Here is a 65,326-nt window from a genome sequence, read left to right as displayed (position 1 = left end):
TTCAATTTTTTACCCTGCAACTACTGGGACATAATAGGTGCTCCAGAGGACCGTAGCTGCGGACCTGGGATATATACCTAAGGCCTACATAGGTGTTGTGCTCTCAGCGCAACCCAACTCGGTGAGTGCAACTAATACGCCTGTTTTTTTTTCATCTCACCTAAACATCCTTCACTAGGGGCGCATATCCCTGTTTTTTTCTTTATTGCTTAGATTTGTGTTAATAAAGGCAGAGATAGGAGGAAAGTTGGGTCACTCTGGATGCTGGCAGATCCAGCCTGGGTAAAGAGAGTGCAGGACATCAGGAATGGCTTTAGAGTTCTTAAAACACTATTTGGCATTAGATTAATGCCTTCATACTTTATGGGAGGAACATTTTAGCAACTTAGACATTGTTGGGTAACACACAAGTTCCTATGCAAGTGGTTAATGCTTACATGCAAGTTAGGAGGTTGCAGACAAAAATCTATCATGAAATTTTAAGGCCAAAGTATAAGGCCTGTATTTGCTCACTTGTGACCTGATGGCGAAGAAGCAAATAATTAACTCAGTCCATTTTGGCCTTAAAGGGGTACTCCAGTGAATTTTTAATTTTTTATTCTTATCAACTGGTGCCAGAACATTAAATAGATTTGTAAATTACTTCTATTTAAAAATCCTAACCCATCCAGTACTTATCAGCTGCTGTATGATCCACAGAAAGTTATTTTCTTTTAAAATTAGTTTTCTGTCTGACCACAGTGCTCTCTGCTGACTGTCAAGAGCAGCAGCAAATCCCCATAGCAAACCTATCCTGCTTTTGACAGTTCCTGAGACAAAGGTGTCAGCAGTGAGCACTCTGGACAAAGAAGTGGGGACGGCACCACTTGTCTCTGGCTAGGTGGGGGTTAACTCCTGATCTGAAGTGGAATAACAGCGCAGCAGATGCAGACAATCCACAGTACAGTTCCTGGCGGTGCTAAGATGTAGGCAAAAGATAGCCTTAGAATTTATCACGTACTGAAGACAATAGAAAACACCTGCATTAACCGCAAGGTACGGGACTAGAATCTCCTATATGGAACACGCCGGTGGACCATGACTGCAGCAATGCGTGGACGCTCAGAGGCGATTGTAAGTGTGCTTCTTATGACCTGTGGTCAGACATTTTTTTGTAAATCTGCCCTGTGTCACTTTATGCATTAACCCCTTAAGGACGGCGGGCGTATCCATATGCCCCCGTTTTAAAGTCATTAAAGGGGTACTCTGCCCCTAGACATCTTATCCCCTATACAAAGGATAGGGGATAAGATGTCAGATCGCCGGGGTCCCGCTGCTGGGGACCCCCGGGATCGCCGCTGCGGCACTGCGCTATCATTACTGCACAGAGCGAGTTTGCTCTGCACGTAATTACGGCAATACAGGGGTCTGAGCAGCGTGACGTCACGGCTCCGCCCCTCGTGACATCACGGACCACCCCCTTAATACAAGTCTATGGGGGGGGGGGGGCGTGGTGGTCATCACGCCCCCGCCATAGACTTGCATTAAGGGGGTGGGCCGTGATGTCACGATGGGCGGAGCCATGACGTCACGCTGCTCCGTCCCCTGTATTGCCCGTCATCACGCACAGAGCGAACTTGCTCTGTGCAGTAATGATAGGCCTGTGCCACAGCGGCGATCCCAGGGGTCCCCAGCAGCAGGACCCCGGCGATCTGACATCTTATCCCTTATCCTTTGGATAGGGGATAAGATGTCTAGGGGTGGAGTACCCCTTTAAGGACTGAGGGCGTGTGTATACGCCCATGGGAACTTTGGTCCCCGCCGCTAGCCGGTCGGGGACTGGACCGGGATGCCTGCTGTAATCGTTCAGCAGGCATCCCGTGCAAATGCCCCCCCCCCCCCCCATGTCGGCAATTGCCGAAAATGGCCGATCAATTCAGATCAGCCATTTGCGGCAAGTTCGGGCTGATCTGGTCTCTGATGACCAGATCGCCCGGAGAATAAGGATGATCGGAGCTGTCAGTGACAGCCCCGATCATCCTAAGGGATAGGAGCGAGGTGGCAGTGGTGCCACCCCCTTCTATCCCCTGCCATTAGTCAGTAATGACTACTTACCAATAGCAGTTGAAGGTGGAGGGATACCATAAAAAAAAACGCTCTGCCCGCCCCTGGATGTCGGGCAGAGCGGGGGGAGAAGATGGCGGCCGGAACCTGGGGACTTGCGGCGGGGACCGGCGATCATCGATGGCATCAGTGGAGATCAGCGGCGGAGGTAGGGAGGCGACGGCGCGGAGCAGCAATGAAGGTAGCAGTAAAGCGATCTTTACTGCTGTCTTCTACTGGTTGCCAAACTGCAACTCCCAGCATGCCCAGACAGTAAGGCTGTCTGGGCATGCTGGGAGTTGTAGTTTTGCAACATCTGTAGGGCCACCGTTTGGAGACCACTATACAGTGGTGCCCAAACGGTAGCCCTCCAGATGTTGCAAAACTACAACTCTCAGACTGCCCAGTTATGCTGGGAGTTGTAGTTCTGTAACATCTGCCCCTTCAGATGTTGCAGATCTACAACTCCCAGCATGCCTGGACAGTTTCAGCATGCTGGGAGTTGTAGTTTTGCAACATCTGGAAGAGCACAGTTTGGAATATCGGTATAAGTTATAGGCTATCGGCCTGAAAGTTCACAGATTATCGGTATCGGCCCTAAAAAAGCGATATCGGTCGATCTCTACTAAAAACACTACACTACACAAAATAAAGGGTAAAACACTACATATACACATACCCCTACACAGTTACCCCCCCCCCCCCCCTTCCCCAATAGAAATGAGAAACCTCTGGTATGGCACGGTTTCTAAAACGCAGCCTCCAGCTGTTGCAAAACAACAACTTTCAGTATTGCCGGACAGTCATTGACTGTCCAGGCATGCTGGGAGTTTTGCAACAGCTGGAGGTGCCCTGTTTGGGAAACACTGCCGTAGGGTAATTTTGGTATCCGAGGCAAGTCTAACTCTTGCATCCAGGTCCGTCCCTATGCAAATATCTAATTTAGGCCTCAAATGCGCATGGCGCTCTCTCACTTCGGGGCCCTGTCGTATTTCAATGCAACAGTATGGGGCCACATATGGGGTATTTCCGTACTCAGGAAAAATTGCCCAACAAATTTTGGGGGGCTTTTTCTCCATTTACCCCTTATGAAAAGGTAAAGTTGGGGTCTACAGCAGCCTGTTAGTGTAAAAAAAAAAAAAAATTTTACACTTACATGCTGGTGTTGGCCCATCACAAGAAGGAAAAGGAAAAAAAATTAAAATTTGTAACGCAATTTTACAGCGGTTCTGACATAAACGCAAATAAAACGCAAAAAAATAAATACCCACATGTGACCCCATTTTGGAAACTACACCCCTCACGGAACGTAACAAGGGGTATAGTGAGCTTGAACACCCCACAGGTGTTTGACGAATTTTTATTAAAGTTGGACGTGAAAATGAAAATTTTTATTTTCTTCACTAAAATGCTGGTGTTATCCCAAATTTTTCATTTTCACAAGGGGTAATAGGAAAAAAAAGCCCCCCAAAATTTGTAACCCCATTTTTCTTAGTATATAAATACCCCATGTGTGGACGTAAAGTGCTCTGCGGGCAAACTACAATGCTCAGAAAAGAAGGAGCGCCATTGGGCTTTTGGAGAGACAATTTGGCTGGAATTGAAGGCCATGTGTGTTTACAAAGTCCCCCATAGTGCCAGAAAAAGTGGAACACCCCCCCCCCCCACATGTGACCCAATTTTGGAAACTACACCCCTCACAGAATTTAATAAGGGGTACAGTGAGAATTTACACCCCACAGGTGTCTGACAGATTTTTTGAACAGTGGTCCGTGAAAATGAAAAATTTAATTTTTAATTTGCACAGCCCACTGTTACAAAGATCTGTCAAACGCCAGTGTGGTATAACTGCTCACTGCACCCCTTATTATATTCTGTGAGGGGTGTAGTTTCCAAAGTGGGGTCACATGTGGGGGGTTTCTGCTGTTCTGGCATCATGGGAGGTTTGTAAATGTACATGGCCCCCGACTTCAATTCCAGCAAAATTCTATCTCCAAGAGTCCAATGGCGCTCCTTCTGTTCTGAGACCTGTACTGAGCCAGAAGAGCACTTAACATCCTCATATGGGGAGAAATTGGGCTTCAAATTGTGGGGTCCATTTTCTCCTATTACACCATGTGAAAATGAAAAATTTGGAGCAACACCATCATTTTAGTGTTAAAAATCTAGTTTTCCATTTTCACGTCCAACTTCAACGCAAAGTCGTCAAACACCCGTGAGGTGTTAAGGTTCACTATACCCCTTGTTACATTCCTTGAGGGGTGTAGTTTCCAAAATATTATGCTATGTGGGGGGATTTTTGCTGTTCTGGTACCCTGGGGACTTTCTAAATGCAAAATGCCCCCCCAAAAACATTTCAGCTAAATTCTTTTTCAAAAAGCAAAATTTTGCTCCTTCTCTTCTAAGCATTGTAGCGCGCCAGCAGAGCACTTAACGGCCACAGATGGGGCGTTTTTCTTAATCAGGAGAAATTGGGCTTCAGATTTTGGGTCCATTTTCTCCTATTATCCCTTGTAAAAAAGAAAAATATGAGGTAACACCATCATTTTAGTGTTCGAAATCAAATTTTCCATTTTCACGTCCAACTTCAATGCAAAGTCGTCAAACACCTGTGGGTGTTAAGGCTCACTATACCCCTTTTTATGTTCCTTGAAGGGTAGTTTCCAAAATAGTATGCCATGGTTTTTTTTTTTTTTGCTGTTCTGGCACCATGGGGGCTTCCTAAATGCAACATGGCCCCCAAAAACCATGACAGCAAAAAAAAAATCTAAAATCCTACAGTTGCTCTTTCTCTCTTGAGCCCACAGAGCACTTTATGTCAACATATGAAGTATTTATGTACTCGAGAGAAATTGGGCTACAAATTTTAGGGGGCTTTTTCTCCTTTTACCACTTTTAAAAATGGGGCTACAAGAACATGTTAGTGGAAAAAAACGCAGATTTAGATTTTTCTCCTCCACTTTTCTGCAATTCTTGTGAAACACCTAAAGGGTTAACACACTTTTTGAATGTCATTTTGAAAACTGTGATGGGTGTAGTTGCTATAATGGGGTCATTTATGGGGAATTTCTTACAGAAAGGCCCCTCAAATCCAGTTCAAACTTAACTGGTCCCTGAAAAATTAAGATTTTTAAATTTTCATGAAAATTATGAAAATTGCTGCTATACTTTGAAGTCCTCTAATGTCTTCAAAAAGTAAAAATAGTGGAATTTTATGATGCCAACATAAAGTAGACATATTGTATTTGTGAATCAATATATAATTTATTTGGAATATCCATTTTCCTTACAAGCAGAGAGTTTCAAAGTGAGAAAAATGAAAAATTTTCCACATTTTCATGAAATGTTGTGATTTTTCACCAAGAAAGGATGCAAGTAGCGACAAAAATTTAGCGCTGTGTTAAAGTGGAATATGTCACGAAAAAACTCTCGGAATCAGAATAATCGGTAAAAGCATCTTTGAGTTATTAATGCATAAAGTGACAGTGGTCAGAATTGCAAAAAGGGCTCAGTCCTTAACCCCTTAAGGACCAAGGGCGTACAGGTATGCCTTTGCTCCCTGGTACTTAAGGACCAAGGGCGTACCTGTACGCCCGTGAGAATTTCGGTCCCTGCCGCACGCCGGGTGGGGACCCGACCGGGGTGACTGCTGATATCGATCAGCATGCACCCCGTGACAATGCCCAGGGGGGTCATCAGACCCCCCCATGTAGGCGATCGCCGAAAATCGCAAGTGAATTCACACTTGCGATTTTCGGCTATTCCGGTGATGCGGGTCACGTGTGACCCTCTGACCCGGAGATACAAGGTGATCGGGGGTGTAGGATACACCAACTATTACCCTCTGTATCTATGGGGAGGTGGCGATTTCGTCCAATAGCAGCCGGCAGGGGAGGGGATAACGGCTCCTTCTCGCGGCTCTGCTTGCTTCCTGAGTTCATTCAGTGGCCAGAGCTGTGAGAAGGAGCCAGGGACCCCCCCTCTGTGAAGATCGGAGCCCCTCACAGAGGAAGACCCCCCCTTAGAGCAGGGAGAGAGTACAGACCCAGGGACAGGCAGGGTTAACCAGTAAAGTTAAAAAAAAGTTAACAAAAATTCCCCCCCCCCCCCCCGATCCCCTAATAGGACCTAAAGGGTCCGCCACAATTTTTTTAGTGTGACCCGGGCCCTATTAGGGATTCAGGGTGCTGCATTTGGCCCCCCATTTTTTTATTTTTGGCCACAGCGCTTTTTTTCCCCCTATACAGTTACAGTTACACCAATCACACACACTACATAATCACCCCCCCCCCACACACACACCCACCACCACCACCGTAGAGAAAAGGCGATGGCTCGCCAGGCATTTTCGGCAGCGGAGGCATATGCTTTTCTTGCCTCCGAATCTGTCAGTGAGGACGATGAAGATCCTACATTCCTGTGTTCTTCATCGTCCTCCTCATCATCTAGTACTGATGACGAGTCACCTATACGGCGGCGGAGACGCCGCCAGGCGAGGCCACACACCCCCCATGATAGTGGCCGGCACTAGTGCGAGTGGTGATGCTGCTCATACTAGGAGTCCGACCCCCCAGACTGAGCCCCCTTCCGGTGAACCTGTCTGGAGACCCCCAGAGGCTTATCAGTCACGGGTTTCGGAGTTTGTTGGCGACTCTGGAATCCGGATTGACAACTCTGGATTCACTGAAATTGACTATTTCAGTTATTTTTTCAGTGACCGTTTTGTCAATCACATGGTGAAGCAGACGAATCTGTACACCAGGCAGTTCATCGCCCACCACCCTGATTCTGTTTTGGCCAGGCCCAATGAATGGTACGCCATTGATGCAGCAGAGATGAGGACATTTTGGGGCCTCTTGCTGCATATGGGCCTGGTCAAAAAACCAAGTGTCAGACAGTACTGGAGCGGGGACATCTTCTACCAGACCCCGCTTTACAGTATGTTCATGGCACGGAGGCGGTTCGAGGCCATTCGGAAATGCCTCCATTATGCAGATAATGAGGCATGTCCACCCCGAGGGGATCACACCTATGACCGGCTTTACAAAGTGAGGCCGGTCATTGATCACTTTGGGGCCAAATTTTTGGAGGCCTACGTACCCCTCAGGGAGCTCTCGGTTGATGAGTCTCTTATCAGTTTTAAGGGGAGACTCATCTTCCGCCAGTATATTCCCTCGAAGAGGGCGCGGTATGGCGTGAAGCTCTATAAACTTTGTGAGAGTACCTCCGGGTACACTCTCAAGTTTAGAGTGTATGAGGGACGAGATTCCCTTATTGAACCCCCAGACTGTTCCCCCACTCTGGGTGTTAGCGGGAAAATCGTTTGGGAGCTTGTGCACCCTTTGCTGGATAAGGGTTACCACGTGCACGTGGACAACTTTTATACCAGCATCCCTCTGTTCACATCCCTTGCCGCCAGATCCACGTCCACTTGTGGGACCGTGCGGAAAAACCCGAGAGGCCTCCCTCTAAATTTTCTGCAGACACCTATGCCCAAGGGTAAGTCCCATGCCCTTACCCATGAAAACCTGTTGCTGGTCAGGTATAAGGATAAGAGGGATGTCCTTATGCTGACCACTATTCATGGTAACGGCAGCTCACCTGTCCCTGTACGAGGTACCGCAACACCGGTCCTCAAGCCCGATTGTATTCTGGACTACAATCGGTATATGGGGGGAGTTGATCTTTCTGATCAAGTCCTCAAGCCATACATGGCCATGCGGAAAATACGGGTATGGTACAAAAAGTTGCGGTCTACTTGGTACAGGTTGCCATGTACAACGCTTTTGTACTGTCCCAGTACGCTGGCAACACAGGGACATTCCTCCAGTTCCAAGAAGAAGTCCTAAAGGTCCTGATATTTAGCGACCGGGAAAGAGCAGGCCGGACTTCCCAAGGAACTGGAGTTATAGGTGCCAGGATTGTCCCAGGCCAACACTTTCCAGGTGAAGTCCCCCACACTGTAAAGAAGGGACGATCCCAGAAATGCTGAGTGTGTAACAGGAGGGGGATTCGGAAGGACACCACCACTCAATGTGACACTTGCCCCGATCATCCGGGCCTCTGCATTAAAAACTGCTTCAGGGAGTATCACACTTCCATGCAGTACTAAATTTTCCCTTTTCATTTTAATTTTCCATAATTTGACCCCAGTGTACCAAGTCCAGAGTACATTCCAAATTTTAACACCATAAAACCACTAAATTGCCCCAAAAAAAACTAATCTAAAAAAAAAAACTGATAAGACCTCTGGGGGTATTTTTTTCTCTGGGTCATGGGTCACTGAGTCACTATCATCGGGGACTTTTTTTGTTGCCTCAAATGCGCAGCGCTCTCTCTCCACCTGAGCGGGGTGCACATTTGAGGCAACAGGTTAGGGACGGCCACACACGTCACATTCCCAGAATGATGATTCAGAGCATAGGGTTTGGGGCAGGCATATTTTTTAGTTTTGGCTATGCTCTGGGTCATCATTCTGGGAACATAACCTGTTTTATAATTTTATGTCCCACTGTACCCCATTTTAGTTATTTAGTGTACCCCAGTTATTTACCCCATGCAATGCCTTGAGGGGGGGGGGTCCCACTGTTCTGGCTCCATAGGCCGCAACGCAGAAGCTCAAGGCCCCTGAATGCGACCTGCTCCTCTCAGACCAGTGTGCAAGCTGTTTACGCCCAGACTTGAGGTATGTCCTTACTCCAAAGAAATGTATTTACAAACTTGCGGTGACATTTTCTCCTTTTACCACTTGCGAAAATGAAAAATTTGGGGTAACCCCAGCATTATGGTGTAAAAAATTTTTTTTCATTTTCACATCCCACTTGATGAATATTTATCAAACACCTGTGGGGTGTTAAGACTCACTATACCCCTTGTTATGTTCCTTGAGGGATGTAGTTTCCGAAATATTATGCCATGTGGTTTTTTTTTTGCTCTCCTGGCACCATAGGGGCTTCCTAAATGCGACATGCTCCCCGAGCAAAATTTGCTCTCAAAAAGCCAAATATGACTCCTTCTCTTCTGAGCATTGTAGTTCGCCCGTAGTGCACTTCAGGTCAACTTATGGGGTACCTCCATACTCAGAAGAGATGGGGTTACAAATTTTGAGGGGTATTTTCTGCTATTAACCCTTGCAAAAATGTGAAATTTGGGGGGAAACACATTTTAGTGAAAAAATAATAATTTTTTTTTACATATGCAAAAGTCGTGAAACCCCTGTGGGGTATTAAGGCTCACTTTATTCCTTGTTACGTTCCTCAAGGGGTCTAGTTTCCAAAATGGTATGCCATGTGTTTGTTTTTTTTTTTGCTGTTCTGGCACCATAGGGGCTTCCTAAATGCAACATGCCCCCCAAAAACCATTTCAGAAAAACGTACTCTCGAAAATCCCCTTGTCACTCCTTCGCTTCTGAGCCCTCTACTGCGCCCACCGAACACTTTACATAGACATATGAGGTATCTGCTTACTCGAGAGAAATTGGGCTACAAATACAAGTATAAATTTTCTCCTTTTACCCCTTGTAAAAATTCAAAAATTGGGTCTAAAAGAACATGCAAGTGTAAAAAATGAAGATTGTGAATTTTCTCCTTCACTTTGCTGCTATTCCTGTGAAACACCTAAAGGGTTAAAACGCTGACTGAATGTCATTTTGAATACTTTGGGGGTGCAGTTTTTATAATGGGGTCTTTTATGGGGTATTTCTAATATGAAGACCCTTCAAATCCACTTCAAACCTGAACTGGTCCCTGAAAAATAGTGAGTTTGAAAATTTTGTGAAAAATTGGAAAATTGCTGCTGAACTTTGAAGCCCTCTGGTGTCTTCCAAAAGTAAAAACACATCAATTTTATGATGCAAACATAAAGTAGACATATTGGAAATGTGAATAAAAAATTTTTTTATTTGGAATATCCAGCTTCAAAGTTAGACAAATGCAAAATTTTCAATTTTTTCATCAAATTTTGGGATTTTTCACCAAGAAGGGATGCAAGTATCGACAAAAATTTACCACCATGTTAAAGTAGAATATGTCACGAAAAAACAATCTCTGAATCAGAATGATAACTAAAAGCATTCCAGAATTATTAATGTTTAAAGTGACAGTGGTCAGATGTTCAAAAAACGCTCTGGTCCTAAGGTGTAAAATGGCCTGGTCCTTAAGGAGTTAAAGGGGTACTCCGGTGGAATTATTATTTTTTTTTTTTAAATCAACTGGTGCCAGAAAGTGAAACAGATTTGTAAATTACTTCTATTAAAAAAAAAATGTCTTTTCTGTCTGTCCACAGTACTCTCTGCTGACACTTCTGTCCGTATCAGGAACTGTCCCGAGCAGGAGCAAACATGCTGCTCTGGACAGTTCCTAAAATGGACAGAGGTGTCAGCCGAGAGCCCTGTGGACAGACAGAAAAGAAATCCAAAAACAAAAGAATTTACAGAAGTACTGGATGGATTAAGATTTTGTTAATAGAAGTAATATTTACAAATCTGTTTTATCTTTTTGGCACCAGTTTATTTAAAAATAAAGTTTTCCACTGGAGTACCCCTTTAATATCTCTGGGATGCTTTTAATTATTCTAATTTTGAGATAGTTTTTTGTGACATTCTACTTTGTTAGTGGGAAATTTTAGTCTATACTTGCATCATTTCTTGGTTTCACTTTTTGAAGACATTAGAGGGCTTCAAAGTTTAGCAGAAATTTTCCAGATTTTCACAAAAATTTCAAAATCAGAATTTTTCAGGGACCAGTTCAGTTTGAAGTGAATTTGAGGGGCCTTCAGGTTAGAAATAGTCCATTATAAAAACTGCGCCCCTCAAAGTATTCAAAATGACATTCAGAAAGTCTGTTAACCCTTTAGGTGTTTCACAGGAAAAGCAGCAAAGTGGAGGAGAAAACTCAATCTACATTTTTCCAATCTACATGTTCTTGTACCCACCGGCATTTGACAGATTTTTGGGACAGTGGGATGTGAATAATTTTTACGGACCACTGTTCCAAAAATCTTTCATGCACCTGTGGGGTGTATGTCCACTGCACCCCTTGATACTTTCCTTGAGTAGTGTAGTTTCCAAAATGTTTTTTTTTTTTTTTTAGCGTTTATGTCAGCCATTCCAATGCAAATTATCAATTTAGGCATGGTGTCAAATATACATGGTGGACTCTCACTCCTAAGCCCTGTTGTGAACCAGAGTTGGCAGGCAAATCATGGCGATCGCTGAAAAGGGTGGGTCTTAGGCGATGTGCTGGCATACGTCATGGCATCTGAAGGGTTAATTCCGGGTATCAGCATGAACGCTGCTGTCCGCCATTACCAGCAGGCCCCTGGCTGGCTACAGCTCCTGTGTTCGCTTCATGTATAGGACGTTTTCACGATCATACACTATCAGTCCAGCCAAGATGCTAGAGAGAGTGTAATGGTGCAAGGGTTAAAGCCACCAGACCTCTGGGTATCCACTAGTAGTCCCAACAAGTCACCAAATTAACTCTTTGATAAACGTGTTTCACCAGAGCTTCCTTCAGAAAGGTGAGCTCCTATATTTAGAGATCAAAGACCAGAGTTGATTAATTAACTCCTTAACGATGAAGGATGTATATTTACATCCTCCACCGGCTCCCGCGATATGCCCCGGGGTCACGCGGTGACCCCGCGTCATATCGGGTCGGTCTCGGCGGCTATCAACGGCTGGGACCCGCGGCTAATACAGGACATCACCGATCGCAGTGATGCCCTGTATTAACCCTTCAGGCGCGGCGATCAAAGCTGACCGCCGCGTCTGAAGCGAAAGTGAAACTATCCCGGCTGCTCAGTCGGGCAGTTCGGGACCACCGCGGTGAAATCGGGGCGTCCCGAACAGCTTACAGGACACCAGGAGGGCCCTTACCTGCCTCCTCGGTGTCCGATTGGCGAATGACTGCTCCGTGCCTAAGATCCAGGCAGGAGCAGTCAAGCGCCGATAACACTGATCACAGGCGTGTTAATACACGCCAGTGATCTGTGTAAAAGATCAGTGTGTGCAGTGTTATAGTCCCCTATGGGAGCTATAACATTGCAAAACAAAGTTTAAAAAAAGTATTAATAAAGATCATTTAACCCCTTCCATAATAAAAGTTTGAATCACCCCCCTTTTCCCATTAAAAAAATAAAACAGTGTAAATAAAAATCAACATACATGGTATCGCCGCGTGCGTAAATGTCCGAACTATAAAAATATATTGTTAATTAAACCGCACGGTCAATGGCGTACACGTAAAAAAAATCCAAAGTCCAAAAAAGCTTATTTTTGGTCACTTTTTATACCATTAAAAAATGAATAAAAAGTAATCAAAAAGTCAGATCAAAACAAAAATGGTACCAATAAAAACTTCAGATCATGGCACAAGAAATGAGCCCTCTTACCGCCATGTACGTGGAAAAATAAAAAAGTTATAGGGGTCAGAAGAGGACATTTTTAAATGTATACTTTTTCCTGCATGTAGTTATGATTTTTTCCAGAAGTACGACAAAATTAAACTTATATAAGTAGGGTACCATTTTAACCATATGGACCTACAGAATAATGATAAGGCGTCATTTTTACCGAAATATTCACTGCCTAGAAACAAAAGCCCCCAAAATTTACAAAATGGCATTTTTTCTTCAATTTTGTCGCACAATTCTTTTTTTTTTTCCGTTTTGCTGTGGATTTTTGGGTAAAATGACTAATGTCACTGCAAAGTAGAATTGGTGACAGAAAAAATAAGCCATAATATAGATTTTTAGGTGGAAAATTGAAAGGGTTATGATTTTTAAAAGGAGCAAAAAACGAAAATGCAAAAACTGAAAAATCCTGGGTCCTTAAGGGGTTAAACATTTAATCTGATAAAAGGTATCACAGTGCTATGCATAAAATAAACAAATGACATACAGGTACAAAAAATATAAAAGAGTTCAGCAAGACAAGTTCAGAAAACAAAGAGAGTCCTTACAGCATAATGGTATAGCAGTCCTTGTGAGTGAGAATCCAGCTGTATCTTACGATGTCTTGTCAGCTTTTGCCACAGGCTAATAGATCTGTCTCCATTAACAGTCTATTTCTTTTCTTGACACCACAGGCCCTGCATTCCTAAGCAAAGATGGTACTGAAGGGACCTATTTCCTCATTTAGCTGCCTTTTCTTTGCAGCTAAGAGCTGTGGATTGATTTCCACATCCTGAAGGGATCCCTGGCTCTTAGTTTCCTCCACTATGTCCAGTACGGGGTTCACTACCCAGCCCTTCCTCTGGTGCACTGCATACACTGAGTACCACCTCCTCAGGGTCATAGGATGCCATAGTAATGTGGTACTGTCTCCACCTCTGACCTTTCTCATCAAGGGCAACTACATATATGGTGGGTTCTAGGCGCTGCAAAATGGGGAAGGGATCCTCCCAGGCAGCCTGCAACTTATTCTGCCTGATGGGGTTCAGAACCATTACCTTCTGTCCCACTTCATAGACCCAGTCCCTCGCATTGTGATCATACCAGTACTTCTGCCTGGACTGTGCTGCTGTCAGGTTGTCATGTACCAGCCCAGCCAATGCCTGCATCCTGTCCCTGAATCTCAGAACATACTCCTCCACAAAAGCTACCAAGTACCGTACATTTACCTTCTTACAGAGACTTTGCATTAGATTGGACATGAACTGTGTGCCCTGATCAGTGAGCATTTATCTGGGGAACCCCACCATGCAGAATATACTGATCAGTGCATCTGCCACCTTATCTGCCCGAACGGGTACCTAGTCACATAATCCACCACAGTAAGAATAAATTGTTTCCCTGTGTTGCTGGGTATAGCTGGAGGCCCCAAAATATCCACCACCACTTTTTCAAAAGGTACAGATATGACTGGTAGGGGAACACAAGTAACATCCCCAGACTTACCCACCCTCTGGCAGGCACAACAGGATCTACATTAATTTGCAACAGCAGTACCCATACCTGGCCAGTAGAAATTGTGTGCCAACCTGGACTTTGTCTTGGCCACTCCCAAATGTTCTTCCAGGGGGGTTTCATGGGCTAACCTCAGCAGCTCTTTCCTGTACTGCCTAGGAACTACTAACTGACAATCTCTCTTCTGGTGCCCTAGCATGCCTTTGGAAAGGGACTCCCAGTACAAGATATTGTTTTCCCAATATACCTGATGCCCATCTGTGTCAGCACCTGGCTGTTCAGCATGTTGTCTCAGCCCTTCAAGGGAAGGGTCACTGCGCAGAGCTTCCTGAAAATGCTCATTCCCCTCCCCCATTTCGTTGCATCAGGGAGCACATTTCCCTTTAGGAGAACTAGCATCTCCACCTTCCTCTGCTTTGGCTTGCAAGTCACACAGCTTGCCCCTTTCATCACCATCCTCCCTTCTTTTTACAGCTGCCGCCCTGGCACGCTGCTGACGTGTTACCACTGCCACCATTGGTATGCCTCCCTGGGGTTTACCTTCCTCCCCCTCAGTCCCAGACATAATGTTACAGGCATCATACACAGGGCTATCACTCCTTTCCTCCTCCTCCTTAGGCTCACAGGATTGGGACATATCACTCACTGCTTGGCCCTCATCCTTACATGTAACCAGGGGCACACCAAACCCTCCCCTTAGCCCATCTCTACTAGGTTTTGGCATTGGTAATTCATTGTCATCAGATTTTACAATACACCCCATTTCATTTTTGGGAAAAAATCACTGGTTCAGTCACAGGTAAACAATTATCAATCCCCTGCACTTCTTCACAGTTATCACATTTCACAGTGTCTCCCAAAGTGTCTCACACAGTACCTCAGAAGGAACCAGGCTCCTATCCAATCTGGTGTGCAGGTAGTGTCCTCCGGAGTATGACAGAGCATCCAACCCAAATCATTACCAAGCAGAACATTAAAAGGGATATCCTCAGACACCCCCACCTCCTGCAAATCTTTGCCTGTACCCCAATCAAGATACACACGGACCATGGGCACAGCAGGTCGCACACCTCCAATTCCTTTTAAAGCCATGGTTCTTCCAGGGATGATATCCTCGGTATCCACCACTTCAGGCTGCACCAAGGTAAATGAGGCTCCAGAATCTCATAAACCCACTGTCACCCACAGTTACACTCTGTAGGTTATCCCCTAGAAGAACGGCTGTGTGTCCTCCAGCTGCTGGTGGAGAATTCTTCTTGTTGGGGCAAGTGGCACTCAGGCCAATCTTATTGCATCTGTAACATCGGCAAGTGTCCCCCTGACCCAATGTGGCTCCTGTTGCTTTTGGTGATGATGGCAACAATTTCCCGGCTGGCCTGATGGTGCTCTGTGGTTGTGTGGCTCCCCTCCAGGTACATGCTCCAGCTTGTGCAGATTCACGCTTTGCTGCTGGCACCCGGTTAATGGCAAAGTCATCTCCTAGTTCTGCTCCTTCCGCTGCTGTCTTGGGCTTGAAGTCCAAAATCTTTTCCGATAAGCCTCTGGAGTTAGATTAAAACTTTTTAGCAGGGCAGATTTTATTGCGGTCGCCTTGATCCTGCACATTCATGCCTCTGCTTGGCCTCTCTCTGTGCAGTTTGGAACTGGAGAAGCAGTTGGAGTTTCATATTATATATTTATACTAATGCACCTTTTTATCATATTGGGTAGCATTAAGGTTTCACCTGTGAGGCCGGCAATATATTAGCCAAACAGAGTGGGGCTTGTAGCCGGTCTACCCCCTCCCATTGTATGTGTGCTCAGCCACACTGGAGGTAACCGGGGAGTAGTCTACAAGTCGGTCCTAATGCTGCTGTAATTTGGTTCCTGGTTTTGCTTATCTGGCACAGGTAGGTTAGTGTTAGTCCCGTACCACTTGAGAAACCTTGGCTTTGGTGTGCGGGCTCAGGTATGTCCTTCATATAAGGATATACTGGCTAATGTCTCAATTTTACATCAGTTTTGACGGTTAGCCATATGTCATTGTTTACATCTACCACAGTAGTGTGCCTATATTCCTGTTCTTTTGTAAAATTATGAGTGTTAAACATCCACACATTTATCTGGTGTAGGATGTCATTGTGGACCGTCTGCAGGCATCCTCCATTGTATGCACATTATGCTGGGGATCGCCCACAGCAATGGACGACAAGTGCAGGACCTCCACCCGAGCGTAGGTGCACAATTATGTTTTTTTGTGTTTTCTGCCTTTAAATAATAACTTCCAATTATCCATCTATAGGGTTTGTTGTTTGTGGGACTAATTGTACTTTGTAATGACAGCACTCACTTTACCACAAAATGTATGGTGAAGCCAAAAAAAAACCACACACAACAGCATTATGCAGGTAGGGACCCTCTGGCCGTCATGTAAGCTGATCAGGACTCCACGATTACCCCCATCGTGGTCCCAATCAGCTTACAAAACTAACCGTACATAGACAATAATGTACTTTAGGTCCCGTGATCGACTTTAATTGTGGGATCGAAAGGGTTTATAGCCTAGCAGCAGCCACTGCCAGCAACTAGCTGTGTCCCGTCTGACAAATCCAGCCAGGGACCGCACAGTATGAAGGGGGATGACGTCACAGTCCCACTTTGAAGCTGGTCTCCCCTTCCCAGGACGAACCCATACATCCTATAGCAGGAAGGGGTTAAAAAAAATAGCTGAATTTACACTTTCAATTTAAAATTTTATTTAAAGATTGTTATCTCTTAAAATACAAAAAATATTTGATAATTGTACACAAAACAAAATCTACAAATAGGCACTCCGTATCCATGTTTAATATCCAAACAAGAAAATGTGTTGCCCATAGAAGAAAGGGAGAATCATAAAGAGGGCAGGTGTGGCTTAAAGATAAAGAGGTCGAGGGGGGTTTAAACAGTAAAAGATGTGGTCTTGATAAGAAGGGGTGGGCACATTTAGAGTTTTGTTGGGGAAGCACAAAAGCTATATACAACACTGACAAGGAAGTGCACATTCAGAAAATGACTGACCCAAGCTGGTAAACCACCTGACACTTTCTTGTGTTGAAAGGAGATCAGATAGTGTTAAGCAGCATAAACGGAGCACTGTTTAAAGGGGTACTCCAGTGGAATTATTTTTTTCTTCAAATCAACTGGTTAAAAAAGTTAAACAGATTTGCAATTTACTTCTATTAAAAAATCTTAATCCTTCCAGTACTTATCAGCTGCTATATACTACAGCGGAAGTTGCATTGTTCTTTTCAGAGGAATGAAGGAAAGGAAATCCAGCTCCCAAAAAGCAAAAAAAAATAAAAAAAATATATATATATATAATATACAATAAAACTTTACGTTTATGAGAGCACATTTAAAAAAGGTATGTGACATGGCAAGTGACATGTCACTCGTAAAAACAGGAGTGAAACTCTGACTCGTTTCGAGCAGATGCTCTTAGTCATGGCACTGATACCATGTGACACGGGGGTTTAAATACCTACTGAGCAATGTCAGAGCCCACCGTGAACAAACGTCCCCGCCTCCGAAGACAGGAACTGACGTCTTGTACTAGGAGCTGACCAGGCAAAGGCCAAACAGGTGAGAGGTAATTAGAATATCCAAGAAGTTAGTTAACTCATTCCTAGCCAAGTATGACCCAAAAATAAATAAAAATAAGAATGAATTGGAATAAATATTAGTGCAATGTTTATAGACAACAAAACATATATATGGCAAATCGAAAACTTAGCCATCTTGCACAACTTTAGACAAAAGAATATATTCACCAAGATTACACATGAGAAGTGTACATATATGTAAGGTGTCTTGTGTAGTGATTCACTTCCATGTGCTATATGTATGATGTGAATAACGGCCTGTGAGAACCATAATTAAGGCCAAATCATAGATGGCTGCACAACTAACCAGCACGTGAAAAACGTACAGTGTGAATAAAGGCTTAAAAGGAGGAAAAGGGATATCAAATCAGATATTCATGATTATTGTTTGTGCAATGCGTTTTGTATGATTCAAAACTAGACGTAAACAAGAGATCCTCCGGCCCATTTTCGAGCCGGAATGAAAGCATTAAAGGGGTTCTCTGGTGCTTAGACATCTTATCCCCTATCCAAAGGATAGGGGATAAGATGCCTGATCGCGGGAGTCCCGCCGCTGGGGACCCCCGTGATCTTGCACGCGGCACCCCGTTTATAATCAGTCCCCGGAGCGTGTTCGCTAATCAGGTATGCATGATACGCGCAAAATTGTGGGTGATATACCGCATGAGTTTTAGCATTTGAAATATTGGTAGAAAATGCATGGTGTGAAAACGGTCCTATAACAAAGGAACACCGTCATCAATCACACCATACTAAATCACCACCCTCGGGTCTCAACTACAGAAATGACCTTATGTACCTCCATTGATCATTCAGTATGGTGATTTAGTATGGTGTGATTGATGACGGTGTTCCTTTGTTATAGGACCGTTTTCACACCATGCATTTTCTACCAATATTTCAAATGATAAAACTCATGCGGTATATCACCCACAATTTTGCGCGTATCATGCATACCTGATTAGCTTGTGTTTCCACTTCATTCATCTTTGTTTTCTATACTACTATTTTGTTGTTGATCGTATAAAAAATAGTTTGTTTCTCTTTGGACTTCTACGATATTGTACTCTTCACTCTCTGATTGTGCATGTTTGTATCTTTCAGACAGATTTTGCTCATCTGTCTATCTTAGCCGGAGTAACAGACATTACATTTAGACTTTAAGCTATTCACATCATGTGTTTGTGACATGAGGTTTTGTTGCATACATATTCTCCAGTCCACTCTTTTATGCCATGTACAAATTGTGTGTATATACATATATATTATTTGTTTGTTTGGCTGTGGTTTGGGTATACTGCTTTTTGCAATAGTGCACTGTCATTCACAATTAAATATATTGGGCCTCATTTACTAAGCTGAAACCGACCAGTTTTTGTCTGGTTATTTTGGCGCAGTGCCTGAGACATGTCTGTGCCAGTGTGCGCCTGGAAAAATCCGACAAACCGGACATTGCACTGTGAAAAGCCGAAAAAGGGTCGTGGTCTGCCGCAAAGGGGGCGTGGCTGGCCCAAAAAGGGGTGTGGTTTCACAACCCGACCGATTTACTATTGAATTCACAGAAAATCCTGTGGATAAATGACTGGAAATATCCACCTAGAAAAAGCTGGTCAGAAAATGTTCCTGACTTTTCCAAATAGTAAATACAGAGGAATCCCGCAAGTCTGAAACAACTTTTCCCACTAGTAAAAACCTGACACTCTTAGTAAATGAGGCTCGTTGTTTCATATTTGTATTTTGGCTTTATTACCCAATACCCTATGCTGTTATATAATATATATATATATATATACATACATATATATGGTTTTTATTACTTTTAATGCTTTCATTCCGACTCAAAAATGGGCAGGAGGATTACTTGTTTTTATCTAGTTTTCATTTTCCTCCTTTTAAGCCTTTATTCACACTGTACGTTTTTCACGTGCTGGTTAGTTGTGCAGCCATCTATGATTTGGCCTTAATTATGGTTCTCACAGGCCGTTATTCACATCATACATATAGCACATGGAAGTGAATCACTACACAAGACACCTTACATATATGTACACTTCTCATGTGTAATCTTGGTGAATATATTCTTTTGTCTAAAGTTGTGCAAGATGGCTAAGTTTTCGATTTGCCATATATATGTTTTGTTGTCTATAAACATTGCACTAATATTTATTCCAATTCAGTCATTTTTATTTATTTTTGGGTCATACTTGGCTAGGAATGAATTAACTAACTTCTTGGATATTCTAATTACCTCTCACCTGTTCGGCCTTTGCCTGGTTGGCTCCTAGTACAAGACGTCAGTTCCTGTCTTCGGAGGCGGGGACGTTTGTTCACGGTGGGCTTTGACATTGCTCAGAAGGTATTTAACCCCTTAAGGACACAGCGTTTTTTTTGCAAATCTGACCACTGTCACTTTAAGCATTAATAACTCTGGGATGCTATAACTTATTAATTTGATTCTGAGATTGTTTTTTCGTGACATATTCTACTTTATGTTAGGGGTACATTTTTGTTGATACTTGCATCATGAAAAACGTGAAAAGTTTGCATATTTTGAACTTTTAAGCTCTCTGCTTGTAAGGAAAGTGGACATTCCAAATAAATATGTTGATTCACATATACAATGGGGGACATGTATCATTGCCTTTAGACTACTTTTCATGTCTACAGATTTTGCGCAATTGCGCTTTTTTTGCATTTGAGCTGCGTTTTTTTTGTGCACCATAGACAACTTAATCCAGTGGACTGGAATGTATCATTTGCACCCAAAAAAAGTAGATTTTTTTTTGCAAAAATCAACTTCAAATCTACGAGTGGTAGCAAGGACACGTAGAAAAGTGTCTGAGGCTGGACGATGCAGGAGCCAGTGCTCAGCACTGCAATACTACAACTACTCCCATCATGGGACAGAATCTGTCCCATGATGGGAGTAGTTGTAGTACCGCAGCGCTGAGGGACAGCTCTTGCACATCCCCTGGCTGCAGGACTCTAGTGGGACTGTTAGGACTACTACTCCCATCATGAACAGACTCCGTCCATGATGGGAGTTGTAGTCCAGGGGCTGAGGTGCAGATCGCACCAGGTCATTCTGCAGAGACCCGCTGCGATCCGCATTTATTAACTTAATAAGCCGGCGATATATGCTGCCGCCGACTCCTGTATACACTGTCATAATTCATAATCCCCGCCGCCGGGAGTGGGGAGCTCTGATTGGTCAATAGCTATCCACCAATCAGAGCTCCCCTCTCCCGGCAGGGATTATAAATTATGACATCTGTATACAGGAGCCATCGGCAGCGCAGTGGAGGGACAGTAGAGATCCCTGAGTGGGGAGGCCTGGCCCTTAAAAAAAACTGGGCAGGCAGGGACAGATAGACCAGGGGCAGTTGGGAACAGACGAGCGCCGCGCAGGCATGCACGTCTGCCCCAAGCCCCTGCCTGCGTCCAGGCTATATTCAGTTCAGTGGCACCTGGGGTGCACTGAATAAGTTTCCTCTGCCCCCATCCTGGCTCAGGCATCTAGGATCGTGAGGTCCACTGCCTCTGACCCCGCTATATCCTGCATCCTGCTGCTGATCTTCTGGAGGGTGAGTAGATGGGGAAGGGGGGGGGGAGGGTTGGGTGATGGCGAGTGGGGGAGGGGTGTGGTATTTACCTAGACCAAAATTTATCAACTAAGATGCCTCAAGTTGTTGCAAAACTACAGCTCTCAGCATGACAGCCATGCTCTGTCCTGGCATGCTGGGAGTTGTAGTTTTGCAACAATTGGAGGCACCTTGGTTGAAAAACAGATGTGTATGTATCTATGTATGATGTGTATCTATGTGTATGTATCTATGTATGATGTATATCTATGTATGATGTGTATGTATCTATGTATGATGTATATCTATGTATGATGTGTATGTATCTATGTATGATGTTTATGTATATGTATGATGTGTAGGAAGGATGCCGCAGCACACGGAGGATTCAGGTGCAAAAACAGTGGTTTATTCCATGGTAATACAAGCTAGCAACGTTTCTGCTGCCAATGCAGCCTTTATCAAGCAACAAAATGGTGACCATACAAAATATTTATATGCAAATTAACAAACAAATCAATCAAGCCAGTGATAAATCAATTAGTGCAAATACAGTGTAAAAAAGTACATTTAAGATATAAGGTAATTCAAACCACTATAATATAGATATTGCACAAGTGCCCAGTAGTGAATTAAAATCAATGTACATATGAAAAGACTGCTACATAGGATATAAAAAATATAACAACATAGATTATTTTACAAGATTCCATGTGTACCTAATAATTGATGATGAGAGGCGGGGGCAGAATGGTCATGCGTTCCCGACTCGTCTCCATGTGAACCGCCGTTGCTGTGGGTAACAGCGAGGCTGCAGTGTGTATTCACTGCACTCCGATGCTCGCAGGACGCCGAGGGCGGTCACGTGACCCAGCCGCATCAGCTGACCCGGATGTCACGTGACCGCGTAGTGGGGAAAATGAACATTATACTGCCAGGGTGAATGAGGGAAGATCGGGCAACCCGATCTCCCTGTCCGAAGTGCACCTGAATAGAGCATGAAACAGAACAAGTGGCAAACATATAGTCTGAATGTGCATGTAAAAGTATGTGTGTATGTGGTGAACACAGTGAAAAGACCAAGAGGGGCATTTACTAATCTTTTACTATGTAGTCTGGTTTTTACCCTGTTTTTTTCTACTTAATTTTTGACTATGTGCGACAAATTTACTAAATTGTTGCACGGTGTTAATACATTTGGCACACGTAGGCAAAAGTGGGAAATTTACTTCATGTAGTAGAAAAAGTAGTCTGTTTTTTTCTTGCTGTCTGAATAGGTTTGGCTGCTAGGTTTCCTTCTGGATCTTTTGTTTTTGAGGTTTTTTTTTTAGCTTTTTCACCACAGCTGAATAATTCAATAACTAAATTGTAGTCATGGCTCAGAAAAGTGGTAAACGGCGTTTAGTGTGTGTGTTTATTAAATTTTTTTAACACTTTTTTCTCCCTAAATGTACTTACTCTTTTTTTTTTTTTTGTTACTTCTTCTACAGATCCGTGTACCTGTGGACTACTTCAACGACCAGCGTTTTTCTTTGCTTGATGTTAATAAAATGGTTAACAAGGGCTTGTGGGGGAATGTTTTTTTGTAATATTTTTTTTTTTTAAACCTGTTGTTTTTTTTTTTTTTTTACTTTACTGGACAGGCTTAGTAGTGGAAGCTGTCTTACAGACGGAGTCCATTACTAAGCCGGGCTTAGCATTAGCCACAAAAACAGCTAGCGCTAACCCCCAATTATTACCCCGGTAGCCAACGCCACAGGGATGCCGGGAAGAGCCGGTACCAACAGGCCCAGAGTGTCAAAAATGGCACTCCTGGGCCTAGGCGGTAACAGGCTGGCGTTATTTAGGCTGGGCAGGGCCAGTAACAATGGTCCTCGCCCACCCTGGTAACGTCAGGCTGTTACGGTTTGGTTGGTATTTGGCTGAGAATAAAAATAGGGGGGACCCTATGTGTTTTTTTTTTCCAATATTTATTTATTTAAAAAAACAAAACGAATAGGGTTCCCCCTATTTTTATTCTCAGCCAAATACCAACCAAACAGTAACAGCCTGACGTTACCAGGGTGGGCGAGGACCATTGTTACTGGCCCTCCCCAGCCTAAATAAAGCCAGCCTGTTACCACCTGGGCCCAGGAGCGCCATTTTTGGCACACCGGGCCTGTTGGTACCGGCTCTTCCCAGCACCCCTGTGGCGTTGGGTACCGGGGTAATAATTGGTGGTTAGCGCTAGCTGTTTTTGTGGCTAATGCTAAGCCCAGCTTAGTAATGGACTCTGTCTATAAGACAGCTTCCACTACTAAGCCTGTCAAGTAAAGAAAGGAAAAACACAACAGGTTTAAAAAAAAATTTATTACAAAAAAACACTCCCCCACAAGCCCTCGTTAACCATTTTATTAAAATCAAACAAAGAAAAACGCTGGTCATCGAAGTAGTCCACCGAAGGAGTTGTAGTTGTGTGGTGCAGGAGATGTGTGGGCAAGTGACAAGCTTGTCCCCTGCCCCCAGCTGCAGGACTACAACTCCCAGCATGCCCTTACAGTAAGGTGGGGCGGAGGCCGGGCACAGTGTTTCCCAACCTGGGAGTTGTAGTTTTGCAACATCTGGAGGCACCCTGGTTGGGAAACACTGTTTTAGGCCAGTGTTTCCCAAACAGGGTGCCTTCAGATGTTGCAAAACTACAACTCCCAGGATGCCTGGACAGCCAAAGGCTGTCCAGGCATGCTGGGAGTTGTTGTCTTGCAACATCTGGAGGCACCCTGGTTGGGAAACCCTGTTTTAGGGCTTGGGCAACTTACCGGCTTCCGTAGGATCCAGCGCCGCACGACATTGCCGCAACACACTGCCGCCCGACGATCGTCACTGGAGCCTCGGAAGGGTAAGTGAACGTCTTCGCCGGTCCCCTTCAGCTGTTTAGTTTTGCAACAGCTGGAGGACTACAGTTTACAGACCACAAACCAGTGGTCTGCAAACTGTGGCCCCCCAGCTGTTGCAAAACTACAACACCCAGCATGCCCTGACAGCCAAAGCCTTTGGCTGTCAGGGCAGGAGCCCTGGCTGACATTATAGTGCAGCCGCCCGGGCTCCTCATACTGCCTCCCAGCTAGCCTCACTTATGGGGACACTGATATACATCCCCCCCTTGTCTCCCGCCCGCTCCGCTCCTGCTGCTACAAGACTACAACTCCCAGCGTGTCCTCACTGGCATGCTGGGACTTGTAGTCTTGCAACAATTAGCAGACAGATGGGAGTTGTGTGGCGCTGGCAGGTGAGAGGAGGGGGATGTAAATCACTGCAGTGTCCCTGTAGCGAAGTGAGGGTAGCGGGGAGAAAGTATGTCGGAGCCCGGGCGGCAGTAGCTTTTCCTGCTCCATGTTGGAGCTGGAGTAAATGTAGTCAATTTTTACGGCCGTTGTGATTGTTTATTGCGCAGTTGCGACTGTCGCAGTTAATAAATACCTGACCACTGCAAGTCAAAAATGAAAACTAGTGTAAATCAAGCGGGAAAAAAAAATTTGACTTTCTAGCTCTTGCTAGAGAAAGTCGCACGAAAAATAGGGTAGGCGCAATTGCGACAATTTAGTGCCAAAAATAGTCAGAAAAAATGACTAAGCCCCTTAGTAAATGCCTCTCCAAGTGATCCAACATCACTAACCCGAGTATGTCTAGACAAAGGCATAAATCGGGAAAAAGATAAAAAATAAATAAATTTATTATCTTTTTCCCAATTTATGCCTTTGTCTAGACATACTCGGGTTAGTGATGTTGGATCACTGTGTTCACCACATCCACACATACTTTTACATGCACATTCAGACTATATGTTTGCTACTTGTTCTGTTTCATGCTCTATTCAGGTGCACTTCGGACAGGGAGATCGGGTTGCCCGATCTTCCCTCATTCACCATGGCAGTATAATGTTCATTTTCCCCACTACGCATGCGCGGGCGGGGGAGCGGTCACATGACATCCGGGTCAGCTGATGCAGCGGGGTCACGTGACCGCCCTCGGCATCCTGCGAGCATCGGAGTGCAGTGGATACACACTGCAGCCTCGAAGTTACCCACAGCAACGGCGGTTCACATGGAGACGAGTCGGGAACACATGACCATTCTGCCCCCGCCTCTCATCATCAATTATTAGGTACACATGGAATCTTGTAAAATAATCTATGTTGTTATATTTTTTATATCCTATGTAGCAGTCTTTTCATATGTACATTGATTTTAATTCACTACTGGGCACTTGTGCAATATCTATATTATAGTGGTTTGAATTACCCTATATCTTAAATGTACTTTTTTACACTGTATTTGCGCTAATTGATTTATCACTGGCTTGATTGATTTGTTTGTTCATTTGCATATAAATATTTTGTATGGTCACCATTTTGTTGCTTGATAAAGGCTGCATTGGCAGCAGAAACATTGCTAGCTTGTATTACCATGGAATAAACCACTGTTTTTGCACCTGAATCCTCCGTGTGCTGCGGCATCCTTCCTAGATGTCTAACTTGCCTTGACCGGGGCTCCATTCGCTGCTTGCACCGCCATCATACTACTGTGGGACGTGCTTCTCTATCCTTTCTTGTGCTGTATGTATGATGTGTATGTATCTATGTATGATGTGTATGTATGATGTGTACATTCTGCAGTAGGGAGTAGTAGTCCCAATAGAGTCCCGCAGCCAGGGGATGTGCAAGAGCCATCCCTAAGCCCTGTGGTACTACAACTACTCCCATCATGGGACACAGAATGTCCCATGATGGGAGTAGCAGTCCAAGGGACAGATCGCACTGGGTCTCATTCCTGAGACCCCCTGCGACCTTTACTACTCCGCCCCTAATTATGACATCATTAGGGGGCGGAGCAACACAGTCCAGGCCTAAAGCCAGGGTGGTAAGTATGGCTCCGTTCTCATTATTGGTGTTACATAATGGGAACAGAGGGGGAGATTTATCAAAATGGTGTGGTGCAGTTGCCCATAGCAACCAATCAGATCGCTTCTTTAATTTTTAAACTGGCCTCTGAAAAATGGAAGAAGCGATCTGATTGGTCACTATGGGTAACTGCACCACTCTTTCTCTACTCAGGTTTTGATAAATCTCCCCCAGAGCCTTTTTCCTATTTTTTTTTTCTCATTTCAGATACGTCAATACGGAGGACTATGTCAGATTCGGTGGACTGCGACGATGATCATCGTTTTTTTATGTCATTGAAATGGTTAACGAGGGCTGTGGGGGAGTGTTTTTTTAGTAAAATGTGTCGTGTTTTTTAGAATTGAATTTTCAGGCTTAGTAGTGGAAGCCATCTTGTAGACGGAATCCATTACTAAGCCGGGCTTAGCGTTAGCACCAAAAACAGCTAGTGCTAACCCCCCAATTATTACCCTGGTACCCACCGCCACAGGGGTGCCGGGAAGAGCCAGTACTAACAGGCCTGGAGCATCAAAAATGGCGCTCCTGGGCCTAGGCAGTAACAGGCTGGCATTATTTAGGCTGGGGAGGGCCAGTAACAATGGTCCTCGCCGACCCTGGTAACATCAGACTTTTGCTGCTTGGTTGGTATCTGGCTGAAAATGAAAATACTGGGAACCCTATGCATTTTTTTAAATAAAAAACGCATAGGGTTCCCCATATTTTCATTCTCAGCCAGATACCAACCAAGCAGCAACAGCCTGACATTACCAGGGTGGGCGAGGACCATTGTTACTGGCCCTCCCCATCCTAAATAACACCAGCCTGTTACTGCCTAGGCCCAGGAGCGCCATTTTTGAAGTTTTGGCCTGTTGGCTCTGGCTCTTCCCGGCACCCCTGTGGCGGTGGGTACCAGGGTAATAATTGGGGGTTAGCACTAGCTGGTTTGTGGCTAACACTAAGCCCCGGCTTAGTAATGGATTCTGTCTACAAGACGCCTTCCACTACTAAGCCTGAAAATGTCATTATAAAAAACACGACTAATTGAAAAAAAAAAATTTTTTTAAACCACTCCCCCACAGCCCTCATTAACCCTTTGACATTAAAAAAAACATTGGTCATTGTCGCAATCCACCGAATCTAACGTACCCCTCCGCATTCACGTATCTGAAATAAGAAGAAAAGAAAAAAAAAAGGTTAGTACATTTTTGTTGCACTCCCCTGGGGAGTGCGCCCATACTGCAGTGTAACAGGGAGCCCCCAATTGTTGATGTCTACCTACTGTATCCTGTAAATACAGTCATCTATAGATGGGTGTATATACAGGATAGCGCACAAATACTTAACCCAGAACTGTTCAGCAGCAGCGTGGGTTAACGCTTTCCTTGCTGGGCTCCTGTATAGTATACATGGGTACACTATGCACCCCTGTATACTATACAGCTGGCGGAGGTGAGTAGTGATGCTCTGCACCCTGTATATGTATATACTATACAGCTGGCAGAGGTAAGTAGTGATGCTCTGCACCCTGTATATGTATATACTATACAGCTGGCGGAGGTGAGCAGTGATGCTCTGCACCCTGTATATGTATATGCTATACATCACTCCTCACCTCCTTACAATCTGTCGACCAGGCGCTCTGCATCTGACCCACAGAGCGGTACCTGAAGGCAGTGAAAAAAATCACCACAGGGTAAAAAAAATGATTGTTTCCGCACACCAGCAAAAATGCAAGAAAAAACACAAGAAAAAGCTGGGACAGTTTTTCTGGCATTTTGCTGGTGGACAAAAACATCAATGGAATCCGAGCCTCAAAGCAATAGAGCAAAATCCCTGTGTCGACTTTTCCTGTGAGGTGCAGCTCAGGTGTACAAATAGAACTTTGTGTAAATTTAGAACTTTGCACGAAATTTATCATGGGCCTTGTACAAGTATGGTACATTTGGTGCAACTGCACCACATTTAGACCAACCAAAATGATCTAAAAAAGACGTCTACCTACACCAACATAGATACATTTCCCCCAATATGTCTAGTTTGTGTTTGCATCATAAAGTTGACATGTTTTTACTTTTTGAAGATATTAGAGGGCTTTTTAGTTTAGCAGCAATTTTTCATGAAAATTTCAAAATCAGAATTTTTCAGGGACCAGTTCTGTTTCGAAGTGAATTTGAGGGTATTTATGTGAGAAATACCCTATAATGGACCCCATTATGAAAACTGCACCCCTTAAAGTATTCAAAATGGCATTCAAAAAGTTTGTTAACCCTTTAGGTGTTTCACAGGAATAGCAGGAAAGTGGAGGAGAAAATCTTCATTTTTTACACTAACATTTTATTTAGAAGGGGTAATAGGTAAAAATGTCCCCCAAAATTTGTAAACCCATTTTTCTTGAGTAAGGAAATACCTCATATGTGGATATAAAGTGCTCTGTGGGTGCACTAGAGGGCTCAGAGGGGAAGGAGCGACAATGGGATTTTGGAGAGCGAATTTTGCTGAAATGGTTGTTGAGACATAATTTAGGAAGCCACCATGGTGCTTCCTAAATGGTGCCATAACAGCAAAAAAAAAAAAAAAACATGGCACACTATTTTGGAAACTACACCACCCTCAAGGAACGTAACAAGGGGTATAGTGAGCCTTAAAGGGGTACACCCGTGGAAAACTTTTTTTTAAATCAACTGGTGCCAGAAAGTTAAACAGATTTGTAAATCACTTCTAGTAAAAAAATCTTAATCCTTCCAGTACTTTTTAGGGGCTGTATACTAAAGAGAAATCCAAAAAAGAAATGCATTTCCTCTGATGTCACGACCACGGTGCTCTCTGCTGTCCATTTTAGGAACTGTCCAGAGCAGCATATGTTTGCTATGGAGATTTTCTCCTGCTCTGGACAGTTCTTAAAATGGACAGCAGAGGTCAGCTGAGAGCACTGTGGTTATGACATCAGAGGAAATGCATTTCTTTTTTGGATTTCTCTTTAGTATACAGCCCCTAAAAAGTACTGGAAGGATTAAGATTTTTTAATAGAAATGATTTACAAATCTGTTTAACTTTCTGGCACCAGTTCATTTAAAAAAGAAAAAAAAAAGGTTTCCACGGGAGTACCCCTTTAACACCCCACAGGTGATTGACGAATTTTCGCTTAAGTTGGATGTGAGAATGAAAAATTTAATTTTTTTCACAAAAATGCTGGCGTTATCCCAAATTTTTCATTTCTACCAGGGGTAATAGAAAAAAAAATCCAAAATTTGTAACACAATTTCTTCTGAGTATGGAAATACCCCATGTGGATGTAAAGTGCTCTGCTGGTGAACTACAATGCTCAGAAGAGAAGGAGCGCTTTTGGAAAGAATTTGGTTGGAATAAATTTGGGGGCCTTGTGCATTTACAAAGCCCCCTTTGCTACCAGAACAGTGAAACCCCCCCATGTGACCCCATTTTGGAAACTAAACCCCTCACAGAATTTAATAAGGGGTGCAGTTAGCATTTACACCCCACTGGCGTGTGACAGATTTTTTGAACAGTGGGCTGTGCAAATGAAAAATTACATTTTCGGGGACCACTGTTCCAAAAATCTGTAAGTCAGACACCTGTGGGGTGTAAATGCTCACTGTACCCCTTATTACATTACATGAGGGGTGTAGTTTCCAAAATGGGGTCGCATGGGGGGGGGGGGGGGTTCCGCTGTTCTGGCACCATGCCAGAAAAAAATGTTACAAATTTTGGGGGGCTTTTTCTCCTATTACCCCTTGTGAAAATAAAAACTTTGGGATAACACCAGCATTTTAGTGAAAAAAAAAAATATATTTCATTTTCACGTCCAACTTTAACAAAAATTTGTCAAACACCTGTGGGGTGTTAAGGCTCACTATATCCTTGTTAAGTTCCGTGAGGGAGTGAAGTTTTCAAAATGGGGTCACATATGGGCGATTTTTTTATTTTTTTTTGCTTTCATGTCAGAACTGCTGTAACTATCTGCCACCCCTGTGCAAATCATCAATTTAGACCTCAAATGTACATAGTGCGCTCTCACTTCTGAGCCATGTTGTGTGCCTGCAGAGCATTTTACACCCACATATGGGGTATTTCTGTACTCAGGAGAAATTACGTTACAAATTTTTTTTTTTTCCTTTTACCTCTTGTAAAAATGAAAAGTATGGGGCAACACCAGCATGTTAGTGTAACATTTTTTTTTTTTTTACACTAACATGCTGGTGTAGACCCCAACTTTACCTTTTCATATGGGGTAAAAGGAGAAAAGTCCACCCAAAATTTGTTAGCCAATTTCTCCCGAAATACAACAGGGCTCCGAAGTGAGAGAGCGCCATGTGCATTTGTGGCATAAATTAGGGATTTGCATAGGGACGGACACGGCAGTGTTCCCCAAACAGGGTGCCTCCAGCTGTTTCAAAACTCCCAGCATGCCTGAACACTCAATGGCTGTCCGGCAATACTGGGAGTTATTTTGCAACAGCTGGAGGCTCCGTTTTGGAAACACTGCCATATGAGACGTTTTAAATTTTTATTGGGGGGGTTGTGTAGGGGGGTGTATATGTAGTGTTTTACCCTTTATTTTGTGTAGGTGTAGTGTATTTTAGAGTAAATTCATACGGGCGGGGATTCACAGAATTTCTCACTAGGAGTTTAAGCTGCGGCGGAAAATTTGCTGCAGCTCAAACTTAAAGCGGGAAACTCGCCGTAAACCCGCACGTGTGAATGTACCCTGTACATTCACATTGGGGGGGGGGGGGCAAACCTCCAGCTGTTGCAAACTACAACTCCCAGCATGCACTGACAGACAGTACATGCTGGGAGTTGTAGTTATGCAACAGCTGGAGGCACACAGGTTGGGAAACACTGAGTTAGGAAACAGGCAGTGTTTCCCAACCAGTGTGCCCCCAGTTGTTGCAAAACTACAACTCCCAACATGCCCGGAGAGCCAAAGGGCTACTAGAGGTCATTTTGCAGGGCTCTGGCTCCTCCTTGCACAAAGGCAGAGGTGGCGGTTCTGCTGCTGGGTTGTTGCCCTCCTACACATCTCCTGATGTACTGGCCTGTCTCCTGGTAGCGCCTCCATGCTCTGGACACTACACTGACAGACACAGCAAACCTTCTTGCCACAGCTCGCATTGATGTGCCATCCTGGATGAGCTTCACAACCTGAGCCACTTGTGTGGGTTGTAGATTCCATCTCATGCTACCACTAGAGTGAAAGCACCGCCAGGATTCAAAAAGGGACCAAAACATCAGCCAGGAAGCATAGGAACTGAGAAGTGGTCTGTGTTCACCTGCAGAACCACTCCTTTATTGGGGGTGTCTTGCTAATTACCTATAATTTCCACCTGTTGTCTGTTCCATTTGCACAACATGTGAAATTGATTGTCAATCAGTGTTGCTTCCTGAGTGGACAGTGTGATTTCACAGAAGTGTGATTGACTTGGAGTTACATTGTGTTGTTTAAGTGTTTTTTTTAGCAGTGCAATTTAAAACACAATGAAACACCAAAATAAAAGCACAATTGACTTTGCAACCTATGCAGGATAAAAAAATAAAAATAAAATAAAAAAATTTAATATTTTGATGGGATTCCCCCTAAGGAATTATCCAGATTGCAAAAAAGTGGCATTGTAGTCATCCAAACATGAATGCTGTTTTACAGTTCAATTGAGAGAGGCAGCATATACATATATTTATTTTTCCATTTGATACTTTTGTTTTGTTTTTTAAATAATCAAAAATGCTTATTTTTAAACAACCTTTCTAACATAAAATCTGCAGCATATACAGTACATGTAATTGACTGATATTTTAAACAGATTTGACCACAGAATTGAGGAAAGTTCTGCATGTAGTACACAGATTTTTTTTGTGGATTTTATTTTTTACAAATTTGTGTGCTATATGGATGGCGTTTTACCTATGCACATGTACTTTAAATGTCATTGTAAATATACATTTACATAAATAACCCATGAGAATAACACCCTATCTGCCTAGCTTAACAGCTATGTCCTACTTCTGACATAATAAATCCTGTGTTTTTAAGTGTACCACCAGTCCTAAAAAAAAAATTAAAAAAAATAAATAAATCTGTTCCTTTTGCTCTCCGCAATCACACTGTGGAATCTCTGCTCGCTGTATTCAGCGAGCGGAGATCCCGTCTGGCGGCACTGCGCAGTCACCATGGACAGCTATGCAGTGCTCGCGGACTTGTCTGCCGCTGAAATTCCGCAGTGTGAACGGGTCTTGCAGAAGACCCATTCACACTGATGGTAACGTTCATTGCACAGAATTCCACTCGCAGAATTCCGCAGTGTGAACATTCACACTGAGGAATTCTATTGGAAATTACTAGAGTAATTGCGCTTGCTTTTTCAGCTCCAATTTATTCATCAAGTCATTTTTCATTGACTTTAATGGACTTTCCGCTGCTCTGTTCACACTGAGGAATTTCCGCTGGCAGAATTCTGACTCTGAATTCTGTTCCACCTGAAGATAGAACATGTTCATTCTTCAGGAGGAATCCTCTAGTAAAAGCCAATTGAAGTCAATGGGATTGTTTTTTCCTAACAAAATCCGTTTCGCATGGAATCAACAAAAGCAGAATTAAATAGCCCCTTCCTTCATTCACATGCGATTGATGAAATGATATAAAAGTCAATTTCCTGACCAAAATTATTCCTTTTGAACTCCTCAGTGTGAACACGTACAGGATCTGCTACATATTTTGATATTTTAACTTCAATGGAAAGCAAAAGCAACTGCTCAAAATATGCAGCAGATCCTGTACGTGTGACCCTTATAGTAATACATTTTTACAAACAGATGGAAGTGGAGACCTTCCAGGTTTACACAAGGCAGTCTGGTACAGTTTATTATTATTATTTTTTTTTAAGGCAGCAATAACAATAGTAGCTCGTGTAGAAAAGTATTGATTGGCTGTGGGTGGATAGCATTATATAGGTTGCATTCCTCTTGATGCTAAGTAAACCAATATTCAAATTATATTTTGGGTCAAATTAAAGTTAAACAGATTTGTAAATTACTTCGATTTAAAAGTCTTATTCCTTCCAGTACTTAGCTGCTGTATGCTCCAGAGGAAGTTCACATTTTTTTTAATTTCCTTTGTCTGACCACAGTGCTCTCTGCAGACACCTCTGTCCATTACAGGAACTGTCCAGAATAGGAGAAAATCCCCATAGCAAACCTCTCCTACTCTGGACAGTTCCTAAAATGGACAGAGGTGTCAGAGAGCACTGTGGTCAGACTGAAAGAAAATTCAAAAAGAAAATAGAAGTACATTTACAAATCTGTTTAACTTTCTGGCACCAACTGATTTAAAAAAAAAAAAAAAAAAAAAAAGTTTTCCAGTGGAGTACCCCTTTAAGCCTTATCCTGCTGCTGTCCACTGCTCCAAATCCACCATTGTTATTTAGATCCACTACCCTCCAGCCTCCTGGGGCCAGTGTAATGGGGCACTAAGGGCTTATTCTAACAGTAAATTAAAGTTGTAAATTGTACCTCAAGGATAGGGTCACAAAGTGTATCCACCCCATATATCACGCTGCAGGAAATCTGCTGCAGATTCTGCTATGAGCAGACACACAGGACTACCCTGTGCAGCCTTCTGTCTCTGGTATGGTGACACCAGCATATTTCCTAAAGCCGATGCCAGAAATGATCACATCATCCATAGTTGACATACATAAATCATGTACACTTTACAGCTTATATGGCTTCAGCATTAAGTCCTATTTGTGATTAGTTTAAACAGCTACCAACAGCTCACACAGTAAAATCATGCAGCAGCCGCAGTGAGAGAAGCTGGCCTAAAGGTGGTGCTATTTTCATTTTAAAAGCTTCAAGGGAAGCATATATTACATGACAGGTCTAGCCTAATGTTTAACGGTCACTCACTTTTAATACAACATAGACTCAGTAACATGAGCATATTAGGTGCAATTTACTTCCAAAAAATCTAGCTAAATATTTAATCAAAAATGGTCTCCCTCTCACTGAATTTGCTGTTCACTACCTGTTCGGCTCCGTTAGTCTCCAAGATGGACTGCTGGAAACGGAACTATCTTCACAATTTTACTGCAGTGTATACCATGAGAGCCTGCTTCTGCTTTTGACCATTTTATTGCCATTCTTCTGACTCCATAGGATTGCTGCACTAAAGTAAATGTACCTGATTCTACCTTTTCTGAACCTAAAGAGGACCTGTGGTCACTCTGAATAAAATGAGTTGCAGTAACCAATAGATAGCTTGGGGGGTGTTTACAGCATGATTATCTCCCTCCCTGTTGCTGACTTAGGCTGGTTCACATAACGTTTTCAGCAATACAGGACCGTAAACGGCTGGGGGGGGAGCAAAACCCAGGAGCTCCTGTATCCGGCCCGTATGTAATTAATTTCAAAGAGCCGACCGGAGTGAAAAGCTCACTTTGGTCAGCTAATTTTTGCCCCTTATGCGGTTTTCCCACCGGACCTAAAACCGTAGTGTACTACGGTTTTAGATGCGGTGGGAAAACCGCATACAGGGCAAAAATGAGACGACCAGTAGTGCTGGGCGGTATACCGGTTCATACCCAATACCGTTTTTTTTTTTTCTGTACTATATGAATTTTTCCGTTCATCAGATCATCATGCTGTAAACTTATGTGATCAGACCCCTCCCAACTAATTTTTTCAGAGTGATCACAGGTCCTCTTCAAGCATCCACAAGCTACCAGAGTTTGAACTAGCTGACGTTTGTCTTGGTAATAAGATGTATTACAATCTGTGTACGAAATTGATCTTGCTGGCTTCTCAACACTTAAAAGGCTTGTTCCTTTAGCATCACTGCAGAATTATTTTGGTAAAGTCATTACCACTATAATGTGGCTATAAAATGCAGAGCAGATACTGTACAGTAGGTGTTGCTAGAACATGTAGCAGAAGGATACTGGGGTAAAGCATACATTTTAGTGGATCTGTTTGCATTTGTGGCATTTGCTTCTAGGATGATGAATGCTAGTCTGCTCTGTTAACCCATTCAGCATATACAGGTTCGTCTAAAAAAAAATAGCATATTGTGCTAAAGTTCATTATTTTCCATAATGTAATGATAAAAATTAAACTTTCATATATTTTAGATTCATTGCACACCAACTGAAATATTTCAGGTCTTTTATTGTTTTAATACTGATGATTTTGGCATACAGCTCATGAAAACCCAAAATTCCTAGCTCAAAAAATTTGCATATTTCATTAGACCAAAAAAAGAAAAGGGTTTTTAAAACAAAAAAGTCAACCTTCAAATAATTATGTTCAGTTATGCACTCAATACTTGGTCGGGAATCCTTTTGCAGAAATGACTGCTTCAATGCGGCGTGGCATGGAGGCAATCAGCCTGTGGCACTGCTGAGGTGTTATGGAGGCCCAGGATGCTTCGATAGCGGCCTTAAGCTCATCCAGAGTGTTGGGTCTTGCGTCTCTCAACTTTCTCTTCACAATATCCCACAGATTCTCTATGGGGTTCAGGTCAGGAGAGTTGGCAGGCCAATTGAGCACAGTAATACCATGGTCAGTAAACCATTTACCAGTGGTTTTGGCACTGTGAGCAGGTGCCAGGTCGTGCTGAAAAATGAAATCTTCATCTCCATAAAGCTTTTCAGCAGATGGAAGCATGAAGTGCTCCATAATCTCCTGATAGCTAGCTGCATTGACCCTGCCCTTGATAAAACACAGTGGACCAACACCAGCAGCTGACATGGCATGTTCAAAAGTGGCAGCTGACATGTTTCTGGTTCAAAAGTGGCTTAACCTGGGGAATGCGGCACCTGTAGCCCATTTCCTGCACACGCCTGTGCACGGTGGCTCTGGATGTTTCCACTCCAGACTCAGTCATTGCTTCCACAGGTCCCCCAAGGTCTGGAATCGGTCCTTCTCCACAATCTTCCTCAGGGTCCGGTCACCTCTTCGCGTTTTCTGCCACATTTTTTCCTTCCCACAGACTTCCCATTGAGGTGCCTTGATAAAGCACTCTGGGAACAGCCTATTTGTTCAGAAATTTCTTTCTGTGTCTTACCCTCTTGCTTGAGGGTGTCAACGATGGCCTTCTGGACAGCAGTCAGGTCGGCAGTCTTACCCATGATTGTGGTTTTGAGTAATGAACCAGGCTGGGAGTTTTTAAAAGCCTCAGGAATCTTTTACAGGTGTTTAGAGTTAATTAGTTGATTCAGATGATTAGGTTAATAACTCGTTTAGAGAACCTTTTCATGATATGCTAATTTTTTGAGATAGGAATTTGGGGTTTTAATGAGCTGTATGCCAAAATCATCAGTATTAAAACAATAAAAGACCTGAAATACTTCAGTTGGTGTGCAATGAATCTAAAATATATGAAAGTTTAATTTTTATCATTACATTATGGAAAATAATGAACTTTAGCACAATATGCTAATTTTTTGAGAAGAACCTGTACAGAGGGACAGGCATTCAGATCATGGATGGCAGCCTACTGATCCATAGTACTTTGTGTATAGGCAGACTAGCAAATAAGGGACCCGTTCCCTGCAATGGAGGGGAAAAAAGCAAATTGCCGAGTTGCAGACAAAGGGGAAGAAGTACATGAAATACAAATGATGCATCTGCATACAACAGTTAACCAGCATCTAATCCTTAGACAATGAAGCTCAGCACTTAAAATCTTTCATTAAAACTCAGTTAACCTTTATGCATGTTAATTTTTTAACAATTAATTTGTGTAATAAGTTAAGTGTCTTAACTACAAAAAAAGCAAAAAAAAAAAAGCAAAGTTTAATTGATTGATATTTCCCAATACATATACCTCCACGAGACAGATCGATACAAGTGCTTTCATATCCTTTCATCCAAGGATGTGTAAGTCTAACATAAATTATAATTAGTAGATGTAATGTGCATCCACTATTCCAAAGTGCCTCATCTAAAAACAAATTATAATAATTCTAAATAAACCCATGCAATTATCTATTAACAGAAACCCCAAAAATGCCCAGTTACAAGTTCTTTGGAGAAATACGCAAATTTAAAATAATGAGAAAAAAAATGCCCATGCCAAGTCATCTATGCATTGACCATGTAAGAGGCTTAAAGTGGTTCTCTCTTGTGTTTGTTATTTTTGGATATTATGTTTGTGTGTAAGTATGTGTTGTTTTTATGTGTGTTGTGATTATGTATATATGTATTTTCTTACCTTTGTGAAGATCCTGAAGCTGGTACCTTTATCTTCTCGTTGCTTGCTGTGTACCTCGGGGCTTGGGAGTTTCGCCGCCATCTTGTGTTCGGTAGGTGGGCTGTCGGGGTGGGTTCTTGCGTCCGTCCTTCCTCTTTTTTCTTTGCTTTCCGCCTCCTTCTTCCGAAGCTTGCGACGTCCGACTTGCTGTTAGTCTTCCTGGTTCTTCTGCTTCTTGATTGGTAGGTCCTCGACGAATCTTCAGCCTCTTCCGGCGCCTGACCAGATAGTTTGTCTTTATTATGTTCAATAAAGTTTGTTGGTCTAATTGACAAACTATCTGCGCATGCGCGAAGTTACGCTCTTAGCATAGGCCTTACGTACGCTACGCTCTCAGCGTACCACTTTCGTAAGGTCTCCTTACGTGCGCTACGCTAAGAGCGTCGAACTTGCGTAAGTTCGCGCCTGCGTAGTATTACATAGTTTTTCACCATTGGGTGAAAAACTATCTGCGCGAGTCTACGCTATCAGCGTAGCACTTGCGTACTCTCGCGCATGCGCAGATAGTTTTGGCCGAAAGGTCACAATTTAAAACTACTGCGCATGCGCGACCATACAAAAGTGGTACGCTAAGAGCGTAGCGTACGTAAGGCCTATGCTAAGAGCGTAACTTCACGCATGCGCAGATAGTTTGTCAATTAGACCAACAAACTTTATTGAACAGAAAAAAAGACAAACTATCTGCGCAGGCGCCGGAAGAGGCCGAAGATTCGTCGAGGACCTACCAATCAAGAAGCAGAAGAACCAGGAAGACGAACAGCAAGTCGGACGTCACAAGCTTCGGAAGGAGGAGGCTGAAAGCAAAGAAAAAAGAGGAAGGACCCACCCTGACAGCCCACCTACCGAACACAAGATGGCGGCGAAACTCCCAAGACCCGAGGTACACAGCAAGCAACGAGAAGATAAAGGTACCAGCTTCCGGATCTTCACAAAGGTAAGAAAATACATATATACATAATCACAACACACACAAAAAAAAAAACACTTACACACACATAACACACAAACATAATATCCAAAAATAACAAACACAAGGGAGGACCCCTTTAACCCACATAAAATGTTATCGTCACTTTAAGACCATTTCTCACCAAGTGCTTAAACTGCTCGCTTCCCATGCAGAGGCAGAATTAAAACAACTTCAAAAAAACAATGCAAAACAACAATACAATAGGCCCTAAAAGAAATACAAAAAAATCAGCACTATATAAAAATGCATGTGCAAGAAAGTTATAGGGGTTCCACCTGCCAGAAGAGAAAGTTTTCATACTTTTTGAAGTCCATACTCAAAAATGGGTCATATTTTACCATTGGTTTACATTGGTCAAGTCAAAAACGTGGTTACTACAAAAGAGATAGAAAGCACTCCACTGTGTAGAGATTACAACACAACAAGGTAAACAGAGGGTAATTCGTCATAAGCTGTGCAAAGGGAAGGTTGACCAGTTGCCATAGCAACCAGATTACTTTTATTATAAAATAGGCCTCTGAAAAATAAAAGTAGCGATCTGACTGGTTGCTATGGGCTACTGGTCAACCTTTCCTCTACACAGGTTTTGAAAAAAATCCCTCCGCGTGTAGCTATGCGCTTACCAGACGTCGCTGCACAGTCCAGACACAACACTGGGAATAGCGTTCTTAATAAAATGGTGTCTAACTGCATCCATTCCTGCCCAGGATAAAACAAGTGAACAAATTAATTCCTCAGGAGTATGACAGGTTTGCACATGGCACTGTATGGACCTTCAAACAGTGAATAACGAAGCAGGCTTAGGTTTATTTCCCCATCGTGCAATGCGTTTCAAAGTATTAGATAACATAATAGATATTAGATAGTATAATATTGTGAAACACATTGCATCAGGGGTCAAATCCTGGAAAAAAAAAAAAGTGTAGGAACTAGGGGTCGACCAATTATCGGTTTGGCTGATATTATGGGCCGATATTCACGATTTTGGACATTATCGGTATCGGCAATTACCTTGCCGATAATGCCCTGCCCCTCGGCCAGAGACCACCGCCGCTGCCCCATTGCCTCCCCCATCCCCGGTTTTAATTACCTGTTCCCGGGCCCGCGCTACTTCTGGCTCCTGCGGCGTCCTGCGCTATTGCAGTGCGCTGCGCAGCCCAATGAGGAGTGACATCCTCAACACGACGTCACCGTCAGTGCGTACAGTGACAGCTCCGGACGCCGCCAGTGCCAGACCAGAAGTAGCGCGGACCCCGGGCCCAGGTAATTATAAAACCGGGATGGGGGAGGCAATGGGGCAGCGGCGCTGGTGGTTGGACTAGGGAGGACCCCAGGACAGGCAGGGGGAGAGAAGCAGGCACCGGTGGTGGTCTCTGGCCCCGCAAAAGCCACTTCAGTTCATTGATTTAAAGCCCTAAAAGGAAAAAAAAAAAAAAAAAAAAACACGATATCGGTCGGTTGATCCCTAGTAGGAACTCACCCAAGATTTTCACTCCAGTACTAGTCCTGCAGGACTCCTGCTAATGGGATCAGTGTTAATGCTGTGGAAAAAAAAAGGTGCAGGATCACCGTTCCCATGCGTTCCTGCAGGACTTGAGCCCTGCATTGCACGATGAAAAATAAACATCAGCTTGCTTGATTATGCACTGCGTGAAGGTCCATTCATTGCCATGTGCAAGCCTGTCATACTCCAAAAGGAACTTCTTTGTCCAAGCCACAGGTTGGACATCCTCCACTCATTACTAAACATATTCTTTGAACCACCTTGACTTAAAAAGGGGTTACCCGGAAAAGAAGAGAGTACATTTTTTTTCCAAAAAGAGACAGCACAATAGCTTTCCTCAGGTTGTATGTGGTGTTGTAGATCAGCTTAATTGAATTGAGCAAAGTTGTAATATCACATAAGGACGGGCGTAGTGCTGCCCATCTCCTTTTATTCACTAGAGAGGGTAAGCATAACCCTGGGAACTTGCTATACTGGGGAACACCCCAGTAGGTCCACGTTAAACAAGACCCTAGGTACTCAATTCCAACACTGTTTTTATTTTGTTGCTTTTTCCATTGCTTTCTGAGATATTAGGATTTTACAATTTGATCGACTATATGTTCCCTAAATTGTCAGATGGGCAGGAATTTTTTTTTCAAAAAGGCATGTGGGCGATTGAATCTGTGTCAGAACATGAGGCTGACTGAAAGTTATATAGTCTAAAGGGGGTGTGAATATGTGGCTTAAGAGGTAAATCCACCTTACACACCCAAGACTAGCATGTGCACTATATAAAAATAAGGTCCTGTCCTACAGACAGCCAACCCAAAAGTAAAATGTTTATATCTCGTAAATAGAGGGGCTTAGGAACCAAATAAACACAGAGCTGGAATAAAAGCATCAGAGGCTACAAAATGAAAAAATTAAATAAGTTCCTTTTTGAAGGAAATCTGTCAGCTCTAGACCCTGCTCAGGTGTCAGTGCTGTACTGAGCTGCAGGATACATGCCTCCTCCCTCCAGCCTTGGATTTCAGCACTGAGCCATGCACATCAATCAGCCAAAGTAAGGAGGAGGCACAGCAAAGCCTCTATTGATACATGACAGATTTCCTTTAAAACAGCATTGCAGTGAACAACAAGTCCAGCTCTTTATTCCATAAAACAAATCTTTACAGTGGTACCACTTCATTTAACACATATGTACCAGAATGACAACAAATATTGTCTAATATGCAACTGCAATTGTTTGTAGAATGATTTAGGGGGATTTGAGATGCAGTCACAATTCAATCAATTCAATCTTAAGACATTCAACCGTATTAACACAGACAAACAATTGCTTTTAACACTTTTGCTTAAATGGGCACTCATTAAAAAATTGTTTGCTATTGCACTCCTTATGGTAAATAAAAAATATTTCTAATTTACTTTGTTTAAAAAAATTGAAGTTTTCTATGTTCTATTTGTGCTTAAAAAAGCTCAAGAGCACATTATCCCCATCTCATACACAGACTTTGGACAAAAGCCCAAACACAGGAAGTGCAGCCTGGAGTGCTGGGGGGGGGGGGGGGGAGGTGTCCAACCAACAGCATATGGCAGTTAAGTGTGAGAAGCTATGATTGGATGAGGCTGGACACCCCGCACCCCCCCCCCCCCCCCCCTCCAGCACTCCAGGCTGCCCTTCCTGTGTTTGGGCTTCTGTCCAAAGTCTGTGTATGAAGTGGGGGAAAATGTGCTCTTGTGCTTTTTTTACGCACAAATAAAAACATAGAAAACTTCATTTTTTTAAACAAAGTATATTAGAAATATTTTAAGTAGTGCAATAGCAAAAATTAGAGTTACCCTTTAATGAGATGATAATTATAACAGGACAGCTCTTTCATTTTTAAGTACACATTAAAGCAACATATAAATCCTTCAAGCGAATAATCGTAGGCAAATTTAGCCTGAAGTGCCAGCATGTTTTGTCAAGACATTTCTAGTCTTTTTTTTCTCTGTCCGCATCCAGTTTTTTGGAGGGAGATCTACTAGCAATCACATCACTTACTGTCCCATTTTTTGATACCAGTAGGCTGTTGACATCTGAAGCTAAAGTAACTTCTGATGTGCTCTCTTGTATCACAGTGTTGTAGTTTTTACCTCGATCGTTCATTTCAATAGATTCAAAATCTGCTTCATTCCAGTGCTGGGCATCCTCTTCCTCTTCCTCCTCTTCTATTCCAGAACCCGAAAGTAAAGCCCGACGATCCTCACTTTCAATTCCATTCCAGCGTGTCTTGTCTCTTGGACAAGTAGCCAGTTTGTACATAACTGGAAACAGAATTGAAGTCAATACAGAAGAGGCCAAGATTGTGTACATAAGTACTGGATAGGTGGGAAACATTCCCTGAAGGTAACCTACAGAAGCAGGAATAGCCATTTCACCTAGTGCTGCCCCGACAACAAATAAGGAGGCAGACTTTCCTCCTATGGTTGTGTACTGCTGTGCCCAAGAAAAGCCACTAGGAAATGTGGTAGCCATTGAGCCACCATACAATGCGCTACCAACCCAAAGCACAATGGGATGGGTATGAAAAAGGAGTAAAAACAAAGATGCGACAGCACAGCCAATAACACTTAGTAGCAGCATTGTGCCAGGATATAAACATGTTGCAAAACAGATTGCCAGACCTCTTACTGCAGCAAACACTCCCCAAAATATTGAGTTCAGCCCTGCTGCCTCATCATGGTCCATTTCTACTGTAGTGATGGCATAGGTGAAGATATAAGAACCATAAGCAACTTCTGCACCAACATAGCAGAAAAAAAACAAGAAAAGGAGAAATATAAGAGCATTGTGGTACTTGGCTGTCCGTACTTTCTCTTCTGTACTCTTGGCGGCCGATTGGTTTGATTGGGTTTTGCTGTACAAGATAAATAAAAATAACGAAACTAGCAAAATATATGTTGCGATAACAATATAGGATAACATTGCTTTTCTTATTCCCAGAGGCATATCATGTGATTCTTGAGATGTTTGGTTGACACCCAGCAAATCTTGGAATTGAAAGTGAATTTTATCAAGTGGCAGAATTTTTGGGATTAGTTTTGCTAATATTGGAGCCAAGAGAGCCCCTAAAGCAAAACTGAAGTGGAGTGCTTGCACATGAGGTCCAGCTTCATCTCCCCAGGTGTTCAGAATGACCACATTTCCACCTGATGGACAGGAATGTACAACTAATTACTATGATCATGAGACATCAACAACGTGTTTAGAAAGAAAAAAAAATTGTTGGACAAACATTCAATGTAAAATAAATGCTTAACTTATTTTTATTTATAAAAAAAACAAACAAGAATTTTTTTTTATTTTTTTTCTGATTCTGATTTCATTGAACTTATGGGGGGGGGGGGGGGGGGGGGAGTTCTCAAACATTAAAAACCAGATGCAAGTGGATTGTATGATATTTATGGAAGTGTACAGTCCTACTTAGACCAATAGAAAAGGGAAATAGTTCAAATAGTAAACAAGACAGCACTGTAATACTTTGTGCAGTCACTAGAAATAGTACAGGGTTTAAGTACATACAAGCTTGCAGACCTGGTAAGCACTAAAGGGGCTACAGTACAGCACTTTCACAAGTGCCACAGGCTGTTCAGACATCTGATCCACGGTCAATAATCTAATATTGATGGCCTACACTGGGGATAGGTTGTCATTTTTTTAAAGACTGAATAACCCTTTTAATGCACACATTATTAAATTGTTCATAATAAAACAATCAACCAAATTGCCTTTCATGTTCATATACTCTCTAAGTCATTTGGTTAATTCGTTTCAGCAATTTGCTTTCTATTAGAGCAAGGATTTGTTCAGAATGCAGTAATTGAAGGAGACTTATCGACAGGCATTTATCAAGCGATTTAGTTAATTTTTCTTTAATAAAAATGGCGCAAAACTTTCGCACCTGCGACTACGCGATTTTTCGTGCAACATTTTGACTGGAAAGCGAGAAAAGCAAGTTTTCCAAAACATAACTACGTAGTAATAATTTTAAAATGGACTACGGGTAGTCTGGTATTTATTAACTGCGACAGTCGCAACTGCGCAAAAAAAAGTCGCAACAAGGTTAAAAATTTACTCCAGCTCAAACATGGAGCAGAAAAAGCTACTACCAAAGTAAAAAAGGAAAAATTGCTTACGTGAAAGAAAATTATCAACAGGCTGAAACCAGTTGATAAATAAGTCGCACATAAGCAAAAAAAAAGTAAGGAAAAAATTACTAAAAAAAAGAATACATAAGCAAACATTGATAAATGTCCCTCATCATTGGTATTACCCTTTGTTTGGTGGTGACAAGCCACACATTTTTGCACAATTAATCAAAAAGCAAACTTTTGGGAAAGTCATTTAGACTCATTCAAGAAAACAACTTGTGTAGTATGGCATTGTGTTTAGTTTTTTGCAGTGGGGAGGTGGTTTATCAACTGTTGCCAATATTTTGTCTACATCTAAGCTACTTTGACATTTCTGAAAGACAAAAACCTCCTTAAAGGGGTAGTCCAGTGGTGAAAAACGTATCCCCTATCCTAAGGATAGGGGATAAGTTTGAGATCGAGGGGGGGTCCGACCGCTGGGGCCCCCTGCGATCTCTCTGTACGGGGCCCCGGCTCTCGGCCCCAGATAGCGGGTGTCGACCCCCGCACGAAGAAGCGGCCGACACGCCCCCTCAATACATCTCTATGGCAAAGAGCCGGAGATTGCCGAAGGCAGCGCTTCGGCTCTGCCATAGAGTTGTATTGAGGGGGCGTGTCGGCCGCCGCTTCGTGCGGAGGTCGACACGCCCCCTTCCCCCGGGCTGTCGGGGCTCCGTACAGGAGATCGCAGGGGGCCCCAGCGATCGGACCCCCCGCGATCCTGCAACTTATCCCCTATCCTTAGGATAGGGGATAAGTTGCTCACCCACTGAGTCACCACTGGACTACTCCTTTAATAAATGTTTTGACAAAGAACCTTATTTACATAAACACACAGATTTTGCCCCCAGAAAAGTATTGTGCCACAGAGCCAGTCCTTATCTATTTATGCAACAGAACAAAAGTCCTTTTTTAGGTGTCGTATTTTGATGCATATTTGCTGCTGTGTATTTTCCTATCCATTTACCGTATTTTTCGCCGTTATAAGACGCACTTTTTCTTCCCAAAAACTGTGGGGGAAAAGTTGGTGCGTCTTATAAGGCGAATACACACCTATCTCGGCGATCCCTGCGGCCATCAATGGCCGGGACCCCGCCGGTTAATTACAGGACATCCCTGATCGCGGTGATGCCCTGTATTAACCCTTCAGACGTGGCGATCAAAACTGACCGCAGCGTATGAAGCGAAAATAACACTAACCCGGCTGCTCAGTCGGCTGTTCGGGACCGCCGCGGTGAAATCGCAGCATCTCGAACAGCTTACATGACACCGGGAGGGACCTTACCTGCCTCCTCGGTGTCTGCTCTGTGCCGAGATCCCCTGCATGGCCGGTGCTCTCCTTCGTCGTCATCATGTCATCGCTCACAGCCACCCCGTCATCCAATAGGAGCGGCGTGCGTAGCGGCATGCGTAGCGACGTCATGGCGACGACGGAGAGCGAGGATACCCGGCAGCAGAGATGTTCCGGAGCGACGGGGACAGCGATGGAGGGCGACATCCAGGGCAGCGGTGACGGGTCCGGAGCGCCGGGGACACGTGAGTATTACCTCCTATACCAGTGGTCTTCAACCTGCTGACCTCCAGATGTTGCAAACTACAACTCCCAGCATGCCCGGACAGCCCTATACTTTGCATTGTAGTTGGTTCAGAATCTTTATTTTCTAGATTTTTATCCTATAAAATTAGGTGCGTCTTATATGCCGAAAAATACGGTAAGTCAATGGATAGAAAAATCAGCTGGATATTTTGCTAACCAATACGCAGCAGGAAATACACAGCAAAATATGGCATGTGACCCTACCCTTTAATTTCATATAAATATGAGAGAGAGAGAGAAAAAATAAAAGAACTTTGTATGTAGCCTATGAAATATTACAGTAGGGGCCCATCTATGGATGAGATATCATGGCTCCAAACTGTAGTCTGACTGTGTACATTACATCTTCAAAACTTACATTAAACATTATGCTTACCAGTATCTAAGAATCCCATGGAAGTTCCCACAACAGTCATAACTCCAAAAGAAAAAAATGCCTTCTTACACCATGGCAAGACAGAAAGTCCAGCACAAGTTGCCAGCATTGACAATCCTTTATGAAATTAGAAAAATACATTAAGAAGATAAACAACAAAACATTTTTCCCTGTCCAGCTGTAGCATACCATACCAAAACCGCTGGGCTGATGTGTCCTCTTCCCAGGTGGCTTCATATTCTGAATAAGACACCATTCTGGTCCCACTGCTTGCCCACTTGGCCAGGTTTGTGGCTGCCTAATTTTCATGGCTACAGCTATTTGGATCAGACATTTCTTTCTCTAAGCAGCTCTATGACACTCGTCTGATCCACAAGGCAGCAGCTGTGAGAATCGGGCTGTCAAACATTGCCATGTGGCCAAGCAGCAGGACCGAAACGGCGTTGCAGCCAGGAAATGAAGCCACTGAGAAGTGGAGCATTGGCCTGGCTGTTTAATATGAACAATGTAGTTCACATGTTTTCTATATTAAACTTTAGTGAACTGAATACTAGTCTTAATCATCTAACATCAATATTTAGAGAGAAAGACATAAAGCTGATCTGAAAGATGAAGGGCCTTATCTAAGTAATAGGCTACATTAAAAATGATGTGGTTAAACTCCTCACAATGCGTAAAAGACACAATATACTATAAATATCACATACCTAGGAGAAGGTGCTGATTTATGCGGTCAAAAAGGATACCTCCCAAGACAGAGCCACAAAGATATCCTAAGGATCTTCCTACGAAAATATAGGAAATGTTTCCAACAGTGCTTTCCACATTAGCAGCAGGTCAGGGAACGTTGGACCTAACACTGAAATAGCCATTCCCTTTATTTATAAAAAAAAAAAAAAAAAATTACCGGTAAATAAAAAATTTTTCTAGCAGTTGTACAAAGATTTTTCTTCTTTGAACAAAATAAATATATAAATAAATTCTATAATTGTATTAGGCCCTGTATATTTACAGCCAAGGATAGGCTTCAGATCGGTCCTACATGGTCAAGAGAACCCAAACTTAAATGCTAGTTAGAACAGAATCAGATCCCATCAACACCTAAACTCAGTCAGTATTCATGGTGTCTTTTTGTGAAAACTGTTTGATTTTTGAATAGCAAAAAAAATAAATAAAAAAAACACTGTCAGTCCTCAATAATAAAGTATTAGGCCATGTTCACACAGCGAAAATTTCAAATAGCAGACGAGGGGAAAAAAATGCTGGCACTAGGACGGCTCGGAAATTAATTTGGGCATTTCCGAGCTGATTCCGCTGTAAGAATTGCCATGTCAATTCTTTTGGTGAGGGCCAGAATATGGATTTCCACAGCAAAAGTTCCACTGTGTGCCTGGTGCAGGCAAAATCCCATCGAAAGCAATTTGTCTGCTGGATTCCATTCTGAAATTGTAGCGTGCAAATAGGATTAAAAAACAAAAATTTAAAATTTAAAAAAAAAAAAGGAAAAATTCGATAGATAAATAATCTCACTAGGAAGAGAGATATTTTTCCATAAACTGGGTACTCCGGTGGAAAACTTATTTATTTATTTTTTAAATCAACTGGTGCCAGAAAGTTAAACAGATTTGTAAATTACTTCTATAATAAAAATTGTAACCCTTCCAGTACTTATTAGCTGCTGAATAATACAGAGGAAATTCTTTTCTTTTTGGAACACAGAGCTCTCTGCTGACATCACAAGCACAGTGCTCTCTGCTGACATCTCTATCCATTTTAAGAACTGTCCAGAGTAGGAGAGAATCTCCATAGCTAACATATGCTGCTCTGGACAATTCCCAAAACGGACAGAGATGTCAGCAGAGAGCACTGTGTTCCAAAAAGAAAAAAAAAAATGAATTTCCTCTGTAGTATTCAGCTGCTAATAAGTACTGGAAGGATTAAGATTTTTTAATAGAAGGAATATACAAATCTTTAACTTTCTGGGACCAGTTTTATTTAAAAAAAATAAAAAATAAATAAGTTTTCCACTGGAGTACCCCTTTAAGGACAGGCAATTTTGTTCTGTATCTACCTAATCGGTCCTTTTTTGGTAGGGCATGTCAGCAACCTCTGCTTTCAGTCTTTACTGGGTGATACTATACAGACTGTCATGCCCCCTCCCTCAGACTTGCATTGAGGGGGCATGGTCGTGATGTTACGAGGGGCCGTGGCTGCACCCCCGCAGCGCAAAACAGCATTCGGAACATTTACTTCTGAACACTCACCTGTGGAGTACCCCTTTAACCCCTTAAGGACCGGGGTTTTTTCCATTTTTGCATTTTCGTTTTTTGCTCCTTCCCTTTAAAAAATCATAACTCTCAATTTGCACCTAAAAATCCATATGATGGCTTATTTTTTTGCGCCACCAATTCTACTTTGTAATGTCATCAGTCATTGTGCCCAAAAATCTACGGTGAAACGGAAAAAAATTATAATTGTGAGACAAAATTGAAAAAAACGCAGTTTTGTAACTTTTGGGGGCTTCCGTTTCTACACAGTACATTTTTTGGTAAAAATTACACCTGATATTTATTCTGTAGGTCCATACGGTTAAAATGATATAGGTTTGATTTTGTCGGACTTCTGAAAAAATCATAACTTCATGCAGGAAAATGAATACGTTTAAAATTGTCATTTCTGACCCCTATAACTTTTATTTTTCCGTGTCATGGGGCGGTATGAGGGCTCATTTTTTGCGCCGTGATCTGAAGTTTTTAACGGTACCAATTTTGCATTGATTGGACTTATTGATCGCTTTTTATTCATTTTTTCATGATATAAAAAGTGACCAAAAATGCACTATTTTGGACTTTGGAATTTTTTTGCGCGCACGCCATTGACCATACGGTTTAATTAACGATATATTTTTATAATTCGGACATTTCCGCACGCGGCGATACCATATATGTTTATTTTTATTTACACTGTGCTTTTTTTAATGGGAAAAGGGGGGTGATTCAAACTTTTAATAGGGAAGGGGTTAAATGGTATTTATTCACTTTTTTTTTGCAGTGTTATACCTCCCATAGGGACCTATAACACTGCACACACTGATCTATTACATTGATCACTGGTTTCTCATAGGAAACCAGTGATCGTTGATTCTGCCGCTTGACTGCTCATGCCTGGATCTCAGGCACTGAGCAGTCATTCGGCGATCGGACAGCATGGAGGCAGGTAGGGACCCTCCTGCTGTCCTGTAAGCTGTTCGGGATGCCGCGATTTCGCTGCGGCTATCCCGAACAGCCCACTGAGCTAACCGGCATGGTTTCAGTTTCACTTTAGACGCGGCGTTCAACTTTGAACGCCACGTCTAAAGGGTTAATAGCGCGCGGCATAGCAATCAATGCCGCGCGCTATTAGCCACGGGTCCCGGCCGTTGTTAGATGCCGGGCCCGACCTGCTATGACGCGGCGCCACGCCGTGGCCCCGCGTTCTAGATCGGGAGCGGACACATGACGTTCCAGTACGTCATGTGTCCTTAAGGGGTTAAGGACACAGTCAATTTTATTTTTGCATTTTCGTTTTTTTCCTCCTCGACTTCTAAAAATCATAACTTTTATATTTTCATCCACTGACTTAGGCTTCAATGATAAAAATGATAGAGTCTTTATATAATATACACACATGCTGTATTAGTAATTGGTTTTAGCAGTTTTTACTTTTTTCACATCAATCACTACTTTATATGTTTTTATACTCACCTATGTTAATTACAAGTGACGTTTACCTATCGTGAATAAAAACGTGCTACTACGTACTGACGTCAGGTTGGAGCCAGAGGAAGCACTACACAGCGTGAAACATTTGTTGCTCCCCCACCTGTTCGTGCTCCCCAGCCTCTTGTCCGCACCCGTCTACCCTGCTCCCTATTGTGTCATGATCTCCTTGTGATGGAATAAACACTTTTCAAGACGACATTTGGGGTGAGTGCTCCAATTCTTTTCATATCTCTCAGAAGATTATTTAGTGAACTGTTGCACTTTTTTGTGAGCACCCCCTAGTCAAGGTGACACGAGCCATTCAGCCAGGACATATCCAGGTGTGTGATATACCTAAGAATTTATGTCTCAAGATCTGCTCAATTTCGAGGCTTTGGTGCCAGTGTATTTTCTCCCCTTGCATGATTAAAATGATACCCATGATAACCTACTTTTCTATTACTGTCCGGCTTTAAAAAAAATCTGAAACCTTTTAACCAAATTAGTGCATTTAAAATCCCTCTATTTTGAAGACCTATAACTTTTCCATTTTTCCGTATAAGCGGCGGTATGAGGGCTCATTTTTTGCACCGTGATCAGTTTTTTTCTTAAACGCCATTTGCATATATGAAACGTAATTATTATTATTATTTTTTTTTTTTTGGGGGGGGGGGGGATATTATGTGATAAAAAAAAGCAGCAATTTTACACTTTGTTTCTTTACGTTTACGCTGTTCATCCTATGGGATCATTAACATTATATTTTGATAGTTCGGACATTTACGCACGCGGCAATATCAAATAGGTTTATTAAATGTATTTATTTATAAATTTTTGGACACTTTCTGGGGGTAAAATGGGAAAAAGTGGCGATTTACATTTTTATTGGGGGAGGGGATTTTTCACTTTTTTTTTTTACATTTGTTTTACACTTTAATAGTCCCCATAGAGGACTCTTAATAACAATTACCGTATTTATCGGTGTATACCACACACTGGCCTATAACACGCACCCTCATTTTACCAAGGATATTTGGGTAAAAAAAGTTTTTTACCCAAATATCCTTGGTAAAATGAGGGTGCGTGTGTGTGCGTGCGTATACCCCGATACACCCCCAGGAAAGGCAGGGGGAGAGAGGCCGTTGCTGCCCACTTCTCTGCCCCTGTCTGTCCTGGGGTCTAGAGCCCTGCTGCCACAGCTTGTCTCCCGCTTGCTATCTGCACCGCTGCCCATTCTCTCCCCCTGACTATCGGTGCCGGCGTCCAATTGCCGATGCCGATAGCCAGGGGGAGAGAAGCGGCGCCGGCAATGGGGCAGCGGCGCCCATAGCCAGGGGGAAAGAAGGGGCAGCGGCACCCATTGCCAGCGCCGCTGCCCCGTTGCCTCCCCCATCCCCGGTTGTATAATTACCTGTTGCCAGGGTCGGGTCCGCGCTGCTTCAGGCCTCCGGTGTGCGTCCCATGCGTCATTGCTATGCACTGCACGGCGCAATGACGAGTGACGTCATTGCGTCTCGCAGCGCATATCAACGACGCAGGGGACGCACACCTGAGGCCTGAAGCAGCGCGGACCCCACCCCGGCAACAGGTAATTATACAACCGGGGATGGGGGAGGCAACGGCGCCAGCAATGGGTGCTGCTGCCCCTTCTCTCCCCCTGTCTGTCGGCGCCGCTGCCCCATTGCCAGCACCGCTTCTCTCCCTCTGGCTATCGGCGTCGGCAATGGGGCAGCGGCACCAATAGCCAGGGGGAGAGAACGGGCAGCGGCACCGATAGCCAGGGGGAGAGAACGGGCAGCGGCACCGATAGCCAGGGGGAGAGAAGGGCCGGCAGCAGGGCTCTAGACTCCAGGACAGGCAGGGGCAGAGAAGCCGGCAGCGACAGCAGGTCTCTGCACCTGCAAAGCCGCTGCAGTTCATCGATTTAAAGCGCCCGCTTTAAATCATTGAACTGCAGCGGCTTATAGGCGTATAACACGCAGGTAGACTTTAGGCTAAAATTTTTGCCTAAAAAGTGCGTGTTATACGCCGATAAATACGGTATTTGATTGGCATTACTGTCCAGTGCTATGCATTGTTATCGCCTATCTTCTGCTCAATCTCAGACCACATCAGAAGACCCCAGGAGACTGACGAAGGAAGGTGAGGGGACCTCCAGCGCCGTGGGTGATCCGATCATCCATTTTAGTGGCCACAGAGGCCGTGATCTGTATTGATAATGGCATCTGAGGGGTTAATGACACACATCATAGTGAGCGCCGATTTGCGCCATTACCGGTGGACCACTCCGGTGCTCGCGGTCATGTACAGGACGTAAATGTACGTTCTGGTGCATTAAGTACCAGGGCACAAGGACGTAATTTACGTCCTGTGTCGTTAAGCGGTTAAAGGAAGCAGCAATGTTAAAATGAAGCCCTCTAATAAAAGGCGTATAGCCATAATATGGATTAGTATTGCATAAATCCATAATACTGCAGTCATAAAAGTCTGTGGGCACATACTGAACCTCCAGCCATTGACACGCTTTGCAGATCTGGACTGTTCATAGCATGGTTTGTTGAGTATGGCCAGAAAGAAACGATGTCCAGCGCGGCAGCTCTAATGTAGATCCGATCTTTATTGATAACAGCATCTACAGCATCGCATCTACATTAGAGCTACCACGCTGGACATAGTTTCCCTCTAGGCTATTGCATGCGGTGAGGTCTGCACTGGTCCATGATGCAAAGGGCAAAAAGGGGTGAGCTGGACTTTTCTTGTCTTTATCTATGTTGAGACTTGTTTCAAGTTACTATGGTCCAGAAAAGACCATTGTATGTTGAGGCCACTGTAAGTTGAGGGACCACTGTGTTATAAACCTGGCTAGCGAAGAAGACAGTGGCATAAGAAGGCACATGGCAGTACAACTTGAAGTGGCTTTTGGAAAGGAAAAGGTGCTTTGTTGCTCTTAGAACTCCTTAAGAAGTGAAATGTAAGAATCCTGCACGTGCGGGCTCTTCTGTTTTCAGCGACGATCATATCACAGGGGGTCCGATGAGCCCCCTGAGCTAACAGTCAATATTCATTTATGCCTTTAAATGCCATGATCTGCACTGATCGCAGCATCTAAAGGGTTAATGATGGGGACCGGAGAGATTGTGGCTCTATCATTTGCGGTGAGTGTACTGCTACTGTAAGTGGTCAACACTCACCGCATATGATGCAAGCAAAGCTCCTGCGCTCGCCTAAGTCATTTAACGCTTCAGGGCATACATTTACACCCTGATGTGTTAAGTTCCAGATGACAACGGCTTACATTTACGCCCTGCATTGTCTCCAAACTCTCTCACATCTAAGATACATGCTCAATGTAAACCTACTATAATCTGCTAAACAGGGTGCCAATGGTGGACCTACCAATTCCTGTGTTCTCATATGCCAAATGAGCTGCTCAGTGCTGGGCTGAGTGCAAAATCAGCTAGAGGATACCACACTTATACCACCCTCAGAGTATTATTTCTGGAAGGGAGGAACATACCAGTCCTGCTGCAGGGTTAATGCCCTTCTACGACCCTGCCCAGCTTTCTTGTGTAACAGCCTGTGTCGTGGTATATGCTCCATGCACCTGATACTGTGTGACTGCCAGGTGACTGCCATTGTAGTTTATAGATGCTCCTGTTTACCTCGGTTGTTATCTACTCATTGCTGTTTGGGGGTTGTGCGTACCGCCGTTTGTTGAGGTTTCTATTTATGTCTGTTTCTATTTTTAAAAGTCTATGACTCTGTCCAGCTTTTCTTGTATAACAGCCTGTGTTATGGTACACGCTCAATGCTCCTGATACTGTGTAAAGAGACACGGCATACCTTCTCCCAACAGCAAGTACGTGCCACCTGGAGAGGCTGGACTACTTGTTCGGGGGTGGTCTTTCTGTTGCTTCTTCAGTACACATGTCATTAAGGGGTTTTCAAATCAACAGGTGCCAGAAAGTTATATAGATTTGTAATTTATTTCTATTTAAAAATCTCAATCCTTCAAGTACTTATCAGCTTCTGTATACTCCCGATGAAGTTGTGTAGTTCTTTCCAGTTGGACCACAGTGCTCTCTGCTGACACCTCAGTCCCTGTCAGGAACTGTCCAGAGAAGGAGGGGTTTGCTAGGAGGATTTTCATGATCTGGACAGTTCCTGACATAGCCAGAGATGTCAGCAGAGAGCACTGTAGTCAGACTGGAAAGAACTACATAACTTCCTCTGGAGCATACAGCAGCTAATAAATAGTGGAAGGCTTAAGTAATTTACAAATCTATATATAAAACTTTCTTGCACCTAATAATTTCCACTGGAGTACCCCTTTAAAGTGACACCATGTGTACTGGAGACGCAATAGAAAGACCACCCCAAACAAATAGTTCAGCACCTCCAGGTGGCACATACTTGCTGTTAGGAGAAGGCTTGCTGTATCTCTAACAGTATCAGGAGCAAATGTTGATCTGCAAACATTTTTTGTCCACACCCCTTAAGCTAAGTTTCCACTTGGTTTATTTTCTGGCAGTTTTTGGATATCTGCCACTGCAGTTTTTGAGCCAAAGTCAGAAGTGGATCCATAAGGGAGGAGAAGTGTAAGTCCTTCCTTTATATGTCCTATTCCTTCTGAATAAACTTCTGGTTTCGGCTCAAAAACTGCAGTGGCAGATCTCCAAAAACTGCCAGAAAAAAAACAAGTGGAAACTTAGCCTTAAACTTGCGCCAAAACAGTAGAAATTAACAGTCGCTTATGCAAGCTTGCAGCTGTGCCCGATGCAAGAACCAGAAAGTTCACGCACAAGAAGGGTGAGCGGTACTTCGTACCACAAGTTTAATTTGCAGGACTTGTTTCACCAATGTAATTAAGACTGATACATCGCAATCTTTATTTGCAGGACTATTGAGAAACAGTATCAGGCTGGGTTCAAGTTTTGTCCCATACGGGAGCGCATACGGCAGGGGGGAGCTAAAACATTGCGCTCCCGTATGTGACCGTATGCGCTCCGATATGTCATTCATTTCAATGAGCCGACCGGAGTGAAACGTTCGGTCCGGTCGGCTCATTTTTGCGTTGTATGCGCTTTTACAACCGGACCTAAAACCGTGGTTGACCACAGTTTTAGGTCCGGTTATAAAAGCGCATACGGCGCAAAAATGAGCCGACCGGACCGAACGTTTCACTCCGGTCGGCTCATTGAAATGAATGACATACGGGAGCGCATACGGTCACATACGGGAGCGCAAGGTTTTAGCTCCCCCCTGCCGTATGCGCTCCCGTATGGGACAAAACGTAGTGTGAACCCAGCCTCACACAGTGGATGGTGCATGTTTTCTCTTCCTTTAGAAACCTTACTTCCAACTATATTTGCAGGAAATTCCTACTTATAGGTTCCAATCTGCCATATAAGACTTTTTTCACAGGTCCTTTTCCACCTATACAGGATGTTTATTACATTTATGCCACAGTACCAAACCGCATCTATTAAGGACTGAGCAGTTTTGAGCAATATATATTTATTTTTTTAGATTATTTATCTATGCCCGCCGTGGTGTACACTTATATTTTTTAGCTTTGTCTTTATAGAATTGGTACTGGTCACCACAAGGGCCCTGTGGGTGTCCTACTTTTATCCTGTACGGTCTCATCAATAAAATCTAGTTGTATTTATTCTGTATCCATTTTGAACAGAGCGCCAGTAATCCGTTTTTTTAGCCATTGTTTTGGTATCTAGCTCTATTTTCCCTGGGAACAGGAACAGCAGCTTTTTGTTAACCAGAAAGAAAATCTGACAGCTAGTTCACCCGCACTAAACCCAGTATACCCTGTTATAGTGTGGTTGAAGAGCTGTAAAATGAGGGGTTACTTACTGAAATCTGTTGATTAGGTACTGCGTTATGCTTGTAAATAGTTTTATTCTTAATGAGGGGCATTTACTAATCTTTTACTATGTAGTCTGGTTTTTACCCTGTTTTTTTCTACTTCATTTTTGACTATGCGACAAATTTACTAAATTGCTGCACGGCATTAATAAATTTGGCACACATAGGCAAAAGTGGGAAATTTACTTCATGTAGTAGAAAAAATTGTCTGTTCCTTTTTCCTGCTGTCTGAATAGGTTTGGCTGCTGGTTTCCTTCTGGATCTTTTGTTTTTGAGTTTTTTTTTTTAGCTTTTTCACCACATCTAAATAATTCAATAACTACAGTGGTCCCTCAAGTTACAATATTAATTGGTTCCAGGAAAACCATTGTAAGTTGAAACCATTGTATGTTGAGACCATAACTCTATGGAAACGTGGTAATTGGTTCTAAAGGCACCAAAATGTCATCCAAAATAGGAAAAAGTGACAAAGAAAAATAAGTAGATAACTGATATAGATAAAGCAAATCCTTCCATATAAAAGTAATAAAGATCTGCTGGGAGCTGTAAATCACTGTCTATGTCAGTGTTTCCCAAGCAGGGAGCCTCCAGCTGTTGCAAAACTATAACTCCCAGCATGCATGGACAGCCAAAGGCTGTCCGGGCATGCTGGGAGTTGTAGTTTTGCAAAAGATGGGGCCACCCTGCTTGGCAAACACTGGTCTATGTAGAGGACAGGAGCTTCTTCAGGGGTCCTGTACAGTACAGGCAATGTCCCAAACAAGTAATGGAGTCGCCCTCACCTGGTGTCCAAAAGAGCAGCTAACCCTGATACAGGTAAAGTGTACAGAACATGTAATACCAGACACCAGTCAGTGCATACACTTCAGTAATACAGGGGTTTTACCAGTGAATGCCCATTTTGATTGGTCAGTTCTTCCAGCCATTGACACGTTTTACAGATCTGGACTGTCTGTAGCATTGTATGTTGAGTCTGGTTTCAACTTACGATGGTCCAGAAAAGACCATTGTATGTTGAAACTATTGTATGTTGAGGCCATTGTAAGTTGAGGGATCACTGTAAATTGTAGTCATGGCTCAGAAGTGGTAAACGGCGTTTAGTGTGTGTGTGTTTATTACATTTTTTTAACACAGTTTTTTTCTCCCTAAATGTACTTACACTTTTTTTTTTTTTGGTTACTTCTTCTACAGATCTGTGTATCCTGTGGACTCCTTCGGATTCGGTGGACTACTTCGATGACCAGCGTTTTTCTTTGCTTGATGTTAATAAAATGGTTAACGAGGGCTTGTGGGGGAGTGTTTTTTGTAATAAATTTTTTTTAAAACCTGTTGTGTTTTATTTTTATTTTACTTTACTAGACAGGCTTAGTAGTGGAAGCTGTCTTATAGACTGAGTCCATTACTAAGCCGGGCTTAGCGTTAGCCACAAAAACAGCTAGCGCTAACCCCCAATTATTACCCCGGCACCCAACACCACAGGGGTGCCGGGAAGAGCCGGTACCAACAGGCCCGGAGAGTCAAAAATGGCGCTCCTGGGCCTAGGCGGTAACAGGCTGGCGTTATTTAGGTTGGGGAGGGCCAGTAACAATGGTCCTCGCCCACCCTGGGAACGTCAGGCTGCTACTGTTTGGTTGGTATTTGGTTGAGAATAAAAATAGGGGGACCCTATGCGTTTTTTTAATATATTTAATTATTTATTTAAAAAAAAAAAAAAAACGCATAGGGTCCCCCCTATTTTCATTCTCAGCCAAATACCAACCAAACAGTAACAGCCTGACGTTCCCAGGGTGGGCGAGGACCATTGTTACTGGCCCTCCCCAGCCTAAATAACGCCAGCCTGTTACCGCCTAGGCCCAGGAGCGCCATTTTTGACGCTCCAGGCCTGTTGGTACCGGCTCTTCCCGGCATCCCTGTGGCGTTGGGTAAAGGGGTAATAATAGGGGGTTAGCGCTAGCTGTTTTTGTGGCTAGCGCTAAGCCCAGGTTAGTAATGGACTCTGTCTATAAGACAGCTTCCACTACTAAGCCTGTCTAGTAAAGTAAGAAAAAAACACAACAGGTTTTAAAAAATTTTTTATTACAAAAAACACTCCCCCACAAGCCCTCGTTAACCATTTTATTAAAATCAAACAAAGAAAAACGCTGGTCATCGAAGTAGTCCACCGAATCCGAAGGAGTCCACAGGATAAACGGATCTGAAATGAGAAGAAAACAAAAAAAATGGGTTAGTACATTTATTATCACCTGCTCACACATCTCCCGCCCCGCACGACTACAACTGCCAGCATGCCCTTACAGTAAGGACATGCTGGGAGTTGTAGTTGTGTGGTGCAGGAGATGTGTGGGCAAGTGACAAGCTTGTCCCCTGCCCCCAGCTGCAGGACTACAACTCCCAGCATGCCCTTACAGTAAGGTGGGGCGGAGGCCGGGCACAGTGTTTCCCAACCTGGGACTTGTAGTTTTGCAACATCTGGAGGCACCCTGGTTGGGAAACACTGTTTTAGGCCAGTGTTTCCCAACCAGGGTGCCTCCAGATGTTGCAAAACTACAAGCCCCAGCATGCCTGGACAGTCAAAGGCTGTCTAGGTATGCTGGGAGTTGTAGTTTTGCAACATCTGGAGGCAACCTGGCTGGGAAACACTGGCCTAAAACAGTGTTTCCCAACCAAGGTGCCTCCAGATGTTGCAAAACTACAAGTCCCAGCATGCCTGGACAGTCAAAGGCTGTCTAGGCATGCTGGGAGTTGTAGTTTTGCAACATCTGGAGGCAACCTGGCTGGGAAACACTGGCCTAAAACAGTGTTTCCCAACCAGGGTGCCTCCAGATGTTGCAAAACTACAAGTCCCAGCATGCCTGGACAGTCAAAGGCTGTCTAGGCATGCTGGGAGTTGTAGTTTTGCAACATCTGGAGGCAACCTGGCTGGGAAACACTGGCCTAAAACAGTGTTTCCCAACCAGGGTGACTGTTTTAGGCCAGTGTTTCCCAACTGTTTTAGGCCAGTGTTTCCCAACAAGGGTGCCTCCAGGCAAAACTACAACTCCCAGCATGCCCGGACAGCCAAAGGGTGTCCAGGCATGCTGGGAGTTGTAGTCTTGCAACATTTGGAGGCACCCTGGTTGGGAAGCTTGCGCAACTTACCGGCTTCCGTAGGATCCAGCGCTGCACGACACTGCCGCGCGACACTGCCGCGCGACGATCTCCGTCAGCGATCGTCGCTGGAGCCTCGGAAGGGTAAGTGAACGTTTTCGCCGGTCCCCTTCAGCTGTTTAGTTTTGCAACAGCTGGAGGACTACAGTTTACAGACCACACACCAGTGGTCTGCAAACTGTGGCCCTCCAGCTGTTGCAAAACTACAACTCCCAGCATGCCTGGACAGCCAATGGCTGTCCAGTCATGCTGGGAGTTGTAGTCTTGCAACATCTGGAGGCACCCTGGTTGGGAAACACTGTTTTAGGCCAGTGTTTCCCAACAAGGGTGCCTCCAGCTGTTGCAAAACTACAACTCCCAGCATGCCCGGACAGCCAATGGCTGTCCAGGCATGCTGGGAGTTGTAGTCTTGCAACATCTGGAGGCACCCTGGTTGGGAAACACTGTTTTAGGCCAGTGTTTCCCAACAAGGGTGCCTCCAGGCAAAACTACAACTCCCAGCATGCCCGGACAGCCAAAGGGTGTCCAGGCATGCTGGGAGTTGTAGTCTTGCAACATTTGGAGGCACCCTGGTTGGGAAGCTTGCGCAACTTACCGGCTTCCGTAGGATCCAGCGCTGCACGACACTGCCGCGCGACGATCTCCGTCAGCGATCGTCGCTGGAGCCTCGGAAGGGTAAGTGAACGTTTTCGCCGGTCCCCTTCAGCTGTTTAGTTTTGCAACAGCTGGAGGACTACAGTTTACAGACCACACACCAGTGGTCTGCAAACTGTGGCCCTCCAGCTGTTGCAAAACTATAACACCCAGCATGCCCTGACAGCCAAAGCCTATGGCTCTCAGGGCAGGAGCCCGGGCTGACATTACAGTGCAGCCGCCCGGGCTCCTCATACGGTCTCCCCGCTACCCCCCTTGTCTCCCGCCCGGGCTCCTCATACGGCCTCCCCGCTCCCCCCCCCCCTTGTCTCCCGCCCGCGCCGCTCAGCTCCCGCTGCTACAAGACTACAACTCCCAGCGTGTCCTCACTGTAAGGGCATGCTGGGACTTGTAGTCTTGCAACAGCAGACAGATGGTAGTTGTGTGGCGCTGGCAGGTGAGAGGGGGGGATGTAAATCACTGCAGTGTCCCGGTAGCGCAGTGAGGGTAGCAGGGAGAAAGTATGTCGGAGCCCGGGCGGCAGTAGCTTTTCCTGCTCCATGTTGGAGCTGGAGTAAATTTAGTCAATTTTTATGGCCGTTGCGACAGTTTATTGCGCAACTGCGACTGTCTCAGTTAATAAATTCCTGACCACTGCAAGTAAAAACTGAAAACTAGCGTAAATTAAGCGGGAAATTTTTTTTTGACTTTCTAGCTCTTGCTAGAGAAAGTCGCACAATTTATAGGGTAGGCGCAATTGCGACAATTTTGCGCCAAAAATAGTCAGAAAAAAATGACTAAACCCCTTAGTAAATGCCCCCCAATGTGCCCTAGCACACTGGAGGTGGGGAGCCAGCTGGCCAAGCTCCCGTCTCATCCATATTCCCGTCCCCTTCATTATTATGCAAATGAAGGCCGCATGTGAGCGCTCTGCTCTGTGTGCTCACCTTCGGCCTTCATTAGCATAATAATGATGGGGACGGGGCAATATAAAAGAGACAGGGGAGCTCTGCCAGCCAGCTTCCAGCCTCCAATGTGTGCTGGGGCACATTAGAAATAAAACTATTTACAAGCATAACAGCACCTACCCAATGGATTTCAGTGAGTAACCCCTCATTTTACAGCTCTTCACCCACACCACTGGAATTAGTACTGATGAACTAACTGTCAGATTCTCTTCAATGTGTTAATGGCATTAAATACTAGTTTGTTTACTTATTTTGCAATATTGTAGATATCATAATACATTTTTGGTGGTGTCAGCATAGGGCTACAGGTGATATAGGTAAACTAGTAACTAGGGCACTAGAGTTCCCATCCTGTATATTATTGAGTGTCTCTCTGCATCAGGGGATCCATTCCCTACACATCGGGGGAGATTCAGAAAGACCTGTGCTGAGGAAAAGTTGACAAGTTGCCCATAACCAATTCGATTGCTTTTATTTTTCACAGGCATTTTCAAAAACAAAAGCAGTCTTATTAGTTGCTATGGGCAACTGGTCAACATTTCATAGTTTTGATAAATCTCCCCTAGTAGCTTTGCCCAGAGTTGCACCTGCCCTGCACATTGATCCCTATACACCCTTTTTATAATAGTGTTGTCTTCCCCCAGGATCACCTGCCCTGAACTATTGATCTCTACACATCCCGTATATTATAGTGTAGTTTTGCATCATGTGATCCATTCCCTACTCTCTGTTATAATAGTGCAGCCTCTCCCCAGGGTCACTGCCCTGAACTATTGATCTCTACACATCCTGTATATTATAGTGTAGCATCATGTGATCCATTCCCTACTCTCTGTTATAATAGTGCAGCCTCTCCCCAGGTTCACTGCCCTGAACTATTGATCTCGACACACCTCGTATATTATAGTGTAGCATCATGTGATCCATTCCCTACTCTCTTATAATAGTGCAGCCTCTCCCCAGGTTCACTGCCCTGAACTATTGATCTCTACACACCCTGTATATTATAGTGTAGCATCATGTGATCCATTCCCTACTCTCTGTTATAATAGTGCAGCCTCTCCCCAGGTTCACCTGCCATGAACTATTGATCTCTACACATCCTGTATATTATAGTGTAGCATCATGTGATCCATTCCCTACTCTCTGTTATAATAGTGCAGCCTCTCCCCAGGTTCACCTGCCCTGAACTATTGATCTCGACACACCTCGTATATTATAGTGTAGCATCATGTGATCCATTCCCTACTCTCTTATAATAGTGCAGCCTCTCCCCAGGTTCACTGCCCTGAACTATTGATCTCTACACACCCTGTATATTATAGTGTAGCATCATGTGATCCATTCCCTACTCTCTGTTATAATAGTGCAGCCTCTCCCCAGGTTCACCTGCCCTGAACTATTGATCTCGACACACCTCGTATATTATAGTGTAGCATCATGTGATCCATTCCCTACTCTCTGTTATAATAGTGCAGCCTCTCCCCAGGTTCACTGCCCTGAACTATTGATCTCTACACACCCTGTATATTATAGTGTAGCATCATGTGATCCATTCCCTACTCTCTGTTATAATAATGCAGCCTCTCCCCAGGTTCACCTGCCATGAACTATTGATCTCTACACATCCTGTATATTATAGTGTAGCATCATGTGATCCATTCCCTACTCTCTGTTATAATAGTGCAGCCTCTCCCCAGGTTCACCTGCCCTGAACTATTGATCTCTACACACCCTGTATATTATAGTGTAGCATCATGTGATCCATTCCCTACTCTCTGTTATAATAGTGCAGCCTCTCCCCAGGTTCACCTGCCCTGAACTATTGATCTCGACACACCTCGTATATTATAGTGTAGCATCATGTGATCCATTCCCTACTCTCTTATAATAGTGCAGCCTCTCCCCAGGTTCACTGCCCTGAACTATTGATCTCTACACACCCTGTATATTATAGTGTAGCATCATGTGATCCATTCCCTACTCTCTGTTATAATAGTGCAGCCTCTCCCCAGGTTCACCTGCCATGAACTATTGATCTCTACACATCCTGTATATTATAGTGTAGCATCATGTGATCCATTCCCTACTCTCTGTTATAATAGTGCAGCCTCTCCCCAGGTTCACTGCCCTGAACTATTGATCTCTACCCACCCTGTATATTATAGTGTAGCATCATGTGATCCATTCCCTACTCTCTGTTATAATAGTGCAGCCTCTCCCCAGGGTCACTGCCCTGAACTATTGATCTCTACACATCCTGTATATTATAGTGTAGCATCATGTGATCCATTCCCTACTCTCTGTTATAATAGTGCAGCCTCTCCCCAGGTTCACCTGCCCTGAACTATTGATCTCTACACACCTCGTATATTATAGTGTAGTTTTGCATCATGTGATCCATTCCGTACTCTCTGTTACAGTAGTGCAGCCTCTCCCCAGGGTCACTGCCCTGAACTATTGATCTCTACACATCCTGTATATTATAGTGTAGCATCATGTGATCCATTCCCTACTCTCTGTTACAGTAGTGCAGCCTCTCCCCAGGGTCACTGCCCTGAACTATTGATCTCTACACATCCTGTATATTATAGTGTAGCATCATGTGATCCATTCCCTACTCTCTGTTATAATAGTGCAGCCTCTCCCCAGGGTCACTGCCCTGCACTAGACCCGGACCCTGAGAGGAGACAGGAGATTGCGCCGTGTAATGAGACCATTAGCAGGGTAGAGACACATGACAGGCTGCAGCTGATATAAGCCCTTACCAGCCCCAGGAAAGCGGCGCACATGACGGTGGTCACAGCGCACTTCAGGCCCCCGCACTGCTGCCCGCTCCTGTCCCTCAGGCCTCCGGGCACCAGCCGCACGTCATCCTCCGCTCTCCTCCGCCGACTCCCGCCTTCCTCATCCTCCCGGTTGCCTCTCACACTTGCCGACCGCTTCTCAAACAAAGTGTCTTCTTCCTCCTCCTCGTCACCGGCCTCTTCGTCCTCCGCCCGGGCGAAGCGCACTTGCTTCTTTTTTTTACCGTTCCCCGCCATGTGCCCTGTATTCTGCCGTCACTTAGAGCCCCGGCCTCATATTTCCCACAGGATCCGGCTCTGGCCCTTTCACGGGGACAACCCGGATGTAGCAGCCCCAGCCGAGCGGTGACAGGCCGGGTGTTACCTGGGTGGGAGGAGCGGAAAGAGCCGTCCCCTTCTTCCCGCAGCCTCACTTCCCCGGTCCCCGGGATTTCCTTCTTCCCGCAGCCCTCACTTCCCCGGTCCCCGGGATTGCCTTCTTCCCGCAGCCCTCACTTCCCCGGTCCCCGGGATTGCCTTCTTCCCGCAGCCCTCACTTCCCCGGTCCCCGGGATTGCCTTCTTCCCGCAGCCCTCACTTCCCCGGGATTGCCTTCTTCCCGCAGCCCTCACTTCCCCGGCCCGGTCCCCGGGATTGCCTTCTTCCCGCAGCCCTCACTTCCCCGGCCCGGTCCCCGGGATTTCCTTCTTCCCACAGCCCTCACTTCCCCGGGATTTCCTTCTTCCCGCAGCCCTCACTTCCCCGGGATTTCCTTCTTCCCGCAGCCCTCACTTCCCCGGGATTTCCTTCTTCCCGCAGCCCTCACTTCCCCGGGATTTCCTTCTTCCCGCAGCCCTCACTTCCCCGGGATTTCCTTCTTCCCGCAGCCCTCACTTCCCCGGGATTGCCTTCTTCCCGCAGCCCTCACTTCCCCGGCCCGGTCCCCGGGATTGCCTTCTTCCCGCAGCCCTCACTTCCCCGGGATTGCCTTCTTCCCGCAGCCCTCACTTCCCCGGGATTGCCTTCTTCCCGCAGCCCTCACTTCCCCGGCCCGGTCCCCGGGATTGCCTTCTTCCCGCAGCCCTCACTTCCCCGGCCCGGTCCCCGGGATTTCCTTCTTCCCACAGCCCTCACTTCCCCGGGATTTCCTTCTTCCCGCAGCCCTCACTTCCCCGGGATTTCCTTCTTCCCGCAGCCCTCACTTCCCCGGGATTTCCTTCTTCCCGCAGCCCTCACTTCCCCGGGATTTCCTTCTTCCCGCAGCCCTCACTTCCCCGGGATTTCCTTCTTCCCGCAGCCCTCACTTCCCCGGGATTTCCTTCTTCCCGCAGCCCTCACTTCCCCGGGATTTCCTTCTTCCCGCAGCCCTCACTTCCCCGGGATTTCCTTCTTCCCACAGCCCTCACTTCCCCGGTCCCCGGGATTGCCTTCTTCCCGCAGCCCTCACTTCCCCGGGATTGCCTTCTTCCCGCAGCCCTCACTTCCCCGGCCCGGTCCCCGGGATTGCCTTCTTCCCGCAGCCCTCACTTCCCCGGGATTGCCTTCTTCCCGCAGCCCTCACTTCCCCGGGATTGCCTTCTTCCCGCAGCCCTCACTTCCCCGGGATTGCCTTCTTCCCGCAGCCCTCACTTCCCCGGCCCGGTCCCCGGGATTGCCTTCTTCCCGCAGCCCTCACTTCCCCGGCCCGGTCCCCGGGATTTCCTTCTTCCCACAGCCCTCACTTCCCCGGGATTTCCTTCTTCCCGCAGCCCTCACTTCCCCGGGATTTCCTTCTTCCCGCAGCCCTCACTTCCCCGGGATTTCCTTCTTCCCGCAGCCCTCACTTCCCCGGGATTTCCTTCTTCCCGCAGCCCTCACTTCCCCGGGATTTCCTTCTTCCCGCAGCCCTCGCTTCCCCGGGATTTCCTTCTTCCCGCAGCCCTCGCTTCCCCGGGATTTCCTTCTTCCCGCAGCCCTCGCTTCCCCGGGATTTCCTTCTTCCCGCAGCCCTCACTTCCCCGGGATTTCCTTCTTCCCGCAGCCCTCACTTCCCCGGGATTTCCTTCTTCCCGTAGGGTACATGGCGGGACATTAGAAGTGGACCCAGTGCGCTATGTTCTCAGTCTCGCCTTGTTCCTCGTTTTCAGTCCCAAAATTTTACTTAGGCTGGGTTCTCACCACATTTTTGCAATACAGTTCCCCTATCAGGTTTTTGAT

At 44.3% G+C, this 65,326-nt stretch overlaps 1 protein-coding gene across 1 annotated transcript; it reads right to left on the bottom strand.

The window, feature by feature from the left end:
• Positions 1 to 41,569: 41,569 nt before the first annotated feature.
• MFSD4B (major facilitator superfamily domain containing 4B) lies at positions 41,570 to 63,694 on the bottom strand. The gene is given in 5 exon segments (XM_056566336.1): positions 41,570 to 43,019; positions 45,974 to 46,090; positions 46,681 to 46,809; positions 46,812 to 46,848; positions 63,113 to 63,694. Coding segments are annotated over 5 exon segments (1,776 nt in total). The 5' UTR covers positions 63,389 to 63,694; the 3' UTR covers positions 41,570 to 41,802.
• Positions 63,695 to 65,326: the final 1,632 nt, after the last annotated feature.

Source organism: Hyla sarda, chromosome 3 (genome assembly GCF_029499605.1).
Source record: "Hyla sarda isolate aHylSar1 chromosome 3, aHylSar1.hap1, whole genome shotgun sequence".
NCBI lineage: Eukaryota > Metazoa > Chordata > Amphibia > Anura > Hylidae > Hyla > Hyla sarda.
The sequence above is the reverse complement of the archived record's forward strand: the minus strand, read 5'-3'. Positions and strand labels throughout refer to the sequence as shown.